The sequence below is a fragment of the Callithrix jacchus genome, chromosome 13 (genome assembly GCF_049354715.1).
Source record: "Callithrix jacchus isolate 240 chromosome 13, calJac240_pri, whole genome shotgun sequence".
Lineage (NCBI taxonomy): Eukaryota > Metazoa > Chordata > Mammalia > Primates > Cebidae > Callithrix > Callithrix jacchus.
Genome location: NC_133514.1, coordinates 60,056,202 through 60,107,729, shown reverse-complemented (window position 1 = coordinate 60,107,729; position 51,528 = coordinate 60,056,202). Strand labels below are relative to the sequence as shown.

Genomic DNA, 51,528 nt, shown 5'->3' with positions numbered 1-51,528 from the left:
TAGGGCTCCTGGATAGCCCCAGGACAGTGAGGGCTCCTGGATAGCCCCAGGACATGATTAGAGGGTGGGTGGGAAATTTCAGCCCCACCCCAGCCTCAGGGAGGAGAGAGTAGCTGAAGTTTGAATGGTTCACCAATGGCTAATGATGTAATCAATCATGCTTATTTAAAGACCCCCTCCATAAAACCCCGAAGGACAGAGATTGGATCAGAGCTTCTGGATTGCTGAACACTTGGAGGTGTTGAGAGGGTGATGTGTCTGGAGGGGGCATGGAAGCTCTGCACCCCTTCCCCATACCTCGCCCTATGCATTTCTTCCATCTAGTTGTTCATCTGTATCCTTTATAATATCCTTTATAAGAAACAGGTAAAGATAAGTGTGTGTTTCCCAAAGGTCTGTGAGCTGCTTTAGCAAATCAAACAGAGCTTTAATCAAACCTGTGGAAGGGGAATGGGAACCCTGATTTACAGCCAGTTAGTCAGAAGTATTGGTGACAAGCTACTACTTGTGACGTCTGAAGTGGGGCAGTCTTGTGGGACTGAACTCTCAATCCGTGAGATTTGATGCTACCTTCAGATAGATGATGTCGGAATTGAATTGAATTCTCGAGGGTGAAACTGCCTCTGCAAGATTACGACAGCAAGAGAACTCTGACATGGCTAACTCCATCTTGCCTCTATCCTCACAGACTGGCTGTCCTTGCTCAAACCTCAGCATAGTCCAAGCAAACCATGGGAGAAATTTAGTTTATAGTTTACGTGATGATAGCCCTTTCCAAAAACTAAACTACTCTTGTAAAACTGATGAACAGCCGTGAAGTTAGGAGGAAGAGAGGGGCCGGAATGCTACTAAGATGTGGGTGCTGTAAATAAATAATTACCAGCCATTATTCTGAAGGTCACAAGATTTGGAACTTCCTCAATTGATCCTGTAAATAACATCGCTATCATAGAGCCTAAGATTGGCCTTTCGAGACATCTTTTCAGGCTTTTGCATTTCTAAGTACTGGATGGCCCCACCCAGACCAGTGACTCCTCCCCCACCCAGAAGCCGACTCAGTGCACAGGGACTGCTTTGCACACCCCTATGATTGCATCCCCAGCCAATTTGCATGCCCTCTTCCCTAGCCTCCTGCCTACCAAACTAGCCTTGAAAAATCCCTAACCTCCAAGTATTCTGGGATATTGATTTGGGGGATAACTGTCTCCTGTGTAGTGCCAGCATCATGTCAACTAAACTCTTTCTTCTAAACTTTTTCTTGACCGCAATGCCATGGGCTCAGTGGCTTGGGTCTATGCCGGAAGAACCCATCAGGCAGTTACGAAGACATCCAACTGGTGGGTGTTGGAAAATCTGTTCCAGAGTTGATTGCTTGCTTGGTGTGTGAGGAAACCCATACCCTCCTCCTGCCCCGCCCCTCCCCACCCCTGCCCCACATTTGGTCACAGCAGTGTCCTATGTTGTGAGAGTATAGTAGGAGAAAGTATTTTACATATATCCTTTTCTCTATTTTGGTTGGTATATGGCCATGTATGAGTGAGCAGGCCCCAACTTCGAATTTCCTGAGACACACTAAGACCTTAGCCCTAATCTCAGGCTCAGCTATGGCAAGGGTAGATTTTTTTTTTTGAGGGGGGCAGTGGGGACAGGGTCTTTCTCTGTTGCCTAGGCTGGAATGCAGAGACACAATCTTGGCTTACTGTAATGTCCTCCCCCTGCGCTCAAGTGATTCTCATACCTCAGCTTCCCAAGTTCCTGGGACTATGGATGCACACCAGCACGCCTGGCTAATTTTTGTGTTTTGTGTAGAGACAGGGTTTCACCATGTTGCCTAGGCTGGTCTCAAACTCCTGGCCTCCATCCTGCCTTAGCCTCCCAAAGTGTTGGGATTACAGGCACGAGTCACTGCCCCTGGCCTAGCTAGGGTCCATTTATTCAGTCAACCCATAGATTGATAATGGAGAAGGTTCTCAGAAGTGACTGGTGTTGGCTGTGCAGACAACCTGTGAGCCTAATACATGTCTGTCTTCTATATTGTATTTTGTTTGCTAAGACTGTGGAGAAAGAGGCAGGAATTCCCATTCATTGCTAGTGGAAATGCAAATTGGTACAAACTTTGTGAAGAAGAATTTGGCAATATCTAACAAAGCCACACATGTTTATTTTTTGACATGAGTCACACTTTTAGGAAGTTGTTCTGAGGATATAGCTTCAATAATATGAAAACACATATGAACAAGATTGTTCTTTGCAGCGCTGTTTGGAATTGCAGTCTGAAAGCCAAACATGAGAAAGTCCTTAAACCATGGTACATCCAAATGGTGGAGTACTTTGCAATGATAAAATGAATAAGGATGATCTCTATAAACTGATATGGAGTGATTTCCGGAATGTATTCTTTTTTTTTTTTTTTGAGATGGAGTCTCACTCTGTCCCTCAGGCTAGAGGGCAGTGCCACAATCTCAGCTTGCTGCAACCTCCACCCCACCAGGTTCAAGCGATTCTCCTGCCTCAGCCTCCCAAGTGGCTGGGACTACAGGTGTGCACCAGGCTGGTCTCCAACTCTTGACCTCAAGTGATCTGCCTGCCTCAGTCTCCCAGGGTGCTCTGATTACAAGTGTGAGCCACTACACCCAGCCCAGAATATATGTATTGTAACATCTGCCTCCCAGGTTCGAGCAATTCTCTGACCTCAGCCACCAGTAACTGGGATTACAGGCACCCGCCACGACGCCCAGCTAATTTTTATATTTTTAGTAGAGACAGGGTTTCTCCATGTTGGCCAGCCTGGTCTCAAACTCCTGGCCTCAGGTGATCCACCTGCCTGGGCCTCCCAAGGTGCTGGGATTACAGGCATGAGCCACTGCACCCAGCTGGTCTTAATTTCTAATGCAGTAAATATAATAGATATAGTCCACATAAACGAAAGCTTTTTGGCTCTTCAATAGCTTTTAATAGGGTGAAGAGATCCTGAGCCTAAAACAATCTAAGACTTACAAAAATACACACATCTCTGTATGATCTGAAATGACTGATTCCAGGGCTAGGGCAGGGAGAATACAATATGAACCTGGAACATTTTGTTATGCCAGAAAATAAGAAAACCCTCAAAGAGTGATGGAGGCGTATTGAAAGGATAAGGCACCCAATTTGAGGAGCTCCCACTGGACAAATCCAAGATAATCTGAGCATTGAAATAAATAATAATAGTAGGTTGGGGGCGGTGGCTCACACCTGTAATCCCAGCACACCTGTAATCCCAGGTCAGGTGGATAACCTGAGGTCAGGGGTTCAAGACCAGCCTGGCCAACATAGTGAAATTTCGTCTCTAATAAAAATGCAAGGATTAGCCTGGTGTAATGGCAGGTGCTCATTGGGAGGTTAAGGCAGGAGAATTGCTTTAACCCAGGAGGTGGAGGTTGCAGTGAGCCAAAATCATGCCATTGCATTCCAGCCTGGGCAAGGAGTGAGACTTTGTCTAAAAATAAATAAATAAAATTAATTAATTGAATAATAAATAAATAATAGTAATGGATTTTAACCTAGTGAATAAAGTAGGACTCCACAAATCCATACTGATATAGATAAGCAAACAAACAAATGGAGAAGGAAAAGCTTTTCCATAGAATAGAAAAACCAACAAATAAATGTAGAAGAAATAATTGATGATAAAAATAGAGGGTGAAAGTTTGAAGAATAGGGCATCTACCTTGTTTCGAAATATTTATCATTTACAAAGAGAGAAATAACTTTACAGTGGAGAGGCCTGGCAGACACCACCTTAACCAAGTCATCAAAGTCAACGTTACCATTAAGGAGACAAGCCCACATGAAAATCACATGCCACCTAATCAAATGCATAAGAAGGCTAAGGAGGGCATAATATCAATTTTGTGATTTATCTATCAAAAATGCACAGCCTCAATCTAATCATGAGGAAACGTGGGACTGCCAAAGTGAGGGATGTGCTATAAAATAACAGTCCTTTACTTTCAAAATGCCAAGGTCATGAATGACAAATACAGACCATTCCAGATTAAAGAGATAGGCTTGCTCAATATGATGTGTGGTCCTAGATTGGATCTTAGTCTGGAAATTTTTGCTTTCTTATGAAGGACATTATTTGACAATTACAAAATATGAATATGGTCGTATGAATATGGTGATAGCATTATATCAATGTCAATTGCCTAATTTTGATACTTGTGTTGTAATACATTCTCTTATGTGTAAGAGAAAGCCCTTGTTCTTAGGAAATAAACACTGAAGTATTTAGGGCACAAGTGGCAACATATCTGCAATTTACTCTCAAATGATTCAGAAATAAAACATATATATGGGAAATGATTATGTCTGTGTGTGTGTGTGCCTATGTTTGTCTGTATGGAAAATAATGGATCAAATCTGGAGAATCTGGATGTGAAGAGTAAATGAGACTTCTTTATACCATTCTTATGACTTTTCTTTTTTTTGAGGCTGATTCTTGCTCTGTTGCCCAGGCTGGAGTGCAGTGGGGCAATCTCAGCTCACTGCAATCCCCGCCTCCTGGGCTCAAGCACTCCTTCCACTTCAGCTTCCCAAGTAGCTAGGATTACAGGCACTTGCCACCATGCTAGGCTGATTTTTGTATTTTTGTATTTTTGATAGAGACCTGTCTACCAAACATGTCTTTCACCTTGTTGACCATGCTAGTCTCCAACTCCTGGCCTCAAGTGATCTGCCTGCCTTGGCCTCCCAAAGTGCTGGGATTACAAGCATGAGCCACTGTGCCCAGCCCTTACACCTTTTAAAATCACATTAAAATTAAAAATTACCAAAAGAGTTATTATTATTTTTTTTTGAGGCAGTCTTGATCTGTCACCCAGCGCCAGGCTGGAGTGCAGTGGTGAAATCTCTCTCTCTGCAATCTCTGCCTCCTGGGTTCAGGCAATTCTCCTACCTCAGCCTCCCGAGTAGCTGAGACTACAGGTGCGCACCACCACACCTGGCTACTTTTTTTTTCACCATGTTGGCCAGGATGGTCTTGATCTCTTGACCTTGTGACCCGTCCGCCTCGGCCACCAAAAGTGCTGGGATTACGGGTGTGAGCCACCGCATGCACCCGGCCAATTCTGATATATTCTGTAACATGGCTGAAGGTTGAAGATCTTGTCTTCAGTGAAATAAGGGAGACACAAAAGGACAAATACTGTGATTCTACTTTTATGAAGAACCTAGAATAGTCAAATTTATGGAGACAGAAAACCTCCATTTTAGAGTGAACTAGAATACGGAAGAGAGGTTACCAGGGACTGCGGGTTGGGGTGAGAAAGGTGATTTAGGGTTTAATGAGTAAAGAGGTTTTTTTTTTTTTTTTTTTTTATAATATTTTAGATACAGGGTCTCTCTGTGTCACCCAGGCTGGAGTGTAATGGAGTAATCATAGTTCAATGTAGCCATGAAGAGTTTCCGTTTTGCCAGATAAAAAGAATTCTGAAAATGGATAGTCATGATGCGTAGCCAAGTGAATATACTTAATGCCACTGAACTGTACACTTAAAAATGGTCAAATTGTATGCTTTATTTATGTATAAAAAGTAAGTAAGGGTTGACAGAGGTATACTTTAACTCTGCAATATCAGCACGTCTTCTCCAGAACTGATTACAAAATGCAGTTTCATTCTTTAAAAACATTTAAGGAACAGCCTTCAGTTTCATTCTTTAAAACATTTAAGGAACAGCCTTCTTCCCTACCAGAGATCTTGTACCATCTTGCCAATCAAAGTGAGAAACAGCCTATTTAAATAATAGTTATGGATCAGGCGTGCTGGCTCATGCCTGTAATCAAAGCAGTTTGGGAGGCTGAGGTGGGCAGATCACGAGGTCAAGAGATCGAGACCATCCTGGCCAACATGGTGAAACCCCATCTCTACTAAAAATACAAAAATTAGCTGGGCAAGTTGGCTCATGCCTGTAATCCCAGCTACTCGGGAGGCTGAGGCAGGAGAATCACTTGAACCTGGGAGGTGGAGGTTGCGGTGAGCCGAGATTGCACCACTGCATTCCTGTCTGGGCAACAGAGTGAGACTCTGTCTCAAAAACCAAAAATAAATAAATAAATGAATAAAGTTATGAGTAGGCTCAGGAAGTAAACACTACAGTAATTAGACAACAGAGAAGACTTCAGTCTGCTTCCCAAGCATCCTTGGTGACCCGTGATCCTCAGGAACCAAGCATTTTGCAAGTTCTTCCCTTTCACACCGTTTAACCTCTGCATTGTGAACAGGAAAAATAAAGCAAAGTGAAACAGCTGACTTACACAGTCTAAGTTCTGGCATGGATCTGGCCGGAAGTGGATCCACTTCTCAAGTTACTCATTGCTGTTTTACAGTCCAAGCAGTGGTATAGTATAGAAGTGTCTTCTATACTTTAAGTGTCTATAGTAATTTGCCTGTAAGTGTCAAATACCACGGCACAGTCAGTCTTGTCTTATTTTTAGAAACTTAAAGTACCAAGTGAAAAACTCATTTTCATTTTCAAAGGCACAATGAAATTTCAGGACTTTAATCTTTTCAAATCCTGTTAACCAGACTCTGTCTTTAATTGATTCTGGAGAAAACCGCAAACTTCATCTTCCTCCACTGTTGCTACATAGTCATCATTTCTATTTTTTTTTGAGATGGAGTTTCGCTCTTGTTACCCAGGCTGGAGTGTAATGGCGCGATCTCGGCTCACTGCAACCTCCGCCTCCTGGTTTCAAGGAATTCTCCTGCCTCAGCCTCCCGAATAGCTGGGACTACAGGCGCGCACCACCATGCCCAGCTAATTTTTGTATTTTTAGTAGAGATGGGGTTTCACCTTGTTGACCAGGATGGTCTCAATCTGTTGACCTAGTGATTGACCAGCCTTGGCCTCCCAAAGTGCTGGAGTCATCATTTCTTATAGAATAAGGCACAGATCCTATCTCAATCTAGTAATTTGACCTCAATGTATCTTTTGAGGTTTCCCTTATGCTATTCCTTCGGTAGCTGTAAAGTTAAACTCCCAAAATTTAGAATAAATCCCCTGTAATTGCTGGGCCACAGAGTGTGCCCATTTCAAAGCTTTGCATATGTGTTGATGAGTTGCTTTCCCACTAGCTGAGAACAAAAGGCCTCCTTTCTCCCCAAACTAGTTGACAAGGCTTTGGGAATATATATATATGGACAAGGTCTCACTCTGTCACCCAGGCTGGAGTGCAGTGGTGTGATCATAGTTCACAGCAGCCTTAAACTCCTGGGCTCAAGCGGTCTTCCTGTGTCCTCCTCCTGACTTTCTGGGATTACAGGCATGAGCCAGTGCGCCTGGCCTTCCTTCAATTTTTGAAGTTTACTGAGCTACTCATTTTTTCTCTTCCTTTGAATACCTGAGCACATTCTTCCCTTATTCTTTGTTTACTTATTTTCACACCAGCCAGGTTAATACTTCACACATAGGGAGTCCTCAGGAATATTTGTCAGTATCTGTCAAGTGAGAATATCACTATTTCAGCAGCTTTTTTTTTAACTTAAAAAAATAATGCCTAGGCCAGGCATGGTGGCTCATGCCTGTAATCCTAGCACTTTGGGAGGCCGAGGTGGGTGGATCATGAGGACAGGAGTTTGAGACCAACCTAACCAACATGTTGAAACCCCATCTCTTCTAAAAGTAAACAATTAGGCCGGGCGCAGTGGCTCACGCCTGTAATCCCAGCACTTTGGGAGGCCGAGGCGGGTGGATCATGAGATCAAGAGATCGAGACCATCCTGGTCAACATGGGGAAACCCCGTCTCTACTAAAAATACAAAAAATTAGCTGGGCATGGTGGCACATGCCTGTAATCCCAGCTACTCGGGAGGCTGAGGCAGGAGAATTGCCTGAACCCAGGAGGCGGAGGTTGCGGTGAGCCGAGATCGCGCCATTGCCCTCCAGCCTGGGTAACAAGAGCGAAACTCCGTCTCAATTAAAAAAAAATAAATAAAAGTAAACAATTAAATGGGTGTGGGAGCACGCACGTGTAGTCCCAGCTACTTAGGAGGCTGAGGCAGGAAAATCGCTGGAATCCAGGAGGTGGAGGTTGCAGTGAGCCAGGATCATGGCACTGCACTCCAGCGTGGGCGACAGAGTAAGACTCCATCTCAGAAAAAAAAAGTGCCTATTGCTTTTTATGGTGATAAAAGTAAGACAGTACCAGCTAATTCCCAGAAAAAAGAGTGCAAACTCTTTTTGCACATCCTCCAAACCTCAACTTTTTGTTTCAAGAACAATCGATAGTTGGCATGAGGTGTGTGGAGGTGTGCAAACGTGGGGATTGGCATTCTTATCCTGCAGATAATCAATGAGAAATGAGTGTAAACTTCCCATTCCAGGATACGTTTTCTTGTTTCTAGCTTAGACAACCTGTTACCAAATAAGGATTTTCTAGCAGTAAAGTAATTAAACCTTTAAATATATTGAAGTCCAACAATACAAAATGTATGTTATTTTTTTTCTGGACTAAAATCATTTGCATTTTCAACTATTACAATTTGCAAAATAATTAGTGATATATTTTGGGAGTGGGTGACGGAGAAATGGGAAGAGAAAGTCTATATTGAAATTATATTAGAGAAAACTTTTATCTAAACAAGAATGTTAGTATGAAAAACAGAGATTATTTGTTAATTGTATTTTTTTTTTTTTTAAGACGGAGTCTCACTCTGTCCCCCAGGCTGGAGTGCAGTGGTGTGATCTCAGCTCACTGCAACCTCCACCTCCTGGGTTCAAGGTTTCCCCTGCCTCAGCCTCCCAAATAGCTGTGACTATAGGTGCCCACCACCATGCCCAGCTAATTTTTGTATTTTTAGTAGAGACAGGGTTTCACCATCTTTGCCAGACTGATCTTGAACTCCTGACCTCATGATCCACTTGCCTTGGCCTCCCAAAGTGCTAGGATTACAGGTGTGAGCCACTGTACCTGGCCTGTTAACTGTATTTCAAAACTACACAGAAGGACTTGTATTTCTGGCTGGGGGTGGTGGTTCAAAGAAATGCTGCTTGGAAACTCAGCAAAATCATGACAGAAGGCAAAGCATGTATGGTTGCAGAATCACTCATTCCTTTGGAAAATGTACTTTGCGATTAGACAAGTGACAAGTGGCCTGGCACAGTGGCTCATGCCTGTAATCCAGCACTTTGGGAGGCAGAGACGCATGGATCATCTGAGGTTAGGAATTCAAGACTAGCCTGACCAACATGATGTAACCCCGTCTCTACTAAAAATACAAAAATTAGCTGGGTGTGATGGTGCACTCTTGTAATCCCAGCTAGTTGGGAGGCTGAGGCAGGAGAATTGCTTGAACCTGGGAGGTGGAGGTTGCCGTGAGCTGAGACAGTACCATTGCACTCCAGCCTGGGTGACAAGAGGGAAACTCTGTCTCAAAAAAAAGAAGTGACAAGTAACTAATCAAATAGAAGTTAGTGTAGGTTTTTGTTGTATTTTTTTCCATAAATAAGCTGATAGAATCAATATATTGTTTTATTAGTTGAAAGCAAAGTGAGCATAAGTCAAGCAATTTAGATCCTGCTTTTGAAAAAGTTGCTTCAGCCCAAATGGGCTTCTCGTGAAGCAAAAGATATTTAGCCACAAATTACAGATTTGTGACTTCCAGTGAGGGGTTATGTGTGCAGAGTTATGAAAGATGGGGGAAGAGAGAGAGGAGGTAAGGGAGAGAGGGCAATCATTCAGGTTAGTTACCCAAAATTCTCCTACTTTTTTTCAAACCTAATGGTCAGAATGTGATGTTTTAAAACTTTGTAATATAACTCTTTCTATGTCACCTTCTGACTGTGCTGGCTAAAAAGAGCTCCATGTTGAATGTATCCAATCCTTCTAGACTTCACTTCCTCATCTTCCATTCCTTCACACACACACACACACACACACACACACACACACACACGCGCGCGCGAAGGAAATCATTTGCCATTACTTTTTCTAAAAATTAATTTCATCATTCTAAGTGGGGTGGCTCACACTTGCAATCCCAGCAGTTTCGGAGGCTAAGGCAAGTAGATCATGAGGTCAGGAGTTTGAGACCAGTCTTAGTAACATGATGAAACCCTGTCTCTACTAAAAATCCGAAAAAAAAAAAAAAATAGCAGGGTGTGGTGGCGCATGCTGAGATAGAAGAATCTCTTGAACTTAGAAGGTTGCAGTGAGCCAAGATCGCTCAACTGCACTCTAGCCTGGGCGACAGAGCAAGACTCCATCTCAAAAAAAAAAAATTGATTTTGTTTAGTCAATAAAATAAAACAATGTTCCTGGAGACCTCAAAGTGGGATACTGATTTGGTGAACACGTTTCCTGAACCAAAAAACTCAAGGCATGTAGTCTGACCGGTGCAACCAGAAGTAGAAATAAATATTTGAGAGTAGGATTGTCCAAAAGAGTTTTCTCTCTGTGATTGGTCTAAAATAAACTAGTAGAATTAAAAGCATTAAATTACCATCTAAAGATAAAATAGAGGCAAGGGTGATGGCTCACGCCTATAATCCCAGCACTTTGGGATGCTGAAGCGGGAGGATCATGAGGTCAGGAGATTGAGACCATCCTTTCTAACACAGTGAAACCTGTCTCTACTAAAAATACAGGGCGTGGTGGTACCTGCCTGTAATCCCAGATACTTGGGAAACTGAGGCAGGAGAATTGCTTGAACCCGGTAGACACAGAATGTAGTGAGCTGAGATTGAGACACTGTACTCCAGCCTAAGCAACAGAGCAAGACTCTGTCTCAAAGAAAAAATATAAAGTGGGATTGTTCTGTCTGGCAAGGAATAGAAATAGCTAGAAAGAAAAAGACAATAGAGAATAATTCTGGGACTACTTGGCCCATTAGTAAACAAATCATGTAGACCGGGGAATAAGGAGTTAACTGATCAGGCAAGCCAAATCATTCACTGAGAGTTTATCCAGAAGTTGTATGATGCTGGATTTTGCTTCAAAGTAATATAGGTGGAGAGGAAGTATGTAAAGGAGAAGGTGACACCAAAGGGGTCATGAATTGATCACTTTTGAAGCTGGGTGATGGTTCTGAGGGGATTTGTTACACTAGGATCTCCTCACTATTGGATATATTTTAAATTTTCCATAATAAAAAGTAAAAAAGGCAAAACAAACAAAAACACTCCGGAGACAACAGAGTCCTTGTTTCTGAGGTCACTTCGCTATTTTAAAGATTTTATTTTTGGCCGGGTGTGGTGGCTCAAGCCTGTAATCCCAGCACTTTGGGAGGCCGAGGTGGGTGGATCACGAGGTCAAGAGATCGAGACCATCCTGGTCAACATGGTGAAACCCCGTCTCTACTAAAAATATAAAAAAAAATTAGCTGGGCATGGTGGCCTGTGCCTGTAATCCCAGCTACTCAGGAGGCTGAGGCAGGAGAATTGCCTAAACCCAGGAGGCGGAGGTTGCGGTGAGCCGAGATCGCGCCATCGCCCTCCAGCCTGGGTAACAAGAGCGAAACTCCGTCTCAAAAAAAAAAAAGAAAGATTTTATTTTATTATTATTTTTTTTTTTTGAGACGGAGTTTCGCTCTTGTTTCCCAGGCTGGAGGGCGATGGCGCGACCTCGGCTCACCGCAACCTCCACATTGCGGGTTTAAGCGATTCTCCTGCCTCCGCCTCTGGAGTAGCTGGGATTACAGGCATGTGACACCACGCCCAGCTAATTTTGTATTTTTAGTAGAGACGGGGTTTCTCCATGTTGGTCAGGCTGGTCTCAAGCTCCCAACCTCAGGTGATCTGCCCACCTCGGCTTCCCAAAGTGCTGGGATTACAGGCGTGAGCCACCGCGCCCACCTAAGATTTTTTATTTTATTTTTTATTATTTTTAGAGCGAGGTTTCACCATATTGGTCACGCTGGTCTCGAACTCCTGACCTCAGGTGATCCACCCGCCTCGGCCTCCCAATGTGCTGGGATTACAGGCTTGAGCCACCGTGCCTGGCCCACTAAGATTTTTAAAAAATAAAATGTATTTAGGACTAGTCAACATGTGTGAATTTTTACCTGTCTCAGGGAAAGGAGAAAGAAAAATATGGCCCAGGCCAAGCATGGTAGGTACATCATGCCTTTACTCCCAGCACTTGGGGAAGCCGAGGTGGGCAGATCGATTGAGCCCAGGAGTTCAAGACCAGCCTGGACAAAGTAGCAAAAGCCAGTCTCTACAAAAAAGTTAAAAATTAGGCATGGTGGTGGGCGCCTGTGGTCCCAGCTATTCAGGAGGCTGAGGTGAGAGAATCACCTGAGCCCAGGAGGCGGAGGTTGCAGTGAGCCAAGATGGCACCACTGCATTCCAGCCAGGGCAACACAGAGAGACCTTGTCTTAAAAAAAAAAATCTTAGGGCCGGGCGTGGCGGCTCACGCCTATAATCCAGCACTTTGGGAGGCCGAGGAGGGTGGATCATGAGGTCAAGAGATCGAGACCATCCTGGTCAACAAGGTGAAACCCGTCTCTACTAAAAATACAAAAATTAGCCGGGCATGGTGGTGTGCACCTGTAGTCCCAGCTACCCAGGAGGCTGAGGCAGGAAAATTGCTTGAACCCAGAAGGCGGAGGTTGCGGTGAGCCAAGATCGTGCCATTGCACTCCAGTCTGGGTAACAAGAGCGAAACTCCATCTCAAAAAAAAACACCTTATTTAAATATTTGTTTCACCCTTGAAGAGAAGCTCTACTAACCTACTCTGTAAACGTGTTGCTAAGGAAAGCTTCCAAATGGGGTTGGGAAAATAAAATAAAATATATCTAAAGCTTAAAAAACAAGTTTCATTTAGGCCGGGCGCGGTGGCTCACATCTGTAATTCCAGCCCTTTGGGAGGCCTAGACGGGCGGATCACGAGGTCAAGAGATCCAGACCATCCTGGCCAACATGGTGAAACTCCCTCTCTACTAAAAAATACAAAAATTAACTAGGTGTGGTGGCACACGTCTGTAGCCCCAGCTACTTGGGAGGCTGAGGCAGGAGAATTGCTTGAACACGGGAGGCAGAGGTTGCAGTGAGCTGAGATCGTGCCACTGCACTCTAGCATGGTGCCTGGCAGCAGAGCAAGACTGTCTCAAAAAAAAGAAAAGTTTCATTTGTCTATCTATCTATCATTTTTTTTGAGATAGGGTCTCGCTGTGTTACCAAGACTGGAGTGCAATCGTGTGATCTCAGCTCACTGTAGCCTCAAACTCTTGGGGTGAAGCAATCCTCCTGCCTCAGCCTCCCAAGTAGCAGGAACTACAGGCATGTACAGCTATGCCCAGCTAATTTTTAGTTTTTGTAGAGATTGGGGTGTTGCTATGTTGCCCACGCTGGTCTCAAACTCTTGGTCTCTGGCCTCCCAAAGTCCTGGGATTACAGGCATGAGCCACTGTACCCAGCCCTAAGCTTTAAACATAAAGTTTACACAAATCGCTTGGAAATGAATAAGTTTTCCTCCCTTTTAAGGTAGTATGGAAGAACTGTATTGGTTTTTGCCTGACATTCTGTGGCAACGTAATAAACACATTGGAAGGCAATAGATTGCTTTCATTTACAAATATGCCACTAGACTGGAAAGCTTTTACTTAAATGTTTCCTGCCTTTCAAGGGATGTGCTGACATCATCCATACACTGACAGCTTTTTTTTTTTTTTGATACAGAGTCTCGCTCTGTTGTCTGGGCTGGAGTGCAATGGCACAGACTTGGCATACTGCAACCTCCACCTCCCAGGCTTAAGGGATTCTCCTGCCTCACCCTCCCTATTAGCTGGGATTACAGGCACCCACCACTGCGCCAGTCTAATTTTTGTATTTTTGTTAGAGACAAGGTTTCACCGTGTTGGCCAGGCTGGTCTCAAACTCCTGACCTCAGGGTGATCAGCCCGCCTTGGCCTACCAAAGTGCTGGGATTACAGGCATGAGCCACTGCACCTGCCACAGCATTTATTAATTCATTTGAGAAAAAAAGCATCTTGCCCGATTTTTCCATGTTGTAATGGTTGGCCAAATCTATAAAAATTACCTGTGGCCAGGCGTATAATCCCACACTTTGGGAGGTCGAGGCGGCAGATAACTTGAGGTAGGAAGTTCGAGACCAGCCTGGTCAATATGACAAAAACCGTCAAAATTTTACAAATTTTGTGGAAATACAAAAATTAGCCAGGCGTGGAGGTGCATGCCTGTTATCCTAGCTACTAGGGAGGCTGAGGCAAGAAAACCGCTTGAATCTGGGAAGCAGAGGTTGCAAGTGAACCGAGACCACACCACTGCACTCCAGCCTGGGTGACAGAGCCAGATTCCATCTCCAAAAAAAAAAAAAAATTACCTGCATCAGACTTAACATTTCCAATTTTATAGATTTGGTCATCTCAATCCAAAGCCATTTGGATTGGTAAATGGTTTCACAGTATTTGTTTTTATTTCTTGTAAAAGGCAATGTTTTTGTATTTCTTGTAATTGGCTCCCAGAGTGACATTAGGGGTTATTCACACTTGCTAATGATGAACCACCAAAGGCTCTTGGACTCCAGAGACCAACTTCAACTTACCCTTTTCTACCCCAATTAGAAAGGCCTTCCCAGCTCTAAACACAACTGGGTCCCATTTCAGATCCCTGCTCAGGTTTTTATACAAGATTGGTGAAAATCTCCTCTAACAAAAATGAGAACCAAACTTAAATGTCCGATAACTGGGCATTGGTACATAAATTATTTCCATTAGTTACAATGGACTATTATTTGTCATTAAAAATGTAGGCTCTCTGAGCCAGTCTAAGATTGGGCTGGTGTCTTCTTCTCCAACCTTATCTCACCCTAAAGGTAGTCACTGTTAATCTTTCTGTACTTATCATTCCAGAAAAATACAGGCATACAAAAATGTTCTGCAAGAGGGATAATATTATAGAGTTCTGTATCTTGCTTTTAAATGAAACATCTTAACATCTATCCATATCAATTCAATCTGATTTACTTTATTGTTGTATGATAGCAAAATAAAGTTTTTATGTTCCCCCCCACCATGTTTTTTTGGTTATCTGGATTCTTTTTTTGGTAAACTACGAATCTATAGGCTGTCCAACTTTTTAAACACAGAGTTTTTCTTTCCTGTGGTTTGTATAAGCCCTTCATAAATTAAATCAATCAGGGCTTATGCATGATATGTGCTACAACTATTTTTCCAAGTTTCTTAGCTTTTGAAAATTGTATAGACTTTTTCCTAAAACAAATTCTTTCTAAGAAACAAAATGCTTATAAACATCTATCTCTCCCTCTCTCTCTTTTTTTTTTTTGAAATGGAGTTTCACCCTTGGAGTAGCTGGGATCATAGGCATGCACCAACACGCGAGGCTAATTTTGTATTTTTAGTAGAGATGGGGTTTCTCTCTGTTGGTCAGGCTGGTCTCAAGCTCCCAACCTCAGGTGATTCACCCACCTCAGCCTCCCAAAGTGCTAGGATTACAGGCGTGAGCCATCGCCACTGGCCAAACACCTGCATATCTTATCATTTCTTAATTTTGTGCTCTGATTAGAAATGCCTTCCCCACTCCAAGATCATATATTTGCCATTGCCTTCTTCTAGAAGCATGTGTTTCACCCTCGGCACTACTGACGTTTTGAACAGGAGAATTCTTGTGGTTCTTGTGGGGGGCTGTGGTGTGCGGGGTAGAATATTGAGCAGCATCCCTGACCTCTATCTACTAGATGCCAGCAGCAACACCTCCTCTCCAGTTGCAGCCCCCAAACGGGTCTCCAGACATTGTCAAATGTTCCCTGGAAGGCAAAATTGCCACACACACACACTCTGCTTTGAGAACCACTATTCTAGAATATACACAGGTGCATTTTAAACTACTTTTACATTTCACTTTCATTCAGATGAATTGTATTTATGTTAAGGAGTGAAATGGAGATCTAGCTTCATTTTTTTAATCAAAAGTAGTCAATTATCCCAATTCAATTCATCCCAGATATGAAAAGTCACCTTTGCCAAAACCTGAATCCCTATTATATTCTAATCTGCCTCATTATTGTTTCCTCTTTATTATTTCTCCAGCCAAAAAACTTTTACATTTAAATTATAAACTGTAAAATATACTTTTTATTTATTTGTTTGTTTGTTTATTTATTTTTGAGGTGTAGTCTTGCTCTGTCCCCCAGGCTGGAGTGCAGTGGTGAGATCTCCGCTCACTGCAAACTCTGCCTCCTGGGTTCAAGCGATTCTCCTGCTTCAGCCTCCCAAGTAGCTGGGAATACAGGCACACACCACCATGCCTGGCTAATTTTTGTATTTTTAGTAGAAATGGGGTTCATTATGTTGGTCAGTTGACCTCGATCTCTTGACCTCATGATCCACCCACCTCAGCTTCCCAAGTGTTGGGATTACAGGCGTGAGCCACCACACCCAACCCAAAATACACTTTAATATTTGTAAGGCTTCCCCAACATACCCCTATACCAGCTCTTCTCTTTCAGAATTTCCCCAGCTGCTGTGAGGTTTTAATTTCAATGAACTGTGGCATTGTTTCATCAATTAAAAAGAAAAAGAAAGCCCTGTTGTTATTTTAATGAAAATTACTTTGAGTTTAAAGATTGATTTGGGGAGAATAAACATCTTTACATAACTTTCACTATTGGATCTTGCTAGAAAGAATAAGTTGTCTTTTATTTTACGTGTCTTCCTTTACATCTCTCAGTAGGGTTTTAAAGTTTTCTTCATAAAAGTTGCACATATTTCTTGTTAATTTTATTCCTAGATATTTCATGGTTTTATTGCTATTATAAATGGCTACTCTAGAGCTTTGGGAAGAAGTAACTGTGATAAATGGAAACATGTGGATGAATTAACCCTTTAATGGAAAGAAAGGGAATAAGTTAAAAACTGGTACAGTATTCTGGAGGTCTTTTATTGCATAAATATAGTACTTAGTCCAAACAATGTTTAAAAAAAACAACAACAACAAATGGGGACACACTGCTTTCTTGCATTTTTAATATTAGTTCACTGTTTTTAGCTCTTTGTCAGATGAGCTTTTAATACAAAAACAGGCTGTTTTATCATTTTAAAAAGACAACAGACAAAAAAATTGATACAATAGAAAATTTGGCAAAGTTATGAACTAGCTGGTACAGTGGCTCACACTTGTAATCCAAGCACTTTGGGAGGCTGAGGTGGGAGGATTTCTTGAAGCTAAGGAGTTCAAGACCAGCCTAGGCAATATAGTAAGACATCTCTACTTTTATTAAATAAACAAAAACATCTTTAAAAAATGATGTTATGGGTCAGGCACGGTGGCTCACGCCTGTCATCCCAGCACTTTGGGAGGCTGAGGTGGATGGATCATAAGGTCAGGAGTTCAAGACCAGCCTGGCCAACATGGTGAAACCCCATCTCTACTAAAAATACAAAAATTAGCTGGGCGTGGTGGCATGCGCCTGTAGTCCTAGCTACTCTGGAGGCTGAGGCAGAAGAATCGTTTGAACCTGGGAGGCAGAGGCTGCAGTGAGCTGAGATTGTGCCATTGCACTTTAGCCTGAGTGACAGAGGGAGACTTCGTCTCAAAAAAAAAAAAAAAAAAAAGAAAGAAAAATCTGCATACAAGCTAACATTCTGCTGGGCCCAGCTGGTTCATTATCAGTATGCCCCAGTACACAATCAGAAGGGGTTCTTCTAATTGGTTGATTCGCATATTCTATCAGTTGTTAAATCTTTCAAATGTAATTGTACTATCTTTTTGTGCTGAGTTACACATTGGAAACAATTAAATTATCATTACTAAGAAAATAAATGAAAAAGCAAATTGCAGAATATCTGTATTTAGAATATTGGCCCATGGGTTATACTGGCAGGATAAATTAATTAACTCCCACAGACTTCAATTTCTTCATCTGTAAGATGGGGATAATAATATGTTTTGTTTTGTTTTTCAAATGGAATCTTGCTCACTCTCCCAGACAAGGAAACAGTGGTGTGATATAGCTCACTGCAGCCTTGAACTTCCAGGCTCTGCAGGCTCTAGTTCCATGCACTACAGGTGTATACCACCAAGCCCAGCTAATGTAATATGGAAATAATAATGAGTACTTTTTTTTGAGATGTAATTTTGCTCTGTTGCCCAGGCTGTAGTGCAATGGCTCAATCTCAGCTCACTGCAACCTCCGCCTCCCAGGTCCAACCTAATTCTCATGCCTCAGCCTCTTGAGTGACTGGGATTATAGGTGCCCACCACCATGCCCGGCTAATTTTTGTATTTTTAGTAGAGATGAGGTTTCACCATGTTGGCCAGGCTGGTCTCGAACTCCTGACCTCAGGGGATCTACAGGCATTGGCCTCCCAAAGTGCTGGGATTATAGGCATGAGCCATCGGGCCTGGCCTTGAGTATTTCTTAGGGTTGTTTTCAGGAGAAAATAAAATAAAAGAAGGAAAGTATTTGCCTATTGCCTCAAATGCTGTATACAATAAATTATTGCATTCTTATTTTAATTGATTCTTATAGTCTCATTTTTTTTTCTTTTTTTTTTCAGTGTCTTTTAAAATTTTTTTAACTTTAATTTGCATTTGGGGGTACAGGTGAAGGTTTGTTACAAGGGTACACACACGTCACAGAGTTTGCTGTATATATTATTTCATTATACAGATATTAAGCCCAGTACCCGATAGTTCTCTTTTCTGCTCCTCTTCCTCCTCCCTCCTCCCAACCTCCCACCTCAAGTAAACCCTAGTGTCTGTCATTTACTTCTTTGTGTTCATAAGTTCTTATCATTTAGCTCCTGTATAGTCTCATTTTAATGCATTATTTGTTTAATAAATATTGGGTACCTATGATGTGTTAGGCATTATGCTAAGTGAATAAAGATTTATTTTTCCCCCAAGACAGAGTTTCACTCTGTCGCCCAGGCTTGAGGGCCCTGGTGCAATCTCAGTTCACTTACATGCATAAAGATTTAATAATGAAATTTTTTTAAAATAAAAAAACAAAAATGATTGAATAATGAACATATATTTTAGTGGGAGGTCACAGGGAAAAAAATCAAGGCAATAGTTAAATAAGCAAAATAATTGAAAACTGTGATGTTACGGAAGAAACAAAGGATTTAGCTAGATTTGTGATTCTGAACCAGGGTGACCCCCTCCCCCATGGAACATTTGCCAACCTGTGGAGACATCTGTGTTTGTCCCAACTTCGGGGAAGGATGCTAGTGGCAAACCCTGGTTAGTGTGCAGGGATGCTGCTAAATATCCTAAAATGCACAGGACAGCCCCACAAGAAAGAATGACCTAGCCCCAGATGTCAATAGGGCTGTGGTTGAGAGCCCTTGAGCTAGATGATGGCAGTGGGGAGACTTAATTTAGGTCAGGTGATCACTGAAGACTTTTTTTTTAGGACGGAGTTTCACTCTCATTACCCAGGCTGGAGTGCAATGGCTCGATCTTGGTTCACTGCAACCTCCACCTCCTGGGTTCAGGCAATTCTCCTGCCTCAGCGTCCTGAGTAGGTGGGATTACAGTCACGTGCCACCATGCCCGGCTAATTTTTTGCATTTTTAGTAGAGACGGGGTTTCACCATGTTGACTAGGATGGTCTCAATCTCTTGATGTCGTGATCCACCAGCCTCGGCCTCCCAAAGTGCTGGGATTATAGAGGTGAGCCACCCCCCACTCCCCAAGACTCTTCTAAGAAGTAACATTTAGGCCCAGGCTTGACTGGTGAGAAACTGCCAGGCAAAAAACTAGGGAAGGAACATCCTGGGCAGAGGGGACTTGGAAACAAATAACAATGGAAAATCTGTTACATTTGTGTATAATATACAAATGCCTAAATGAACAGAAGGGGGCAATTACAGGTCGGCCATGTCTCACTAAGTATATTCTTTCTTGCTTGAAGTTTTGAGAACTTTTTTTAGTTACAAATTGAGAAGAAAAGCAATAAAAAAGTAGATGGGCTGGAAGAGAGCTTCTTGTACAACCAGAGGTAGATTTCAGAGCACAACCCTCACAGTGTTCAGGAGGCCCTGGCATATATAGTCTGAGGTCAGCTTCCGCCCTCCACATCTATCTGACCTTCTGAAATGACAGGATTTCCCAGAGACCACTTGATTTAGAATCAGATAATTTATGTTTGGTACCAGGTTTTATGCCTTTTAACTTGGTTATATTTGGATGTATTAAGTGATCTTGATTTTAAGAAAAAGATAACTTATATTACTAGCTTGGGCATTAAATGAAATTAAATAAGTGTTTCATAAACTGTAAAGAATAATGTAGATACAGGATTTTGAGAATAAAGAGAGTGAAGCCTGTGCTCAAGGAATTATCTGTTTTGTTTTTTTGTTTTTGAGATGGAGTCTCACTCTGTCACCCAAGCTGGAGTGCAATGGTATGTTACTGGCTCACTGCAGCCTCTGTCTCCCACGTTCAAGCAACTCTCCTGTCTCAGGCTCCTGAGTAGCTGGGACTACAGTCACATGCCACGTTTTGTAGTTTTAATAGAGACTTGGTTTCACCATATTGGTCAGGCTGGTCTCGAACTCTTGACCTCAGGTGATCCACCCGCCTTGGCCTCCCAAAGTGCTGGGATTAAAGGCGTGAGCCACAATGCCAGGTCTATCTTTCCGTTTTATCCCCTGGATTCCAAAACTCATTTAAGTAAAGAGAAGTGATGACTTGGCTACAGAGGAGAAAGGAGGGCTGGAAGGGAAGTACAGGCTAGGAAAAGTGACTAAAAACAAAATAGTAGCACCAGTTACTTTATTTGTGCAAGAAAGAGGAGGATAATTATCCTGATGGGGCTGATAAAATCACAGCAAGATGGCTCTCGGCCAGCTCCAGGCCCTTAAGACAAATGGTCAGCTCTTTCTTCAGCAGTCCAAGACCCTTTGACCTGAGATGTGACTGGATCATTACAGACCTCTTGTCCAGTGTTTAGAGCCTGGCTGTCTGTATTTTTTTATAAAAGTATCTGCCTTCCAGAGACTAGAAGTAGAGATCTAATAACTGGGTAATACCCTTCCTCCACCTAGAACACAGGCCTTGATGAAAATTATGCTTTGTCAATTGTTGCTGAGTAGAAGAAACAAATACATCCTCCAATCTTCAGTTGGTGGATCTGGCATCAAAAAATAATCCTGTTAACTGCATTTATTAGTACACTTTTCTGGCTTATTTGCCTTTTCAAGTTTCTATTTGCTTTCTTGCCTTTGAAGGGTCTGCAGGCTGTGAAAAGTAACTTAACTTTTTAACAAGTCTCCTTGCTTGTCCTTGACGCAGCTTCAGAAGATAAGACACCAAAAGTAACTATGTGTGCCTAGAGAGAAGAAAAATAATGGTGAAAAACTTTTATCAGCAGCCTCTGCCAGCACTAAGCAACGCCTGAATTTTACTCTGGCACTTTCCCAATTCAATTAACATTCATATGAATCAGAAAATAATACGTAGCAAATTTGATTCCATATACTTTTCTTAAAAAAAAAAAAAAAAAAAGCACTGGAAAGAATCTTAAAAGTCATTGAATCCGTTTTATAGTAAGGCCCCCGAGACTCCAAGGGACTGACAAAGCTAGAACCGAAACTTGTTTGTCCACCTCGAGAAAAACGAATCAACAAAAAATATCCTAAGCAATTGCTGGTATCTGAAGCCCACTTTTTTGAGGCTGTTTCCTTTGTTATGTTGCGCTGACCCCAGACACTTTGTTTCCAGAATGCACTAAGAATCCAAAGCTCCAAACAAGTTTGGGATCAGCGTTGGGAGTAGGGGGCAGTGGGAGTGCATCTACTGGGGTGGGGGGTATTCTATAAGCTTTCGCTGCATCTCAGAATTGTGCCAGTGTTTCTCCTTGGAGCGCCTCGCCAGCTTAAATAACTGTTTCGATATGATTTGATCGTGCATCGGCCGGATTAAGCCTGACAACTATCCAAGGTGAGTTCACATCTCCATTTTTAACTTTTCCTAATTTGAAAGCCACTTTTAATTCTCTCCGCCCCTCCCCCTTCCCCTGGAAAGTTTGTTTTCAAGCTATAAACCCTCTCCAATTCTCGGTTTCCATCTCGGTTGCCTGAGAATCGCAGTCATTAGCCAAGTCCACTTGGACGAAAGCAAAGCTACCTTTGTGTACATAATGAAAACCACCGCGTGGCCAAGGAGAACCACCGGGAAGAAGGAAACATTTTTGTCTCGAGCTGCCCAAAGCGGGCGGGGATGGGGGGTAGGCAGGGTTAAACGGACCGAAGGCGTGTTTAGTGGAGTGGCTTCGAAAGCGGCCGAGGCCGCCGAAGCCGCTTTCGAAGTTAGCAAACAAAGCGTCTCCCCAGTAACCGCCGGGTTGCAGACGAGGCTCCTGCCACTCAGACCGCGGAGTGGCAGCGTCGCCCGGCCCGCGACTCCTCCTCCTTGCGTCTCTCCTCCCTTCGCTCCCGGCTCCCCAGCGGATATGAGCCACCAATCCCAGCCACAAACAACCCTTCAAATGAAATAGCTAGGCGGCCCTCTAATGGGCGGCCCGGGGGCTGGCCGGCTCTCGGTGCCACATCTGTCCCGCACTGGGCGCAGCAGCTGATTCATCTGCAGCCAGGCCCAGGAAGCAACTGCGCTCTCGGCAGTTGCAGTGCAGCGTCCGGGCGGGTGGCTTCTCCCCAGGACCGCGTTCCCCAGGAGCCGTTTTAGATGTGTGTTGTCTTCTGTGCCGAGTAGTCAGCAAACCACAGAAGAAAAAATACCGTAAGGTTGCTGCCTGCTTAGAGAGACGCTTTTTCCCCCCTGTTGATTCATTTTAAGTCCTGTAATTGGAAAAACCACCCAGGCTCTTTAAACTCTGGCTTCCACGCACTCTCGGGGCGGGGGTGGTTGTTTTTTTTTTTTTTTTTTTTGAGGGTGGCAGGCTGGCTCTAATTTTCGGCATAATCCTGAAGCAGACGCTCCAAAGTCGTGTTAGTTATCCCTTGGCTGACTTAGTAGTCCTCAGGTTTAACCTTATTTCCACAGAGCTTCTCCTGCCGACATCTCCACCGAGGTTACAGAACAAAAACAGCACAGAGCCCAGGCTGGAGGCAGACCCGGGCGCTGTCTCTGCTAGGCTTATTTACATTTGGGTTTTTTCTTTTCTTTTCTTTTCTTTTTTTTAAGTGACGGAGGAAGTCTCATTATGTGGCATGTGACAATTCGTCTGCTTCAAAACAGCGGGACGTAATCACGCGAAAACTAGAACCAGAGGATGGGGCATGCGTTTCTTTAAATCAACGAAACAGCATCTGATCTTTGAAAGGGCCATTTCATCAAGAAACTCCTGTTGGATCCCTCCTAACTGTGGACCAAAATAAGTCAACAGGAACGCGTGTTTACTTAATGGCTAGTTTCTGTTTGAAATACCGGAGGGGAGGAGGGCTCCTCTGGCAGGGTTCACCGAAGCAGATGAGCAGCCACGGCGTGGTCACCCCTGAACTATAAAAGGGCCGCTGTCGGGGTCCGGCGACTGGGGGTGTCAGGCGGAGTCGTGGCGAGGCGGGTGCGCGCCTGGCCGTCCCCAGGCAGAGACGTTTAAAGAGCATGTGAGCATGACAAGTGTCTGTCCGCAACGTGTCAGATTTCGAAACTGCTTTGCAATCCAGTCCGGAACTCGCTGCTTCAGCCCGGGGGAACAGACGTTCGCTTGGGCTGTGTCTCATCATCCCACCCCCCCACCCCCGCCGACCTCCCACTGTTGTTGCTGGAGGAAGAGCCCCGGGTGGAGAAGGGTGCGCCGCGCCGCGCCCGCGTGTCAATGGCAGCCGCGCATTCTGGAAGAAGTTGGTTCTTGTCTCGAATACTTTTCCTCCTATGCCCCGCCCCTTGAATCAGAGGCGGCTGCCTCGTGCGGCTAGAGCCGGGACAGAGGAGTTCGGGGTAGCTGTCAAAAACGAGACGGGGAGGCTTTTCTTCCCAGGGGTAGAGGAGGGAAGGAGGGAGGTGTCCTTTTTTCCAACTGTTGCAATTCCTGACCAAAGGCACTCTTGCCAGCCCCGGGAAGAAAGACCCAAGGAAGAAACCTGGGGCGCTCGGCTGGTGTCCCCACCGCCGGGCTAGGGATGCGCGCGGTCCGTGAGCGGCAGACAGAAAGGATCGCGTTTCTGGACACGGCCGCCCCCCGCGTCTGCGCCCACCCCGCCAGGGACTAGTGACAGCGGCCGCCGCGCACGGTCCAGTCCTCCCCGGCAGGAAGGTGCGGGGGAGGGGCGGAGGAGCGGCGGGGCGGGGGTGGGGGGGAACGGGGCGGGCGGCTGGGGGCGGAGGCAGGACCTCCTGTACCTTCCCTCCTCGCCTCTCTCACTCTGACAGCGCCGAGGTGCGCCGAGCAGGAGCAGGGAACAAAGGAGCGGAGAGGGGAGGAGAGAGAGTTGGGCGAGGGAGAGCCGCCGGCCGGCTGCCAGAAGATCCTGGCGGGAGGAAGCCAGAGTGTCACTTGAATTCCACCCAAGGAGCGGGCGCCAGGGATCAGAGCGCCCTGTTTAGCAATAACGGCTGGAGCACGTCCTACAAGTTACGGGAGAGTAGGCCGTGAAGGAGACGATTGCTTGTCCTCTGGGTCCCCGCTCCTGGCCCCTGGACACCCCAGCCCTGCCTCGCGCTGGGAGGGGAGTTTCAGAATGAAAGGCAAGAAAGGTAAGGCGGCCGCGGGCCGCGCGCACCGGGGGACGCGAGTCCGGGGGAAACGTGCTGTCCGTGTCGCGCCGCCCCGAGTCACTTGGTGGACTTTTCCGCTCAGAGGCGCTTAGGCTGGAGCGGCGGCCGTGCTCTTTGTTGAGGCTGCGTCTGAAACGGCAGCGGCTGTTTTCCTGCTAGACACAACAAGAGGGGCTGTTGTGGGGCGATCCTCTCCACGCTGCTGGCACGTTGTCAAGAAACACGCTCAGCGCCTTGTTTGTGCGCCTGCAAGTTTCATTGTCTCCGGCGACACCCCACGCTTAGCCCAGCAGCCGCGTGGCTGCTCGCTCTTTCTCGAGCGCTGGGGATATGCGGTCGGAGTCGGGGGGACCCAGCACCTCGTTTTTCCCGATCGCGATCCGAGGCCGCGGGGGCTGCGGCACCGCCGCGTCTTTGTCTGAAAGAAAGTTTACTCCTGGGCTCCCCGCTACCGCCCCCCTACTCCCAGCCGGGCCCGAGCACTGTTCTTTAGGGATGTGGTGTTTTTACGCTGGAAGGAATGTGATTGTGGACCCCCACATCGTCCTTGGTTGTAAACAGCTCTGGAAAGTCAGACTTTTACAAATTCTCAGTCTCTAAAAGTTTTCCCACGATGAATTTTGGGGCAGGAGGAAGAGTTAGGACACAGGGCCAGCCGCTTCAAGCGGCGTGCAGTCAAAATGTGTCCAAAAGTGACAAGCAGGCTTGGTTGTAAATGCAAAGAGCAAGGCTGTCATTGTTTCCACAAAGCGTTCTGGAAGCTTTGCAACTAAAACTTGCCGTCAGTTTGCTTTAAAAACAAAATACACCGCGGGGGGCGGGGGGAAAGAAACCACACGCAACACCCCGAAAGGTCAAAGAATGTGAAGTCCCTTTTGAAGTTAACTTTTGAGTCCCGGGCTGGGAGGTCCCCCGAGTGTTCCGCCGTGGGCTGGAGGTGGCGTTTCTGTTGTGATTTATGTGGAGTGCTTCAAAACAGAAGTTAATCGCTCGGGAAGCGGACGGGAGGGGCGGCGCTGCTGCGCATGCCCGGGAGCGGCCGGAGTTTGGAACTCCGCATTCTTGCAGACCCGGCCCGCTGGGGGGCGTTCCTCGGGGGTAGCCGTTAGGCCAGCGGGGTTCCTTCGGCTGCGTTTCTGTGGGAGGCCCCCGAAACGCGTGGAGCTTCCCTCTGTCGCCAGGCTTTCCCAGCGAGAGTGAAATTAAACGTGAAACTCGGATCAACTGATAGTGGTTGGTGGTAGAACGCCCCGAGGTCCCCTCCCCGCGGGACGGAGGGAGGACACTGGACAGGGAATTGGCTCTGGGAGAAAACGCGCGGGGAGCGTCCGAGACGCCCCGTGAAAGCCGTGCGGAACCTTGGGAGGACTGAAAGGTCTAGGAAGGCTCGCTGTCTGTTCTGGTGGGGCTCCCCGGAATAAGTATGGGGGGTCTGTTAGGAGCTCGTTCTAGCGCAGAGCCCGGCTTCCGCCCGGGTGGGCTCCCCGCATTGTTCGGGTTCTGGAGGGGGCGGCGGCTCTGATTATTTTCCTTGGCCCGCCCGGCACCGCGGGAACCACGGCGCTCTTCCTTCACGGCTTTCCTGGCGTCCCCTTCGACTCTTCCGCGGCACTTTCCCCTACCTTCCCCCAGCGCCCTGGCCCTCCCTGGCGACCCCTCTGTACTTCCGGGGCCCTCCTGCCCGTCCCCCGGCGCACCCCCCACCGCCTCGTGCCCTCTCCCCAGAGTCGGGGATAGAGGCTGGGCTCCGCGGGCCGCAAGGGTGGGAACCTCCGTGCTCCACATCCCAGGGCGCGCCGGGTCCATCTCTTCGGTGCCGACCAGGGAAACAAAGGTGATGTGCTGGAGGAGAAACTTTGCGAGTGCTTCAGGGCTCATGGGGGCAGCCGAGGCTGCCGGGGTTACCCGGGTTTTTTTCCCCTTTTTAGGTTCCCCTGGCGAGCCGTCTGGGGTGGGCAGGCCCCTGAGAACGTGGGATTCACGGCCTCATTTCTAGTTTCTTGGGACCTGGAGTTACTTTGCTTATGCTAACTCGTGCAGTATGCGGGCCTGTTTGACCAGGGGCTGAGGAGCTCTCAAGAACAAAAGCTACTTGCTTTACTCCTTGGGCCCCTCCCTCTCTCCGTGCTCCTTCGCAGTCCTCCTCCCGCGCCTCTAAAACTACATGGGAGGGGGGAGCCTTCTTGGTGGGCTCTGGAAGGACTCGTGAGGAAGTCGGGCCCGCCTATTGTCCCATTAAAGTCTGAAATCTTTTCAAGTTTTCTTAAAACAAGTGCACTTTGAAACTCCATTCTCTCAAGCCCGGGGTTTGCTAAGACCGGTGTATGATGATAGCGTGTCCTCCCAGAAAGCTGCGAGTGACGCCAAAAGATCTCCTAAAATGGCTTAAAAACAAGCCGAAAGAAGGATCGATAAGGTCTTTTTGTTCCCAGTTTCTAACTGTTGAATTCCTGCTTTCGGATTGCGCTTTGGCTGGAATCGCCTAGCACACCTTGGATTTGATGGCTTGGGTGTTCGATTCCTGTTGCTTCTCCCAAGGATATATTGAATTTTGTTTTTCTTTCTTTCTTTTTTTTTTTCTGGAGACGGTTTCGGCTGTGTTGCCCAGGCTGGGCTCGAACTCCTGGGTTCAAGAGATCCTCTTGCTTTGGCTTCCCAAAGTTCTGGGATTACAGGCAAGAGACCTCTCTCCCGGATCACAGGCGAACTTCTGATCAGGAAACTTGGGTTAAATTTGCTTTTCCCTAATTGTGCACCTCGACTTTTCCCATCGATCTTATTTCTAGATTCTCTTCACAAACGGAGTCTCCCTGCCCCCCAGTCTCATCTTGGTGTTACCGAGCCACTCAGGAAAGTGCAGGGCCGGGCGCGGTAGCTCACGCCTGTAATCCTAGCACTTTGGGGAGGCTAAAGCGGGCAGTTCACCTGAGGTCGGGAGATCGAGAGGAGCCTGACCAACATGGAGAAAACCCGTATCTACTAAAAATATAAAATTAGTCGGACGTGGTGCCGTGTGCCTGTAATCCCAGCTACTCGGGAGGCAGAGGCAGGAGAATCGCTTGAACCCGGGCGGCGGAGGTTGCGGTGAGCCAAGGTCGCGCCATTGCACTCCAGCCTTGGCAACAAGAGCGAAACGCTGTCTCAAAAAAGAAAGAAAGTGCAGAAACAGGGTCTCTGCTTAGAGCAGTGGATCCTCAGGCGATGTTGTGGCTTTCTGCACATTTCCTTGTATGTGGATAGAATGAAAGAAGTTTGTGATTCTGCCCCCACCCTTCCCACCGCCACATTTTTTGAAGTGTAAGCAAAGCAAGAAGTTTGGAAACAAGTCTTAACCGGGAAACTTTTCAAAAGCTCTGTTACAATAGGAAATGAGTAAGGAGGAAAAAAGTCTTTGTTTTTCCAAGTTAAGCCACAACCAAGCGGGAGGGTTTTAATGAAAACAGTCCTGACAGCAGCAAACGTGGTTTTACTGCAGTGAAATATCAGCTGGCGTAGCCTAGGAACTGAAGTCTTAACTTCCTGTTACTTCAGCTTTTGTGCACATATTGGAAATATTTGTTAAGAGTTCCAGAGGCCTGGCATTCATTTATTTAAATGAACTGAGAACGGAGTAAATTCTCGCTGCAGTTTGGTGTTGCTTAACTGAAACCTGCTTTTGTGTGTCACTAACCTATTCTGAAAGATCAGACTTCTTGTCAAACTAGGCAAGCAGATCAAAGGGCAGGCTTCAGGGGCTTTTTTGTTTCAAACTCTTTGTGATTACCAACTTACAGTTGGGAATTCACTGTTCAATAAGCAAATTTTCACACTTTTTCTAGATTAAAAAAAGGAAGGAGATAATAGCCTTGAGAATAATGTCTGGCTTTTCAGACATAGGAGAGTTTAAACAAATTGCTTTATTCAAATTTGCTTTAGTCATTTAATTAACTTGACACAGTTTTTTTAAGTTCGATTTCTTTCATATTAAACCCAATGTAAGACAGGAACTCAGCTATAGTTTCTTTAAGCTTTTTTGTAAGAATTCTTCACCCAAATTTAAATATGGTTTTTGAAAGTCTTATCTTGTCGATAGTGAAAGTAGTTTCAGTTTTAAATGGGCACTTAAAACAAAACAAAACAAAATTTCCATCATCGGGGGAGGGAAATTTCAAATACACAGCAGTTAAAACTTAGGATTCTTGGGTAGTTTATTTGTAGCTGTTTAAGCCCTGAGCTAAAGTGTGAATTTGCAAGATGATCCACCTCTTTGTTAGAACTTGCTTTACTTTGTCTTTGGAGAGTTCTGCCTTTTGTAGGAATAGCCTCCAGCAACTTCTGCCCCCTGCAGTCCAAAACTAAAAATGTGTCACCAAGTCAGAGTCAATTAAAAGGGTAGGAAAAATTCCTTTAAAAAAAAATGGGTGTTTAGCTTAAAGGGAATATTTCATTTTTAGTTCCTGTCAGGGTGAACTGGCTTAATTAAGGTCAAGTAATGTTTTCAACCAAATTACATACTGCAGAGGAAAGAAAGTATACAAAGCTAAAAATGCATACCTTTACATTTTTTTGTTATTTTAGTAACTTCCCCTAATACAGAAGTACTGGTGTTTTCAGGCATGCGATTGTTTGTAGTTTGTAATTCGTTTCTATGTTTAAGATTCTAGATTGCCTACAAACAAAAGAATGTATTTCTTTAGTCATTCAGAGTAGCTGGCTGTAGTTTTTGAAAGGTGGAGTTAATAGCGTTTGTTATTTAATTTTTTTTAAAGTTCAGAATGATGTTTGAATATCTGTAAAGGCCAGGTCTGTAGTTTTATTGAACCCAGTCCATCAGTGATTTAAATATTCTCTATGGCTTGTGAATTCTTAAAATTTCTGGCAGGATTAAAGTACTTACAGCCAAAAGAACTTCCTCTGGGGATTGCATATTCAGTTTCCTTTGTCATGTAATCATTTAAGACTAAACTCTGCTTATTGATATGTAGTATTCTATTCTAGGTTGAGATCTAACTGGCAGCTGAAATTTTGGAGACATTTTAAATTCATTTACTATTAGGCAACTTTTAACCTTATTAAAGTACCAGTAGTAGAAAAATATTTTCGTGTGATGAAATGGAAAACATCAGTGGTTATATTTAATAAAAAGTGACTAGTACTAATTTCGAATAAAAGTATATAGCAATGAATACTAAATGACCAGGCATGGTATTAGAAGAAAATTTTAGCATGTATTTTACCTGTAGGATACTGAGTTCGGTGTAGTATGTCAATTTCCTGGTGTATATCCGTGAAAAAAAAATGTACGAGTGTCCCCTTTTACTTCAAACCTTCAGTAGAAGAAAGAGGAAGAGAAACATTTAAAATCTACATTAGGATGCTGGTTAGGCTGCTTTTCCTACTTAGCACTGATCTTAGAAAAAAGGTTGGTAGGCACATTCCAACTGCCACAGCACCCTTCCTGTTTCAGATGTGACAGGTTATTCACTTTGGGTGCAATTTGTCTCCTCTAATGATTAGACGAAAGAGGTTTCTGAGCATCATTCAAAAGGAATGTGAGAAGTTAATGAATCCTGGAGGAAAGTGGCTGAGAAAAGGCGTCTGGCATTTGGTTGAGAATCTCCTATGTGGTGCTAGTCAATTACTTTGACTTGTACCCTGAATTCAGGACAGAAAACACTGCTCCTTCTCTTGCTCTCGGTTGCTGGGAAAGCATGGTCACACTGAATGATCCACGGAAGTGAGCTTTGCAGTAGTTGCTCTGCTTATAAAAGCAATTGACAACTGGCCCTTGTCCTTTCATAGGTATTGTTGCAGCATCTGGCAGTGAGAGTGAGGATGAGGACAGTATGGACATTCCCTTGGACCTTTCTTCATCCACTGGCTCAAGCAAGAGAAGGAGAAGGGGCAACCTACCCAAGGAGTCTGTGCAGATTCTTCGGGATTGGCTGTATGAGCACCGTTACAATGCCTATCCTTCCGAGCAAGAAAAAGCATTGCTGTCCCAGCAAACACACCTGTCTACACTACAGGTAAAGAAAGAGAGCATGAGGTTTACAGATGCTTTTTTATTTTCAAAGTCATTTTATGGCATTCTTGTGAGTCATCAAGCTCCTCGCCACTCCAAGACAGAAGGAATATCTTTTTATTGTAAACTTGATAGTGTTAAAAGCTAAAAACCAGCTATTTAGAGAACACAGAAACACTTCACAGTTATCTGTCAGATAGCATTTCCTTTAATGCCTAAAGGAACCTTCTTTATGCAACAGACATTAGAAGGAGGTTAAACCTTACTCTATTGCCCAGGAAACTGGTTTGATATTTAAACAAGGACAGACTTCAGTGAGGTAATTCCTGTTATATCTGTTGACATAGTCGTTTGAACTGGGAAAAATCAGTTACTGGGAGGAGTGGCCCTTTTCATAAGATGAGGTTTTCCTGTAGTTGATTAACTTAAATGTTGGGACAGTAGGTGATAGGTTAAAATGGGGGAGAGTTAAAAGGTAAACTTCTCTCACTCTCTCAAATTGTTTTCAAGAATTTGAGATTTTATATTTCGTGTGTTTTTTGTTTGTTTTTTTGAAACCGAGTCTTGTTGTGTTACCAGACTGGAGTGAAGTGGCGCAGTCTCCGCTTACTGCAGCCTCTGCCTCCCGGGTTTAAGCAATTCCCTTACCTCAGCCTCCTGAGTAGCTGGGACTACAGGCACGCACCACCACGCTGGGCTAATTTTTTATATATTAGTAGGGATGGGTTTCACCATGTTGGTCAGGATGGTCTCAATCTGACCTCCTGATCCACCCACCTCGGCCTCCCAAAGTGCTGGGATTACAGGCATGAGCCACTGCGCCTGGCAGAGATTTTATAACTTTTTCTTTGTCCTGAAAACGTTTAAGGGTGAAGAGACAAAAAAGGAAATTTATATTAGAAACTAGAAGAAGGTTTATGATAGGAGGCAGCTTTCTGGCTTGGTGGAGCTCACATACTTTGAAATTACATTGTAAGTCCAGATAAGCCTTTTCATGTTTTCTTTAATACAGAAAGATCAATTAGGTACCCCGTAGAACATTCTCAGAACCTGTTGGCTGAGTGAATGAGGAAAGTGTTAAAGCGTACCGATATGATTTCAGGTCTGTAACTGGTTCATCAACGCCCGCCGAAGGCTCCTCCCTGACATGCTGAGAAAGGATGGCAAAGATCCAAATCAGTTCACAATTTCCCGCCGCGGAGCCAAGATTTCTGAAACGAGCTCTGTGGAGTCTGTGATGGGCATCAAAAACTTCATGCCAGCTCTAGAGGAGACCCCATTTCATTCCTGTACAGCTGGGCCAAACCCAACCCTAGGGAGGCCACTGTCTCCTAAGCCATCATCCCCCGGATCAGTTTTGGCCCGTCCATCAGTGATCTGCCATACCACTGTGACTGCGTTGAAAGATGTCCCTTTCTCTCTCTGCCAGTCAGTTGGTGTGGGACAAAACACAGATATACAGCAGATAGCGGCCAGCAACTTCACAGACACCTCTCTCATGTACCCAGAGGACACATGTAAATCTGGACCAAGTACAAATACACAGAGTGGTCTTTTCAACACTCCTCCCCCTACCCCACCGGACCTCAACCAGGACTTTAGCGGATTTCAGCTTCTAGTGGATGTTGCACTCAAACGGGCTGCAGAGATGGAGCTTCAGGCAAAACTTACAGCTTAACCCATTTTCAAGCAAAACCGTTCTCAGAAATGTCATGATTGCCGGGGTGATGGCAAGAGATGAATTGCATTATTTTATATATTTTTTATTAATATTTGCACATGGGATTGCTAAAACAGCTTCCTGTTACTGAGATGTCTTCAATGGAATACAGTCATTCCAAGAACTATAAACTCAAAGCTACTGTAGAAACGAAGGGTTTTCTTTTTTAAATTGTTTCTTGGTAGATTATTCATAATGTGAGAGGTTCCCAATGTCATGTGATTTTTTTTTTCTTCCCCGTTTTTGTTATTTTTCAGACTGTGCAATACTTAGAGAACCTATAGCATCTTCTCATTCCCATGTGGAACAGGATGCCCACATACTGTCTAATTAATAAATTTTCAATTTTTTTTCAAACAAGTATGAATCTAGTTGATGCCTTTTTTTCATGACATAATAAAGTATTTTCTTTAAAAATTGTTGTAATTCAGAGTATTTCTGTTGAGGGAGGCGCTTCTTAAAAATGAGTAGGAATATAGCACCCCAGTGAGCAGGAAGTTTGAGGGGTAGGGTGCAGTGGTAGGGGGTGTCACCAGCTCTTTGAAAAACTGTGGACAACAAGCCAGTTTGCATAAACAGGATGTGTGATATTTACTCTTGATAGCAGGCCCTTAGAACTTTACTTAAACTGCATGGCAAATTGAAATGAATCATTTCAGTGTTTAGCCACTAAATCCCTTTATTGATCTGTCCTGCATAGTTTAAAACATGATCATTTTGTAAAGAAAAGTCTTGAAACATCCAGTTACTGCTAAGTTTTCAGAAGAAAACAACCCAAGCAATCTCTTGCCCTTTTTCCACATTACCCTTGAAAATAATTTCAGTAGTACAGTTAGTTAAGGCATTTCTATTCATATATGTAGTATTTGCAGAGAAATGACCTTTTAAAACATCTTAAAATGTTTCCTAAAATAAACAGTGGGATTCTGTCTGTGGTGGGATTGTTAGGTAAGTATTTTCCAAGGTCACAGTTTGTGAAAAAATAGTGCTATGTACAAGTGGAGTTTGTTGGGATGGACAATCACTTACAAAGCCCAGATGACCAGAAGGGAATTGATGTTGCTCCTTTCACTTGTATGGTTGAGCAGATTTGTCACATGCCACAAAACCATTCTTTGTAGTCATGCTTAGTATGAGCTTTCTTTGTTGTTACAGTCATGTTCTTTCCAGCTCTGCCCCAGCTATGAATTGTACGTGTGAGAGGGAGCATCAGAGCTTCAGTATTGTTTAAAGAATGTAGGAAAATTCTTACAAATTTAAGTTTGTCTAATTTTGAAACTATTTTAGAAAGTCTCTACTGTAGAAAGAGCTAAACTCAAAGACTTTTCTTGTAAGTGAAAGAAAAAACTGATGATGACTACCCAGAGGTGTAAGAAAAATTGAGGGAATGTTGTGCCTGTAGGGTACAGCTTTGTAGGGCACACTCAGCTTAAAGGGGTCTAGCCCACCTCAGAGAGTCACAGAAATGGATAAAAACCCAAAAAGTACTAGTAAACACAAGGAACAAAACACACATTAATAAAAATGAATGACGCAAAGGTGATCAAGAATCATTACTTCCTCCAACAGCTAGATCAAAGGCTGAACGTTTTGCTTTAGTATAGTTGAGGGATTGCCCTGGTACAATGTTTCATCCCTCACACTGGAAGGGGAAGGAAAGCAGCAACATTACTCATTTAAAACAAAGACTATTAAAAGAGTCAATGAAACCCAAAGATTAAAAAAAAAAGTCACCCTCAATTCTCTGTTTTACTTCATTTTTTTCCTCTATGGAGGTTGTTACATGTTATGGTTGATGATAACAGCTGATGTTCAGTGAATGTAAACCATAATGAAAAATGTAAGCTATTAATATCAAAGTCAAATAGAAATGATTTTTATGCTTATAATTTACATGGTGCACTATATCTTCTTAAATTTTTTTCCTAGTCCGCTCCCAATTTGTTCACTTTTTACCTCTTTGTGTTTTTGAAGTTCATCTCATATTGCGTATAGTTGGGTCTTGGTTTTTTATTTAGTCTAATCTCTGCCTTTTACTCAGCATTTGTCGATTTATATTACTGTAATTATTGATATGTTTAGATTGAGTTTACCATTTGGCTTTTTTTGCTGCTCCTCTTTTTCTGCCTTTTTTCAGTTTGAATTTTTTTTCTTTTTCTTTTTTTTAGATGAGACTTTTGCATTGAGAATATTTGTTTTTTTCTTTTTAAAGTTTTTTTTTTGTTTGTTTTGCTTTTTTTGACACAGGGTCACTCTTGCCCAGGCCAGAGTACAGTGGCATGATCTTGGCCCACTATAATCTCCAAATCCCAGGTTCAAGGGATTCTCGTGCCTCAGCCTCCCAAGTAGCTGAGATTATAGGCATGCACCACCACACCCGGCTAATTTTGTATTTTTAGTAGAGATGGGATTTTGCCATGTTGCCCAGGTTGGTCTTAAACTCCTGACCTCAAGTGAATCGCCTGTCTCAGATTCCCAAAGTGTTGGGATTACAGGCGTGAGCCACCAAGTTCTGCTTATTTTTATAGATTTAGGGGATACAAATGCAGTTTTGTGTTTTAAATTTTCTATTGGTTTATAAACCATACACTGTATTTTTAAAATGGTTCTTCTAGGTATTACAACATATTTAACCTACTACAATCTACTTAGGGTTAACATGATACAGCTTCACATAAAATATAGAACCTTGCAGCAGTGCAGTTCCATTCACACGCCCTCTCTCTTCCTTGGTTTTTCACATATATTACGGCTACATAGATAATAAACACAACAGGACGATGCTATAATTTTTACTTAAAACAAGCAAATGTCATTTAAATGATTAAGAGAAAAAAGAATATGTATCTTTTATATTTGCCAAGTATTGACCATTTCTGATGTTCTTCATTCTCCTATATATTTGAGTGACATCTGATGTCTTTCCTTTTCAGCTTGAATGATTTCTTTGAGAACTGTAATCCAGGCCTGCTCGTGATAAGTTTAGGCTCATTGAAACTCTTTGAAAATGAGCTCATTGAAAATGACTTGCTTTCACTAATCTCTGAGTTTCACTGATGGAGAATTCCGGGTTGATAGCTTTTTTTCTTATAGCACTTCAAAAGCATTTATTGTCTTTTGGCCTCCATTGTTTCTGATGAGACATAAGCTGTCATTGGTATCATTCTCATATATATAAAATGTCTTTTTCTCTGGCTGTTTTTTGAATTTCAGCAGTTTCACTTAAATGTGCCTAGGTGTGGTTTCTTTGTACTTATTTAGCTGGGGGTTCACTGAGCTTCTTGGATCTGTAAATCTGTGTTTTTGTTTTAAAGTCAAATTGGGGGAAATTTTGGCCATTTTTTTTTTTCAATTTATTTTCTGCTTTCCTGTCTCCTAGAAGCCAGTAAATTTATATTAGATCACTTGAGGTTGTCCTACATGTCTCTGAAGCTCTTCTTTCTTCAGTCTTGTTTCTATTTTAGATGGAATAATTTGTATAATTTATTGGCAATTCACTAACTCTTGTACTGTCTTCAGTATGCTGATGAACCCATTCAGTGGACTTTCATTACAGTTATTGTATATTTTTCACATGTAAAATTTCCATTTGGTTCTTAAGCATTCCTAATTCTCTTCTGAGATTCCTCATTACTATAAATATATATCCTTATATGCATTTATAGTAGCTCTCTTAAATACATGTTTGCTAACTGTAACATGTCTTATTCAGAATCAGTTTCCATTGATTGTATTTCACTTCTGTATGGGGTCACTTTGTTTTGTTTTTGTTTTTGTTTTTGGCTTGTCTGTTTTTTATTATATGCTGGACAATATGGGTGGTACATTCATAAAGACTATGGATTCAGCTACATTCCTCTGAACAGTTAACATATGTCCTCAGGCAGCTCATTTGGCTGAACTGAAACTTCAAACCATCCAGTAATGGATAAGCAGCTGCAGTCTGATTAGTTTTTAGCTTCCAGCTGCTGCCTTTCAGTGGGCCCACTGGGGTCTCCCCTGCTGCACAAATCAACTATGGATTTGAACAAAATATCTGTTCAGAGGTTGAGATTTGCTCCTTCTTCACTTCCCCTCTTTCCAGAATTCACCTAGCCTTCCTAACTTTTGCTTTGCTCTTCCCACTCCACCTCTGTCCTTGACATCTCAAGCCACTGAAGTTGCAACTTTCTGCCACCCTAACCTTTTGAAGAATAAAGACTGTTTTCAGGCTTAAAGGTACAAACTTGTATATCTTGAGGTTCCCTTCTTTAAGGGAAGATGACCTCCAGTTTCTGCCTGCTTTTGGTTATTCTTCAGGCCTTCAACTAGTTTTTTGTTTGTTTAACTTTTTGTTCATTCATACTTTATGATTGCTACCTGCAGGGGATTAGTCTAAAAAAAGAAAAAAAATCCACCATTACTAGAAACTAGAATTTTACTATAGTTGCTTTGAAACTCCAAATTAGTGATTTTCAAACTTAACACTGGAATCACCTAGAAAGCTTAAAAAAATACTGTGGCCTTGAGTTGGGAATTTTTAGAAGATCTCTTAGTGATTCCAATGCATAGACAAGTTTGAGAACCACCGCCTTAAATGAGTCTTTAAATCAGCCATTGTTTCTCTCCTTATCCAGAACAAAGGGAGTTGACCATTCTTTTTCTCGACGTAAAAAGAAAAAAAAATTGTTTTTGTAGTCTTTTTGTTAGGACAGAAGGACTGAAAATTATAGTCTTACAGAAATGTAATTTGTCTTAGAGAAATGTAATTTTCTGTAGAATTATTTTGTCACCCAGGTCAGCTTATTCAATTAGAGTTCGCATAAATTTGATATTTGACACTATATACAAGTAGCTCATACAAATGTAAAACTAAGCCTCTGACTGGTAGACCCCAAAGCACTTCAGGAATACAAAATATTCATTTGTATTAAATCAAAAAGTAAAATTTATCTCTGGAAACTGGCCAGCGAGCAAAACGCAATGTTTAGGTTTTAGGTATCATTAAGAGCATTAACAGGAGAATGTGCCAAGTCTTAACCTCCAAAAATCGTGACCTCTAATTAAAAACAGGCTATGTTCTGGGCTGAGTTTTATGATTCAGAGGCTGAAAAGAGAGACATTCAACAAATGCTTTGTGGCTGAAAGAAGAGCAGTAACTTAGGGTTGATGGTTACAATAGCACAGCTGGCAAAGAAGGGAAGCATGAGAAATCAATGAATAAAAATAATCAGTAGTACAGGGATTTAACCAACTATCAAGGAAACAGGGTGTTTGAATGAAATGTGTCATAGACATCAATAGAATGTGCAACCTTTGAAGCATAGCGTGGGTGACTTACAAAGGGAACCAATTCCAGTGATGGAAATTTACTCAGATTTAGAAGGAATATATAGACAAACATTTAGGTAAGGAAAGGTAAGGAAAATAAAACCGTGGAGGATTTTAGAAGATAAATTGTTACCCTAGAAAGTGTCAGCTTTTTTTTTTTTTTTTTTTTAATATTCTAGGCTGGGTGAGGTGGCTCATACCTGTAATCCCAGCACGTTGAGAGGCTGAGATGGATGGATAACCTGAGGTCAGGGGTTCAAGACCAGCCTGACCAACATGGAGAAACCCCATCTCTACTAAAAATACAAAATTAGCCGGGCATGGTGGTGCATTCCTGTAATCTCAGCTACTCGGGAGGCTGAGGCAGGAGAATCACTTGAACCCAGGAGGTGGAGGTGGAGGTGAGTCGAGATTGTGCCATTGCACTCTAGCCTGGGCAACAAGAGCAAAACTCCATCTCAGTAAAAGAAAGAAAGAAAACAAAAGAAAGAAAAAAGTTTCAAACTATTTTCTTTTCTTTTTTTTTTCCTGAGACAGGGTCTCACTCTGTCACCCGGGTTGGAGTACAGTGGCTTGATCTTGGCTCACTGCAACCTCCTCCTCCTGGGTTCAAGAAATTCTCATGCCTCAGGCTCCCAAGTAGCTGGGATTGGGATTGCTGGCTCATTTTTAAAATTATTTTTAGTAGAGACAGGGTTTCACCATGTCAGCTAGGCTGCTCTGGAACTTCTGACCTCAAATGATCCACCCGCCTTGGACTCCCAAAGTGCCGGGATTACAGGTGTGAGCCACTGCACCCAACCTCCAAACTATTTTCTTTATCAAGAAAATAACTGAAATTGGAACGTATTCTCATTCGATCAGATCATTCTAATGATTTTAAGACAAATTCAATTCTCCTATCTTGTCCCAAATTTTTGCTAATATATATTTTAATACTTTAAAGGCATCAATTCCATATAAATTGTAATGTGAGGATAAGGCATTCAGAGACTGTAAATAGGTTGAAATGCAGCAAAAAGTACACATTAAAAAATTTTTTTGAGACTGAGTTTCGCTCTTGATACCCAGGCTGGAGTGCAATGGCACTATCTCGGCTCACCGCAACCTCCGCCTCCTGGGTTCAAGCAGTTCTGCCTCAGTCTCCCGAGTAGCTGGGACTACAGGCGCGCACCACCATGCCCAGCTAATTTTTGTATTTTTAGTAGAGACGGGGTTTCACCTTGTTGACCAGGATGGTGTTGATCTCTTGACCTCATGATCCACCAACCTCGGCCTCCCAAAGTGCTGGGATTATAGTCGTGAGCCACCGCACCAGCAACACATTTAAATTTTTACATATGCCTCTTAAAAATTATCCTGTTTAACAAGTGAAAACAACTTTTGGACTTGTTGCCTAGTCTGATTATTAATGTTTTATTGCTAATTTTTTTTTTGGAAATGAAGTCTCGCTCTTGTCACCCAGGCTGGAGTGCAATGGTGTGATCTCGGCTCATTGCAACCTCCGCCTCCCAGGTTCAAGCGATTCTTCTGCTTCAGTCTCCAGAGCAGCTGGGTTTATAGGCGCCTGCCCCACACCCAGCTAATTTTTGTTTTTCGTAGAGACAGCGTTTCACCATGTTGGCCAGACTGGTCTCAAACTCCTGACCTCAGATGATTCTTTCGCCTGGGCCTCCCAAAGTGCTGGGATTACAAGCTTGAGCCACTGCACCTGGCCACTTTTAATTTCTTTCCAATGATATTTTCAGGAATTTTTTTGGTGGTGGTGGTGGTTGTTTTGAGACAGGATCTTGCTGTGTCACCTAGTGGAATGCAGTGACGTGGTCATACCTCATTGCAATCTTGAACTCCTGGGCACAAATGATCCTCCTGCCTCAGCCTCCTGAGTACCTAGGACTATAGGCGAGCTCCACTAAGCCCAGCTTTTAAAATTTTATAGAGATGAGGTCTCACTGTGTTCCTCAGGCTGGTCCCAAACTCCTGGCCTCAAACGATTCTCCTGCCTCGGCGTCCCAAAGTGCTGGGATTACAAGTGTGAGTCACTGTGCCTAGCCTGATTTTCTTTTTCTTTTTTTTTTTTTTGAGATGGAGTCTTGCTCTCTTTCCAGGCTAGAGTGCAGTGGTGTGATCGCAGCTCACTGCCACCTCCACTTCCCGGGTTCAAGCAATTCTTCTGCTTCAGCCTCCGGAGTAGCTAGGATTACAGGTGCCTGCCACCATGCCCAGCTAATTTTTGTATTTTTAGTGGAGACCAGGTTTTACTATGTTGGCCAGGCTAGTCTCGAATTCCTGACCTCATGATCCTCCCACCTCGGCCTCCCAAAGTGCTGGGATTACAGGTGTGAGCCACCGTGCCCAGCCCTGATTTTCATTTTGAAATTTGATTTACTTGAATGATTCTGTGAAAAGCCAATGTGTATTACATTAATCAACATTTTTCTTCCAGCTGGGCGTGGTGGCTTACCAGTCTGGGCAGCATAGTGAGATCTTGTCTCTACAGAAAAATTAAAAATTAGCCAGGCATGGTGGCATGCACCTTTAGTCCCAGCTACTTGGGAGGCGGAGGCAGGAGGATTGCTTGAGCCACGGAATTTGAGGCTGGAGTGAGCCACAGTTACAGCACTGCATTCCAGCCTGGACAGCCGAGCAAAACCCTGTCTCAAAAAAACCCAAAACATTTTTTTTCCCCTAGCTTGCTTGTACAATAAATCTATACAATCTAGAAGAGCATTTATTTATTTATTTGTTTGTTTGTTTTGAGATGGAGTTTCGCTCTTGTTACCCAGGCTGGAGTGCAATGGCGCGATCTCGGCTCACCGCAACCTCCGCCTCCTAGGTTCAAGCAATTCTCTTACCTCAGCCTCCTGAGTAGCTGGGACTACAGGCTGCGCCACCATGCCCAGCTAATTTTTGTATTTTTAGTAGAGATGGGGTTTCACCATGTTGACCAGGATGGTCTCAATGTCTTGACCTCGTGATCCACCTGCCTCCGCCTCCCAAAGTGAGCATTTATTTTTAATTAACTAATTAACAGCTTGATTCAGTCATATCACAATGTATACATATATCAAAACGTCATGCTGTATGCCATAAATGCATGCTTTTCTTAATTGAAAAAATAAAAGTAAGAAACTTAAAACAAAAAATAGTCCAGCCAGGTGCAATGGCTCATGCCTACAATCCCAGTGCTTTGAGAGGCTAAGGTGAGCAGATCACTTGAGGCCAGGAGTTTGAGACCAGCCTGGCCAACATGGTGAAACCCCTTCTCTACTAAAAATACAGAAATTAGCAGGGCATGGTGGTGCATGTCTGTAATACCAGCTACTTGGGAGGCCGAAGCAGGAGGATCGCCTGAACTTGGGAGGCGGAAGTTGCAGTGGGCAGAGATCACACCACTGCACTCCAGCCTGGGCAAAAGAGTGAAACTCCATCTCAAAGATAAATAAATAAATAAAAATAGCCCTTTCCATTATAGTATTATTTTCTGTCATCTGTAAACCCAGTGTTAAATTGAAAGTATTAGTTTAATTTCAGAAGGAAAATATATATTTATCAAACACCTTATATTAAATTATTAATTATATTATTATATTTATTGACTACCATATATCCATATTTAGTCCTCACAACCCTTATGGGACATGTTATTCCCATTGTGTAGCTGAGAAAACAGACTCTTCAAAGTTCAGCTTGTCTGTGGTTACCAGCTGTAATGGGACCCATGCTCATGGGGTGATTCTGTGAGCTCACACTCTTTCCACACCCTATCCCCAAAATGAAACAACTTGAAACTGTCTCAATTTATATTATACTGCTCAATAAAGATTTGGGGGTTGCTTTGGCAGACTATCATATGCGAGCTCTCTTTTCCAAATATCACAACTTACTTTTCTGCTCTCTCAAATTCCTCCCTCCCCTCCCCCACTCCATTTCCTCGTGACCACATCTGCTTCTTGGAGACGCTTGCAGGATCCGACACATCCTCCTGGTTTCCTAAGTCTCATGACTAGCCAATGCCTGAATAATGAACTCCTCCAAGGCAAGAAATCTGTTTTGTAGCTTCTCTGCGTAAGTATTAACTTAACACTTAATCTATTATTCAACACATTTCATTTCCCTTTCTAGGTATCAGTTTTCTGAGCCTGCAGCCTTAGGCTAGTTCCCGATTTTTTTTTTTTAAAGGAAGTTTCTGTTTTTTATTTGAGTTCTGCTAGAATCTTTAGATCTATCCTAGTGGCTATGGTTTACTCTGTGCTGCGACTTTCCGTTTTCTCTCTACAAAAATTATGGTTTTTTAGCTATATTTCCCCCAATAGAGGTGAGGTACTGCTCTTATACAAATACTCGAAGTTACAAGTCCCACCTGCATTGAAAGGAAAGTAAAGATTTATGACAATGCAGTCTCATTCTTCTCTTCCAAACCCAAAACCTCCACCATTTTTGAAACAAGGCATGTTCTTTAGGGCTGGAGGTCTTCAACGGCATATACCATGAGTAAAGATCAGCTTTAAAATAAATATGTACCTCCAAGGGAAGAAAATTAAGGAGGCCATTCAGAAAGCTAAGATGCAACAGGAATAAATAGCCTGTGAAAGTTTTATGAAAGGATTGCCACCTCCTGCCTTGATGAAAAGATTAACTTGATTTGGTGAAATACGCTGCTATTTGCAGGCAGGTGCTGGCCTGATTCACCAAGGCTGTGTTAATTCGAGTCTGCAGAGGTACCTTTGATCAGCTCTCAGAGCCTCAGCAATGGCTCGGGAAATATCAAAACGCTGTAGAGCAGGCTCTAATCTCAGCCTTCCTGTTTCTATGCCTGCCCATTAGGTTCACACAGGACAGCCTGGTTTCCTTGGAGGGCATTTTCCACATTGTGCATTATGAATGATCATCCTGGAAATCAGGATATCAAGCCCTGTATCCACATCCAGGGGGCTATAAAATCTCTGCAAAAGGAGAAGCTGGACTCAGTCTGGTTTCCAATGATGTGTACATGGGGATATGTGAATTAATGCTTGCATCTAATGCTGGAAGTAACAACAGTTTAGTTGGGGGGAACTCTATTATCATAATGCAGCTGCTAAGTGCAACATAGTCTGTGCATGAAAATGACACGCGTATAACAGGTTTGGATGATAGTGGGGCTCTGGCAGTGGACTGAGAACTCTGAGCTAGAAGCAAAATGATAATATCCTTTACCAAGCCAGGGTGGTAGGTCAGGTAGCATGGATATTTTTTCGAAAAGCTGACTTCTTATCCTGTTTTTTTTTTTTTTTTGAGACAAGGTTTCACTTTTGGCCAGGCTGGAACAATCATAGTGCACAGCAGCCTCACCATCCCAGGCTCAAGTGATCCTCCCACCTCACCGTCCTCAGTAGCTGAGACTACAGGTGTACACCACCACACCTGGCTAATTAAAAAAAATTATACAGGCCAAGCATGATGGCTCATGCCTGTAATCCCAGCACTTTGGGAGGTCAAGGTGGGCTGATCACTTGAGATTGGGAGTTCGAGACCAGCCTGACCAACATGGAGAAATCCTGTCTCTACTAAAAATACAAAAATTAGCCCAATGTGGTGGCATGTGCCTCTAATCCCGGCTACTCAGGAGGCTGAGGCAGGAGAATCGCTTGAACTTGGGAGGCAGAGATTTCAGTGAGCTGAGATCATGCACTCCAGCCTGGGCGACAAGAGCAAAACTCCATCTCAAAAAAAAAATCTGTACAGACAGGGTCTCTCTATGTTGCTGAGGCTGGTCACAAAGTCCTGGGCTCAAGCAATCCTCCCACCTCAGCCTCCTACGGTGCTGGGATTACAGGTGTGAGCCACTCCCCTTGGCTTCTCATCCTTTTTACTCTCAATGACAGGCTCTTACTTGCCCTTGGGCTTTATTTCCCTTTCCAGGCACATTTCCCTTATTTCTCCTCCAGAGTCTTACATTCCCATGTTTGGAATTTTAAAAAATTGATGTATTTCTTACATTGCATTGGGAGATACTTGAAAATCACTGGGGAGCGAGGTGCAGTGACTCACACTTGTAATCCCAACACTTTGGGATGCCCAGGCCAGTGGATTACTTGAGGTCAGAAGTTCAAGACCAGCCTGGCCAACATGGCAAAACCCTGTCTATACTAAAAATACAAAAATTAGCCGGGCACGGTGGCACATGCGTGTAATCCCAGCTACTCATGAGTAGGAGGTTGAGGCACGAGAATCGCTTGCACCCGAGAGGCAGAGGTTATAGCAAGCTGAGATTGCACCACTGTACTCCAGCCTGGGCGACAGTGAGATTGTCTCAAAACAACAACAACAACAACAAAAAAAAAAAACAAACAAAAAACAGACCCACTAGGGAACCAGAAAAGAGAATTGAACTTCCATAGCTGCCAGCAAGTCATTCGGCATCTCTAAACCTGGTTTCTTTATCTCTTGTTATGTAAAAAAAAAAAACCAAATACCTACATTTCAAGGTTGTTGAGGATTAAATGAGGTGACAATGTGGAAACTCTTTAGAGTTTTAGAGCAAATCTGATTGACCTACAAATGCATGTTATTGTTGGATCTTAGAAGGGTGAGTCTGCCTCGCTCAGGTTCTAAATCCGGTTTCCACTTGCTGCCGGGGAGGTGACTGTCCCCTTCCCAGCGTCTTTGAGCTGGTCCTGCTGGGTCCTGGCCTTGCCGATTTCCTGCACCTCTAGTTTGCCTTCCTCCAGCTTCTTACAACAGCAGCAGCAAAGTTCCCTTCCCCCTGAGCCGTAATGGTGTCCTTACTTCTCTCCTATGATGGTATACAAGGAAGTAGTGTGATGGCTTCAGGCGAGGGCTGTAGGCTGGAGACAGTGGTGGCTGTTTTAGTGATGATGAGGTCATCATGATCCATGAAACTAAGCTGTGTGATTTTTTACCACTGGCATCATTCCCACAATGCTGAAAATAACACCAGTTCTTAATTACTATGGGGCTGACCACCCAGAGCCTTCGATTTGCTTTCTCCTTCACCCTCTGGGCTCACTAAGTAGAATACTCTGAAGAAGTCTCAATCTGCCTTTTGTGATTTTTGATATGCAGTAACTGAAGCTGTGCCCTGATACAGAAGGAAGAGAACTGAGCTTGGCTCCAGAATACCTGATAAGTATGACACAAGGCCAGCATAATACTAGCTGGGTGGCCAGGAGCAAACTAACTTCTTTGAGCTAGTTTTCTTACCAGTAAAGCAAAGAGTTGAATTAGATAATCTCTTAGGCCTCTGAAAGCTCTCAGGACATAAATAATACATATAGGTCTAGTAACAGTGTAGACTGTTTGAAATAAATGAAAGTTCCATAAGATACCTCTCATCCTAAGCCTGGGTTAAAAGGTTTGCCATAAAAGAGAATGCAAATAAAAAGGTTTAGTAGAGGGGATCTCAGAATGATGAAATGATTGGTTTCTTTGGGCAAAACCATCACAAGGGTGATTTGAAACTTTCAGGATGACATATCTGTTCAGAAAAAAGAACAGTCAGCCAGGCATGGTGGCTTGGCTCATGCCTGCAATCCCAGCACTTTGGGAGGCCAAGACTGATGGATCACTTGAGGCCAGGAGTTTGAGACCAGTCTTGTCAACATGGCAAAGCCCCGTCTCTACTAAACATATAAAAATTAGCCAAATGTGGTGGTTCATGCCTATAATCCCAGCTACTTGGGAGGCAGAGGCAGAAGAATTGCTTGAACCCGGGAGGTGGAGGTTACAGTAAGCCAAAATTGTACCCCTGCACTCTAGTCTAGGCTACAGAGTGAGAATAGAAAAAGAAAGGAACAGTCTGTGTCTAAGGGTTTTGTTTTAGTAGAAGTAACAGGAATTGATGTGAAGAGGAGGCGTGCCCTGATGCAAGGGCAGAGGGCAGAGAGCAGAGCACCAGGTGGTGCAGGGCAGAGGAGGGGAGGGTGAAGAGAATGGGGTGGAGGAGACAGGCAGGAAGAGAGGGGCATCATGGCCTGGTGGGTGGAAAGTGCCAGGCCAGCCCTGCTAAGACCGAGGGTGATGTTCCTCACTGGAGGAAGAAGGTGGGAAGACCTCAGGGAACCTCAAGGACCTCCAAGGATAGAAAACCTGGTGTTGATGAGGAGTTGATTAGGAAAATGACTGTGGTTCTATCAATATACACTTAGTTGAGAAGTCAGAGGAGCATTTGGAAACCAAGAGAAAAGAGCCTTGTTACTTCAAGGAAAAACAACGTATGACACCTGCAGTTAGGGCGTAGTGCTTTTAAAACTGAGCCATCCTTTCAGAGCAGCTGGGCAACTGCAGGCTTTAACATTAAGCACATTTGTCCAGGCCGGTGGCTCACATCTGTAATCCCAGCACTTTGGGAGGCTGAGGCGGGCAGATCATTTGAGGTCAGGAGTTTGAGACCAGGCTGGCAACATGGTGAAAGCCCGTCTCTATTAAAAATACAAAAATTTGCTGGGTGTGGTGATGTGTGTCTATAATCCCAGCTACTCGGAAGGCTGAGACAGGAGAATCACTTGAACCCGGGAGACAGAGGTTCCAGTGAGCTGAGATTGTGCCATGCATTCCAGCCTGGGCAACAGAGCAAGACTCTGTCTCAAAATAACAATAATAGTAATTAAGCACAGTTGAAGAATAGGGTAAGTCTTACTTGAGAGAGAGTTGCAGCTATGCAAGGCAGAATACTTTGAATTCAGGACTGCCTTAGGCAAAGATGGAGAGGGGCCAGGTGCGCAGTGAAGCAGGTAGGTATGAGTAGAAAACTCCGAAGCCTTTGAAATAGACCCAAAGTCCCCAGCTCTGGTTGAGCACCTGAATCTTCCGGCAGCAGTTTTCCAAAACAGGTGTCCCAACTCAGCCTTGGGCCAGCTCTGGAATTTGCAGGGCCCAGGGCAAAGTGCACATATATAGCCCCTTCCAAAACCACGAGAAATAGTACCATTAAAGGTACTCAAATGCCCTTTTCCTCTCTGCCAACTTGTCTTGGTGTTTCCTATTTGCTATTTAAAATTGTTTCAAGTAGAGATAAACTGCAATTTAAAATTATTAGCATGAATTTTTACCACTCGGCTTTATATCGTACACTAGCAGTTTTCAATGGAAAGATAAGCACATTTAACTTAGATGTGGAATCACCTAAATTATATACTTTCTATTTCATTGCTTATGCATAGATATATGTTTTGCTTTTACTAGAACAGGGGAAACACTACATAAAAGTAACTAAGGATTTTTTTTTTTTTTTTTTTTTGAGACGGAGTTTCACTCTTGTTACCCAGACTGGAGTGCAATGGCACGATCTCAGCTCACCGCAACCTCCGCCTTCTGGGTTCAAGCAATTCTCCTGCCTCAGCCTCCTTAGTAGCTGGGACTACAGGCGCGCACTACCATGCCCAGCTAATTTTTTGTATTTTTAGTAGAGACAGGGTTTCACCTTGTTGACCAGGATGGTCTCGATCTCTTGACCTCGTGATCCACCCGCCTCAGCCTCCCAAAGTGTTGGGATTATAGGCTTGAGCCACCGAGCCCGGCCTAGGATTTTTTTTTTTTTTTTTTTTTTGAGATGAATTTTTTCGCTCTTGTTGCCCAGGCTGGAGTGCAATGGCATAATATTGGCTCACCACAACCTCTACCTCCCAGTTTCAAGCCATTCTCCTGCCTCAGTCTCCCGAGTAGCTGGAATTACAGGCATGCGCCACCACACCCAGCTAATTTTTCTGTATTTGTAGTAGAGACGGGGTTTCTCCATATTGGTCAGGCTGGTCTTGAACTCCTGACCCTCAGGTGATCCGCCTGCCTCGGCCTCCCAAAGTGCTAGGATTACAGGTGTGAGCCACCATACCTGGCAATTTTTTTTCTTTACTTTTTTTTTTTTTTTTTTTGAGACAGAGTCTCTGACACCCAGGCTGGAGTGCAGTGGTGCAGTATGGGCTCACTGCAACCTCTGCCTCCCGGGTTCAAGTGATTCTCCTGCCTGCCTCAGCCTCCTGAGTAGCTGGAATTACTTGGTACATTCCACCAAGCCTGGCTAATTTTGTATTTTTAGTACAGATGGGATTTTGCCATCTGGTCAAGCAGTCTTGAACTCCTGACCTCAAGATATCTGCCCACCTCGGCCTCCCAAAATGCTAGGATTACAGGTGTGAGCAACTGCGCAGGGCCTCTTCACTTCTTTTTTTTTTTTGAGAAGGAGTCTCACTCTGTCATCCAGGCTGGAGTGCAGCGGTGCGATATCAGCTCACTGCAATCTCCACCTCCTGGGTTCAAGCAATTCTCTGCCTCAGTCTCCCAAGTAGCTTGGATTACAGGCGCCCGCCATCATGGCTGGCCAATTTTTGTATTTTTAGTACAGTCAGGGTTTCATCATCTTGGCCAGGCTGAGTCTTGAACTCCTGACCTTGTGATCCACCCACCTCGGCCTCCCGAAGTGCTGGGATTACAGGCGAGAGCCACCACGCCCAGCCTCTTCATTTCTTTTCTCACGAGATGGGGTCTTGCTCAGTTGCCTAGTACAGTGGCACCATCATAGCTCACTGCAGCCTTGAACTCTTGGACTCAAGTCATCCTCCTGCCTCAGCCTCTTGAGTAGCTAGGACCACAGGCATACTCCATCAAGCCCCGCTGATTTTTTGTAATTTTTGTAGAGATGGGGTCTCGCTATGTTGCCCAGGCTGGTCTCGAACTCCTTGGGCTCAAGTGATCCTCCCACTTTGGCTTCCTAGGGTACTGGAATTGGAAGGTATGAGCCACTGCACTGAATTTTTGTTTCACTTCTTAATATACTCATATCCTACCATCATTGTCTACCTTAGGCTTAGTGAGGAAGAAAATGAACTGACGGCTACCTTCTCTTTCCCTGTCCTTCTTTGTCGTTGTTTTCAGCATAAGTATTTAGCTAATACAAACACATCTTGTATTATCTTTGTATTGTGCTTTGTTTTACTGCACTTTCCAGATACTGTATGTTTCACAAATGAAGGTTTGTGGTAACCCTGTGTCACGCAAGTCTGTCGGCGCCGTTTTTCCAGTAGCGTGTGCTCACTTCCGGTCTCTGTCAAACTTTGGTAATTGTTGCAATATTTCAGATTTTTCATGACTTTTATACCTGTTAAGGTGATCTGTGACCAGTGATCTTTCATGTTACTATTGTAATTGTTTTGGGTCACCATGAACTGCACCCATGTGAGACAGTGAACTTAAAAATTGTTGTGTGTTCTGATTGCTCCACTGACTGGCTGTTCCCTCATCTCTCTCCCTCTCCTAGGATCTCCCTATTCCCGGGGTACAATGATATTGGAATAAGGACAATTAATTACTCTATAATGGCCCCAAAGAGTTCAAGCGAAAGGAAGTTGGAGATCTCTCGCCTTCAATCAAAAGCAAGAAATGATTAAGCTTAGTGAGGAAGTCACGCTGAAAGCTGAGGCAGAACAAAAGCTGGGTCTCTTGTGCCAACTAGTTAACCAGGTTGTGAATCCAAAGGAAAAGTTCTTTTTTTTTTTTGAGACAAAGTCTCGCTCTGTCACCCAGGCTGGAGTGCCATTCACTGCAACCTCCACCTCCCGGGTTCAAGCGATTCTCCCTGCCTGCCACCACGCCCAGCTAATTTTTTGTATTTTTAGTAAAGACAGGTTTTCACCATGTTGGCCAGGCTGGTCTCAAACTCCTAACCTCAGGCAATCCAGTCTCCCAAAGTGCTGGGATTATAGGCACGAGCCGCCACATGATCTTGAAAGAAATTACAAGTGCTACTCCAATGAACATACAAATGATAAGAAAGCAAAACAGCCCTATTGCTGATATGGAGAAAGTCTGAATGGTCTGGATAGAGATCAAACCAGTCACAACATTCCCTTAAGCCAAAGCCTAAACCAGAGCAAGGTCCTAATTCTCTCCAGTTCTATGAAGGCTGAAAGAGGTGAGGAAGCTGCAGAAGAAAAGTTGGAAGTTAGCAAAGGTTGATTCTAGAGGGTTAAGGAAAAAAGCCACCTTCATAACATAAAAGTGCAGGATGAAGCAGCAAGTGCTGATGGAGAAGCTGTAGCAAGTTATCCAGAAGATCTTGCTAAGGTAATTGTTGAAGGTGTCTACATTCAACAACAGATTTTCAATGTAGACAAAGCAGCTTTCTACTGGTTGAAGATGCCATGTAGGCCTTTAATAGCTGGAGAAGAGAAGTCAATGCCTGGCTTCAAGCTTCAAGGGACAGACTGACTCTCTTATTAGGGGCTAATGCAACTGGTGATTTTAAGTTGAAGCCAATGCTCATTTACTATTCTAAAAATCCTAGGATCCTGAAGAATTATGTTGAATCTACTCTTCCTGTGCTCTACAAGTGGAACAACAAAGCCTGGATGATAGCGTATCTGTTTACATCATGGTTTGTGGAATAATTTAAGCCCACTGTTGAGATCTACTACTCAGAAAAAAAATTCCTTCCAAAATATTACTGTCCATTGACAATGAACCTAATCACCCAAGAGCTCTGATGGAGATGGACAGGAAGATGATTGCTGTTTCTGTGCCTACTAACACAATAACCACTTGACAGCTTACGGGTCAAGGAGTCATTTCAACTTTCAAGTCTTATTATTTAAGAAATAAAATTTGTGAGGAGGCTGGATGCAGTGGCTCACACCTGTAATCCCAGCATTTTGGGAAGCCAAGGTGGCCAGATCACCTGAGGTTGGGAGTTCGAGACCAGCCTGAGCAACATGGAGAAACTTCCTCTCTACTAAAAATACAAAATTATCCAGGTGTGGTGGTGCATACCTGCAATCCCAGCTACTGGAGAGGCTGAGGCAGGAGAACCGCTTGAACCTGGGAGGCAGAGGTTGCTATGAGCCAACATCGTGCTATTGCACTCCAGGTTGGGCAACAAGAGTGAAACTCCATCTCAAAAAATAAAAAAGAAATATAATTTGTAAGGGTAGAGCTGCTGTAGTGATTGATCTGGGCAAAGTCCATTGAAAATCTCTGGAAAGAATTCAGCACTCTATATGCCATTAGGAACATTTATGATTCATGGGAGGAGGTCAAGATATTAATGTTAACAGGAATTTGGAAGAAGATTCAAATTCTCATGGGCAACTTTGAGGGGCTCAAGACTTCAGTTGACGAAGTCACCAGAGATGTCCTGCAAATAGCAAGAGAATTAGAATTAGAAGTGGAGCCTGACGATGTGATGGAATTGCTGCAGTTTCATGGTTACACTTGAATGGATAAGGAACTGTTTCTTAGGAATGAGCAAAGAAAGTGGTTTCTTGGGCCGGGCACGGTGGCTCAAGCACTTTGGGAGGCCGAGGCGGGTGGATCATGAGGTCAGGAGATCGAGACCATCCTAGTCAACATGGTGAAACCCCGTCTCTACTAAAAATACAAAGACTTAGCTGGACATGGTGGTGCATGCCTGTAATCCCAGCTACTCAGGAGGCTGAGGCAGGAGAATTGCCTGAGCCCAGGAGGCGGAGGTTGCGGTGAGCCGAGATCGTGCCATTGCACTCCAGCCTGGGTAACAAGAGCGAAACTCCGTCTCAAAAAAAAGAAAGTGGTTTCTTGAGATGGAGTCTACTGGTGAAGATGCTGTGAACACTGTTGAAATGACAACAAAAGGCCAGGCATGGTGGCTCACACCTGTTATCCTAGAACTTTGAGAGGCTGAGGTGGGTGGATCACCTGAGGTCAGGAGTTTGAGTCCAGCCTGGTCAACATGGCGAGACCCTGTCTCTACTAAAAATACAAAAATTAGACAGGCGTGGTGGCAGGCGCTTGTAATACTCGGGAGGCTGAAGCAGGAAAATTGCTTGAGCCAAGAAGGCAGAGGTTACAGTGAGCTGAGATCACACCACTGCACT

At 43.8% G+C, this 51,528-nt stretch overlaps 1 protein-coding gene across 9 annotated transcripts; it reads left to right on the top strand.

Moving 5' to 3' along the window:
• The first annotated feature begins 22,549 nt into the window (after nt 1–22,549).
• On the top strand, nt 22,550–32,791 carry TGIF1 (TGFB induced factor homeobox 1). 9 transcript variants are annotated; one of them, XM_008979561.4, is made up of 3 exons: nt 22,550–22,712; nt 30,432–30,658; nt 31,757–32,791. In XM_008979561.4, the coding sequence occupies exons 2-3, from the start codon at nt 30,476–30,478 to the stop codon at nt 32,330–32,332; spliced, it is 759 nt and encodes a 252-aa protein (XP_008977809.1). In that variant the 5' UTR covers nt 22,550–22,712; nt 30,432–30,475; the 3' UTR covers nt 32,333–32,791. The 9 variants fall into 9 exon arrangements, with proteins under 9 accessions (XP_008977809.1, XP_078203962.1, XP_008977802.1 ...); XM_078347836.1 differs by having other exon boundaries at nt 22,550–22,717; XM_008979554.3 differs by lacking the exon at nt 22,550–22,712 and adding an exon at nt 23,688–23,776.
• The last annotated feature ends 18,737 nt before the right edge of the window (nt 32,792–51,528 follow it).

Coding starts and splice junctions, on each gene's coding strand:
- TGIF1 (XM_008979554.3), top strand. CDS start 23,752: ATGGCAGCCGCGCATTCTGGAAGAA. Junction 23,777..30,431: donor AGCCGCGCATTCTGGAAGAA/GTTGGTTCTTGT, acceptor GTCCTTTCATAG/GTATTGTTGCAGCATCTGGC. Junction 30,659..31,756: donor CACACCTGTCTACACTACAG/GTAAAGAAAGAG, acceptor ATATGATTTCAG/GTCTGTAACTGGTTCATCAA.